The sequence below is a fragment of the Gorilla gorilla genome, chromosome 17 (assembly GCF_029281585.2).
Source record: "Gorilla gorilla gorilla isolate KB3781 chromosome 17, NHGRI_mGorGor1-v2.1_pri, whole genome shotgun sequence".
NCBI classification, from domain to species: domain Eukaryota; kingdom Metazoa; phylum Chordata; class Mammalia; order Primates; family Hominidae; genus Gorilla; species Gorilla gorilla.
The window spans coordinates 75,320,590-75,388,498 of record NC_073241.2 but is presented as its reverse complement, the minus strand read 5'-3'; the positions used below and the strand labels follow the sequence as shown (position 1 = coordinate 75,388,498).

General features: G+C 43.6%; 2 protein-coding genes and 1 non-coding gene across 4 annotated transcripts; 2 read left to right on the top strand and 1 right to left on the bottom strand.

The window, feature by feature from the left end:
* Positions 1-23,619: 23,619 nt before the first annotated feature.
* On the bottom strand, positions 23,620-51,483 carry HAUS1 (HAUS augmin like complex subunit 1). 2 transcript variants are annotated; one of them, XM_063699189.1, is made up of 9 exons: positions 51,465-51,483; positions 44,950-45,124; positions 33,635-33,770; positions 31,884-32,018; positions 29,366-29,489; positions 28,591-28,656; positions 27,059-27,130; positions 26,162-26,209; positions 23,620-23,878 (listed from the first exon to the last, which is right to left on the bottom strand). In XM_063699189.1, exons 3-9 carry the CDS (start codon positions 33,745-33,747, stop codon positions 23,828-23,830), a joined length of 609 nt encoding a protein of 202 aa, XP_063555259.1. In that variant the 5' UTR covers positions 33,748-33,770; positions 44,950-45,124; positions 51,465-51,483; the 3' UTR covers positions 23,620-23,827. The 2 variants fall into 2 exon arrangements, with proteins under 2 accessions (XP_063555259.1, XP_018869376.2); XM_019013831.3 differs by lacking the exon at positions 51,465-51,483 and adding an exon at positions 45,875-45,994.
* On the top strand, positions 30,223-30,326 carry LOC115931542 (U6 spliceosomal RNA). Its single transcript, XR_004068010.1, has one exon. It is a non-coding gene; the product is annotated as a U6 spliceosomal RNA (small nuclear RNA).
* Positions 51,484-51,523: 40 nt separating the features above from the next.
* ATP5F1A (ATP synthase F1 subunit alpha) lies at positions 51,524-66,149 on the top strand. Its single transcript, XM_004059364.4, has 12 exons — positions 51,524-52,139; positions 55,181-55,259; positions 58,430-58,599; positions 60,281-60,454; positions 60,546-60,712; positions 62,021-62,169; positions 62,786-62,937; positions 63,042-63,266; positions 63,782-63,889; positions 64,019-64,163; positions 65,644-65,794; positions 65,935-66,149. Exons 1-12 carry the CDS (start codon positions 52,080-52,082, stop codon positions 66,014-66,016), a joined length of 1,662 nt encoding a protein of 553 aa, XP_004059412.1. The 5' UTR covers positions 51,524-52,079; the 3' UTR covers positions 66,017-66,149.
* Positions 66,150-67,909: the final 1,760 nt, after the last annotated feature.

The window sequence follows — 67,909 nt, the reverse complement described above, 5'->3', positions numbered from 1 at the left end:
TCCATAGGTCTTCTCATAGCAGGTCAGTTTCTTCAAAGTCAATAACCCAGAGAGAGTCTCTAACCTCAGGGAGGGGCCAGTCCTTAAAAGCCTTTTAAGGCTTTTAACTGATTGAGTCAGGCCCACCCAGATGATCTCCCTCTTGATGAAATGAAATCAACAGATTTGAGACCCTAATTACATCTTCAAAATTTCTTTACCTTTGCCATATTCTGTTTGTGAGAATCAAGTCACACAAAATTTGAATGTGTCCCACCCACATTCAAAGGGAGGGGATTATATCCCAGCTACTTGGGAGACTGAGGCAGGAGGATTGCTTGAACCTGGGAGGTGGAGGTTGCAGTGAGCTGAGATTGCACCACTGCATTCTAGCCTGGGCGACAGAGCAAGACTCTGTCTTGAAAAATAAATAAATAGGCCAGGCGTGGTGGCTCACGCTTGTAATCCCAGCACTTTGGGAGGCCGAGGTGGGTGGATCACGAGGTCAGGAGTTCGAGACCAGCCTGGCCAACACAGTGAAACCCTGTCTCTACTAAAAATACAAAAATTAGCTGGGCGTGGTGGTGCACGCCTGTAATCCCAGCTACTCGGGAGGCTGAGGCAGGAGAATTGCTTGAAGTCGGGAGGTGGAGGTGGCAGTGAGCCGAAATCACACCACTGCACTCCAGCCTGGGCGACATGGCTAGGCTCCACCTCAAAAATAAATAAATAAATAAATAACATGAACAGTAGCAGATGGGAAATTTTAGGGCCATTCTAGGGTCTGTCTGTCTACCACATCTAATGTCACACAGCTAGGTAACAGCAGAAACAAGATCTAGAACCTAGGTTTCTTATAGAAACAGGTCCCTGGGGCCAGTTACATTTCAGAATTCAGAATGTTCCAGATTTCAGATGGGTAATCAGGTGCTTATACCATAAACATAATATCCCCAGCAGCGCCTGGAGGAACACCCAGGAGTCACATGCCTTAGAGTTCTGCAGTAGACCAAAATGGGGGTTCAGGTGAGGTTCTGCTGCCAAATGAATTCAGGTCAGCAGGTTGTGCCAAATGAATTATGAAAAACCTTTGGGTTTTAGAGCTTTGGGGGCTTTGGAAATTCCAGTAAGGGATTGTGAGCCCATAATTGACACTCATTGAGTTCTGACCATATGCCAGATTTGGGCTAAGGATGTGCATTCTCACAGCCCTGTGGGAGAAGCAGGTTTTCGAGATTTTTTATTTTATTTTATTTTTGAGATGGAGTCTTGCTCTGTAACCCAGGCTGGAGTGCAATGGCACAATCTTGGCTCACTGCAACCTCTGCCTCAGGGGTTCAAGCAATTCTCTTGCCTCAGCCTCCCGAGTAGCTGGGACTACAGGCTTGCACCACCACGCTTGGCTAATTTTTGTATTTTTAGTAGAGACGGGGTTTCACCATATTAGTCAGGCTGGTCTTGAACTCTTGACCTCGTGATCTGCCTGCCTTGGCCTCCCAAAGTGCTGGGATTACAGGTGTGAGCCACCGAGCCCGGCCATTTTTGTGATTTTTAAACCATTTTCCTTCCTATATATCCTTCCCTTCCCTTATTCTCATTCAAGTGAGAATAAGGCTCTGCATTCATTGATGTGGAGGTGGGAGGAGGCTGGGTAGAGCCTGAAAATCTCTCTTGCTTAATTTTGACAAAGCTGCTCAAGCCTCAGATTGGGGAGGAAATGTGGGCCTTTGATAAAACACTTCCGATAAGCAAAATAAATACATAAATAAGTAAAAAACACAAAACAAACACAAACACCAAAGACTGGAAATAGATCCCACACACCAGGCTAGGTAGAGGAAGGAGAAGGGCTGGGGGCTTCTGGCAGCATTCCCAAGCCGGCAACACTCCCTGAAGGCTGCATGCTGTGTCTAAACAACTGGCATCCTGGGTGCCTCTCAGTGTGCTTCCCTGGGAATGGAGGGAAGGGGCATCCTGGCTAGACACTGCTTGGCTCAGGATCGTCTTTCATTTGCTTTCTCATTATGTTGTGTAAGTGAGTCTTCTCTTTGCACCAGAGCAAGTCTATTTCTCTCTAGCCCAAGTACAGAACTTGTTGTTGAATAGATATTGCTCAATAAATGCTCATTTAGGGCCGGGTGCTGTGAGAGGTCAAGGAGGGTGGATTGCTTGAGCCCAGGAATTTGAGACCAGCCTGGGGAACATGACGAAACCCCATTTCTGCAAAAAATACAAAAAGTAGCCGGGCATGGTGGCAATAACCTATAATCCCAGCTACTCAGGAGGCTGAGGTGGGAGGATCTCTTGAGCCTGGGCTGCAGTGAGCCATGATCACACACTCTAGCCTGGATAAAAGAGTGAGACCTTGCCTCATAAAATAAAAAACAAAATAAAATAAAATAAGCTCACTGAGGGACTCTCTTCAGTGAGTACTGTGGGTCCCTGGCCCCTCCCTCTAGGACTTCCTGTGTAGTTTACATCCTCTGAAATATTTGCTTTGGTTAGGAGACCCTCTGTTTGTGTGTTTTTTGTTTTGTTTTGTTTTTGTTTTGTTTTTGTTTTGTTTTGTTTGTTTTGTTTTGTTTTTGTTTTTGTTTTTGTTTGTTTGTTTGCGCCTGAGGTGATGACCTCAGGCGCATCACCTGAGGTCAGGAGTTTGAGACCAGCCTGGCCAACATGGTGAAACCCTGTCTCTACTAAATATACAAAAATTAGCCAGGCGTGGTGGTGGACGCCTGTAATCCTAGCTATTCGGGAGGCTGAGGCAGGGAGAATTGCTTGAACCTGTGACGCGGAGCTTGCAGTGAGCCAAGATAGCGCCACTGCACTCCAGCCTGGGCAACAGAGCGAGACTCCATCTCAAAAAAACAAACAAACAAAAACAAAACAAAACAAATGCGCCCACCTTGGTCTCCCAAAGTGCTGGGATTCCGGGCGTGAGTGGCACCCAACCCTCTGATCTATTTCATCAAGGCTTCTGTCAGATTTCATGTATCATCCTCTCCTCAAGGGACCAGAGCCTCATGCTAAATGAGTGCAATCCCCAGGCCTAAAGTAGGAGAGTGGTTTGAGTGCTAGGCTTGTCCTTTTGGGAGCAAATCTTACCACGTGATTTGACTTTGGCCCCAGAATCCCAGGGATAGCCTTTGAAGGACTGGTTTTGTCCTTTTCCCCTTCACTTTGAAAGTATCTTAAAGATATGACTGCCCTCTGGTGGCTAAAATTATATATGTCAACGGCCCCCTGCCCTTCAAACATGATCCTAACAAGTGATTCAATGTCCTAGGAAGGAGTGAGCTGCAGGGTTAGGTTATGGGGTTTGTTTGGGATTGGGGTTAGAGAGTAGGCCATAACACTTCTCTCTGTGTTTACTGGCATAAATACCAGACTTCGGGTAGTTAACAGGATCTGGGTCATTTTGGGTGTAAAGTTCTTGAGGGCAGGGAACTACTTCAGTTTGGCTCAATGTTTTATCTAGTGCCTAGCAGAGCGCCGGGCACACAATACCTGCTCAAAAATGTTTATTGAATGAATAAACTGCTCCCTCAAAGGGAGCAACCACAACCTCATTCATTATTACCTCACTTTGCTGCCCTTTCATAGATGATACAAAGGCATTTGAAAAAATTCACTACCTATTAAAAAAAAAACCAAAAAACAAAGCCAGGTGCAGTGGTTCACACCTGTGATCCTAGAACTTTGGGAAGCCAAGGTGGGCAGATCACTTGAGCCCAGGAGTTCAAGACCCGCCTGGGCAACATAATGAGACTTCGTCTCTACAAAAGATAAAAGCAAAATTAGCTGGGCATGGTGGTGCATGCCTGTGGTCCCAGCTACTCAGGAGTCTGAGCCAAGAAGATCACTTGAGCTCTGGGGGTCAAGGCTGAAGTGAGCAGTGATGGTGCCACTGCACTCCAGCCTGGGTAACAGAGTGAGACCCTGTCTCAAAAAAAAAAAAGCCAGCCTCCCTGGGTCCTGGGACCAAGGGTGGTGCAGTTTAAAATAAAAAAAATAAATAAATTTTTAAAAAAAGAATAAAATTGGACTAAAAGGATTTCCTTGACATGATCAATAAATAAATCTGAACCCAAGCTTAAAGGCAAAACCCCTTTAGTAGAAGAATTTCCATTCAACTTAGGAGCACAATAAGGCTGTTCTTTCTGGCCGACTGTTTTCCAAAGGTGGTTATGTGCTTTTCTTATGATGTAATCCTAACACTCCACCCATTGTGGGGAGTCTATGTCCCCTTCCCTTGACTCTGGGTAGACTACTATGACTGCCTTGATTGATATGTATGGTGGAAGTAATTCTTTGACTCTGGGTGGACTACTATGACTGCCTTGATTGATATTGCATGGTGGAAGAAATCCTTTGTGACTTCCAAGGTTAGGTCATAAAAATGCCATATACTTTGTTGAGACATTTACCCTTAAAAACCAGCTGTAACGTCAAAATAAACTCAAACTAGCCATCACAGAGGAGCTACTCAGAGAGGTCATGTATAAGCGTTTTAGCCAGAGGCTGAGATCTTGACCAGCATTCAGACATGAGTGAAGACATCTCCAGGTGATTCTACTCCTCAGCTGTGGACTGGATGATTCTTTAAATATTGCTAACTTGAGGCCCCAGATAGTAAGGAGCAAAGATAAGCCATGTCCACTGTACTCTGCCAAAATTTCTCACCCCAGCAGATGTGATTGTTTTATTCCAGTTTTCAAGTAGCTTGTTATACAGCAGTAATGACTAAAACACTTATTAGCAGTAATGACTAATAACCACCACACTGGTATTACCTGTTAAACATAAACACAGCTGCACAGTAGTTAAAGTGGTGAAAACAGATTTTACTGGCCAAGGGCCTTGGCTCATGCCTGTAATCCTGGCACTTTGGGAGGCTGAGACAGGAGGATTGCTTGAGGCCAGGAGTTTGAGACCAACCTGGGCAACACAGTGAGACCCTTGTCTCTACAAGAAAAACAAAAACACAAAACTCAGGTTTTATTCAGCAACTACTAACAGAAGAAAGAGCCAGACTCCATTCTGCACTTGATCCCAAAGGCCAAGAAGCCCAAGCTCCATTCTGATTTGTGCTGAGATGACTGGGCCTTTTAAAGGCAGAATGACGGAGGAGACAAGTGAGGTCCCACTAAAGTCAGCGAAGGGAAAAATTGCAAAGGGTTGGTCAGTATCAATGCAATTACGCCAGCTGTGCCTGCTAGCTGGCAATTATGCAAGTTAGGGATTCTGCCCTTCCACAGCAACTGGGAGACAGAGGGCCTATCCTTTTTGATGATTACATTTCAAAGGAATGGCTCTCTGGTCCTTGAGAAAGACACTTCTGAATTGGAGGAATTACATATAAACCTCAAAGGGAGAAATGAAGTATTCTTAATTTTAAGCCCTTCTTACTAATGCTCTGAGAAACAGGGGGTCTATCATTAGAAGTTTGCTAGAACAAACAGTAGATTCTCCTGGCAGCATCGAGCTTGCTTTCTTTTGTTTTTATGTTCAGTTTTTGTGAGTATATATATTTTGTAAGTATATATGTATGGGGTATATAAGATAATTTGATACAGACATACAATGTGTAATATTCACATCAGGGTAAATGGGATATACATCACCTCAAGCATTTATCCTTTGTATTATGAACAATCCAATTATACTTTTAGTTATTATTATTATTATTTGAGACGGAGTTTTGTTCTTGTTGCCCAGGCTGGAGTGAAATGGCACAATCTCAGCTCATCAAAACCTCTGCCTCCTGGGTTCAAGCGATTCTCCTGCCTCAGCCTCCCAAGTAGCTGGGATTACAGGCATGCGCCACCATGCCCGGCTAATTTTGTATTTTTTAGTAGAGGCAGGATTTCTCCATGTTGGTCAGGCTGGTCGTGAACTCCCGACCTCAGGTGATCTGCCCACCTCAGCCTCCCAAAGTGCTGGGATTACAGGCATGAGCCATCGCGCACACCTAGTTATTTTATTTATTTATTTGAGACTGAGTCTCACTCTGTCGCCCAGGCTGGAGTACAGTGGTGCGATCTCGGCTCACTCAACCTCTGCTGCCCGGGTTCAGGTGATTTTTCTGTCTCAGCCTCCTGAGTAGCTGGGACTACAGGCACGCGCCACCATGCCTGGCTAATTTTTGTATTTTTAGTAGAGACGGGGTTTCACCATATTGGCCAGGCTGGTCTTGAACTCCTGACCTTGTGATCCACCCACCTCAGCCTCCAAAAGTGCTGGGATTATAAGCGTGAGCCACTGTGCCTGGCCACTTTTAGTTATTTTATTTTAGACAGGACTCTGGCTCTGTCGCCCACACTGGAGTGCAGTGGCACAATCTTGGCTTATTGCAACCTCCGCTTCCGAGGCTCAAGTGATCCTCCCACTTTAACCTCCTGAGTAACTGAGATCACAGGTACGCACCACTACACTGAGCTAATTTTGTTTTGTTTTGGTAGAGGTGGGCTTTTGCTATGTTGCCCCTGCTGGTCTCAAACTCTTGGGCTCAAGCAATCTGCCCGCCTCTGCCTCCCAAAGTGCTGGGATTACAGATGTGAGCCACTGCACCCAGCCCAAACTGTGTTTTAAAACTTTGTTTTCTTTCCTCCTTTCTCCCCAATCTCAAGATACAACTGTGAGACAAACTGCGTATGTCTTTCCTTTCATCTTCAAATACAGCTTCGGAATGTGCTGTGAACCTCCAATCCTTTTCTTTTCCTATTCTATGTTCCCAAGCCTTACGTATACGTATTTACTTAGATGCGTGTTAAGCACATACCATACTCACTTATCTGGTCATATATTTCCTTAGAAGCTTCAGGGGCTGGATCCTGATACGGACCAGACACCTCGAGCCACGAAGTCGCCAACCCCTTCACCGGATGGAACAATAATTCAAGACAAGCTATTGGAGAAGGTCACGCCACCTGACACCTGCTAGCTCCCCTTCCTCTTCTGCATTCCAAACCCTCTGTGTGTGTGTGTGAGAGAGAGAGAGAGAGAGACAGGGTCTCACTCTGTCACCCAGGCTGGAGTGCAGTGGCACCATCACCACTCACTGCAGCCTCTACGTCCTGGGCTCAAGTGATCCTCCCACCTCAGCCTCCCAAGTAGCTGAGAATACACGTATGTGCCACCATACCTAGCTAATTTTTGTATTTTTTGTAGAGATGGAGTTTTGCCATGTTGCCCAGGCTGGTCTTGAACTTCTGAGCTCTAGTGATCTGCCTGCCTATGCCTCCCATATTGTTGGGATTATAGGCGTGAGCAACCACACCTGGCCCAAATCCTCTCTTTAAAACCCCCTGCATTCCCTCTACAAATTCAAAAGTAGAATTTTTTTCATTCTTTCCCTTACTGGCATGGATAATAAAGTCTCGCTCTCTTTTTTTTTTTATCACATCTTGTTATTATTTTGGCTTCTTTTTACAAACGGTGAGCAGCCAGACCCTTTTGCCAGTTACAATATCAGAGTTGTGAGATAGATAGATGATTGATAGATAAACAGATAGATAGATAGATAGATAGATAGATAGATAGATAGATAGATAGATAGATAGACAGACAGACAGACAGACAGACAGACAGATAGATAGATAGTTTTTTTTTCTTGGACCATTCTTCATAACAAAGGGGTGTGATATAATATTAGCTTCCTATAAAAGGAATGTGGCCAGGCACAATGGCTCATGCCTGTAATCCCAACACTTTGGGAGGCCGGGGTGGGAAGATTGCTGGAAGCCAGGAGTTTGAGACAATCCCAGGCAACATAGAGAGACCCCATCTCTACAAAAAAAATTAGCCAGGCATGGTGGTGCACGTCTGTCATCCCAGCTACTCTAGAGACTGAGAGAGGAGGATTGCTTGAGCTATGATGGTGACACTGCACTCCAGCCTCTGTAACAGAGAAAAATCCTGTCTCTAAAAACAAAACAAAATAAACAAACAAACAGAAAATGTGAACTGTAGTGGTTAACTTCAGACCTGGTGGGAAAGTATGGTGAAATCTATATTAAGTAAAAATGTAGGCCTATGTGAGTAGATGAATCCTTTTGCAGAGAACAACTAGGAAAGCTGAAAAAATGCAAAGTAAAAAAAAATTGTTTGGGCCCAGTGTGGTGGCTCATGCCTGTAATCCTAGCACTTTGGGAGGCCAAGGCAGGCAGATCACAAGGTCAGGAGATCAAGACCATCCTGGCCAACATGGTGAAACTCTGTCTCTACTAAACACACAAAAATTAGCTGGGCATGGTGGCACACACCTGTAGTTACAGCTACTTGGGAGGTTGAGGCAGGAGGATCACCTGAACCTGGGAGGCGGAGCTTGCAGTGAGCCGAGATCGCGCCACTGCACTCCAGCCTGGCAACAGAGCAAGACTCCGTCTCAAAAAAAAAAAAATTGTTTAAAGGTATGAGAGAGCTGCCCAAGCAGCCAGTACTTGAGGGGCTAATGTTCAGAGGGAAGAGAAACTTCTTGAATGAAGCCTCTCTTTGCCCTTGAGGAATGTGCTGATTCATAAATGGTGTAGGATAGGCATGCTGAAAAGCTGAACAAAAACTGGTTGACAAGCTGGGCACAGTGGCTCACGCCTGTAATCCCAGCACTTTGGGAGGCTGAGGCAGCAGGATCACTTGAGCCCAGGAATTCAAGACCAGTCTGTCCAACATAGTGGGACCCCATCTCTATAAAAAGTTAAAAAAAATAATAAAAAGAAACACCCAGCCGGGCGTGGTGGCTCACGCCTGTAATCCCAGCCCTTTGGGAGGCTGAGGCGGGCGGATAACGAGGTCAGGAGATCAAGACCATCCTGGCTAACACGGTGAAACCCCGTCTCTACTAAAAATACAAAAAAAAAAAAAAAAAAATTAGCCAGGCGCCATGGTGGGTGCCTGTAGTCCCAGCTACTCGGGAGACTGAAGCAGGAGAATGGCGTGAACCCGGGAGGCAGAGCTTGCAGTGAGCCGAGATTGTGTCACTGCACTCCAGCCTGGGCGACAGAGCAAGATGCCATCTCAAAAAAAAAAAAAGAAAAGAAAAGAAAAAAAAAAGAAACATCCAGACTAAAGGAGGAAAAGACAATGGGGAAAAAGAGGAGAGAAAAAGAGGGTGGAAAATAGAGAAAAGAGTGCAAAATATCTACTGAAGACAGTGAGAAAGTCTAACATCTAGGTCATTGGAGGTATGAGAAACAAGGAGGAAAAGAATGGAGCAGAGGCAATACTTAAAGAGATAATGCTGATTTTTTTCCAAAGAGATGAAATAAGTCAAGCTATTAATACAAGGAGTTCTATGAACCCTAATTAGGAGAGGTTAAAAAAGAAAAATTCACCTAGCATGTCATAGGATTGCTAAAAACCAAAGATAGAGAGACAATCTTAAAAATGACCACAGAATGGCCAGGCACGGTGGCTCACACCTGTAATCCCAGCACTTTGGGAGGCCAAGGCGGGTGGATCACCTGAGGTCAGGAGTTCCAGACCAGCCTGGCCAAGATGGTGAAATCCCGTCTCTACTAAAAATACAAAAATTAGCCAGCACGGTGGCAGGCACCTATAATCCCAGCTACTCAGGAGGCTGAGGCAGGAGAATTGCTTGAACCGGGTGGCAGAAGTTGCAGTGAGCCAAGATCATGCCACTGTACTCCAGCCTGGGCAATAAAGTGAGACTCTGTCTCAAAACAACATGAACAACAACAACAACAAAAACGCAGAAAAAAATACACTTACTTAAAAATAAACAATGTTAGTTTGGTGGACAGGTGATTTCTTGGCAGAAATTTTGTGTAGTGGACAGACTCAGAGTGGTCCCCATGAGCCTTGCCTCCTGGTGTTCATGACTTTGTGTGATTTTTCCCTCTTGTGTGGAGACAGGGCCTGTGGCCTGCTTCTAACCAATAGAATAAGGCAGGCCACTTGTGGTGGCTCAATATCTGTGATCCTAGCACTTTGGTGGGTGGATTACTTGAGGCCAGGAGTTTGAGACCAACCTGGGCAACATAGTGAGACTGCGTGTCTACAAAAAAAAAAAAAATTAGGCTGGTTGCGGTGGCTCACCCTTGTAATCCTAGCACTTTGGGAGGCCAAGGCAGGAGAATCACTTGAGCTTAGTAGTTATGTTTTTAGTTTTTATTTTTTGAGACGGAGTCTCACTCTGTTGCCCAGGCTGGAGTGTAGTGGTACAATCTCAGCTCACTGCCACCTCCGCCTCCTAGGTTCAAGTGATTCTCCTGCCTCAGCCTCTTGAGTAGCTGGTATTACAGGTACGCGCCACCATGCTTGGCGAGTCTTCGTATTTTTAGTAGAGGCAGGGTTTCACCATGTTGGCCAGGCTGGTCACTGGTCTTAAACTCCTGACCTCAAGTGATCCACCCATCTCGGCCTCCCAAAGTGCTGGAATTACAGGCGTGAGCCACCAAGCCTGTTCTGAGCTCAATAGCTCAAGACCAGCCTGGGCAACACAGTGATACCTTGTCTCTATTAAAAAAAATTATTTTTTAATTAGCTGGGCATGGTGGTGCTTGCCTGTAATCCCAGCTACTTCGGAGAGTGAGGTGCTATGATTGTGCTACTGCACTCAGGCCTGGAAGACAGAATGCGACCCTGTCTCTCAAATCTCTTTAAAAAAAAAAAAAAAGGTAAAGGTGACAAGATGTATGTGATTATGTGCATGTGACTACGTGAACTACAAGATTACATGATTGTGTTACAGAGGATCATAACACTTGTCTTACTGGAGTCTCTCCTCCTTTGCTGACTTTGAGGAACAAGGAGCCATGTTGGAGACTCTCACTTGGCAAGGACCTGTGGGTACGATGAGGAACTGAGGTTGGCCTCAGCTGATAGCTAGCAAAAAACAGAAGCTCTCAGTCCTACAGACTCAAGGACCTGCATCCTACCAACAAACTGAATAAGTTTGGAAGCACATTCATTTTTAGTCAAGCCCTAAGTGAGAATGAAGTCCTGGCCAACTCTTTTTTTTTTTTTTTTTTTGAGATGGAGTCTCGCTCTGTCACCCAGGCTGGAGTGCAGTGGCGCCATCTCGGCTCACTGCAAGCTTCGCCTCCCAGGTTCATGCCATTCTCCTGCCTCAGCCTTCCGAGTAGCTTGGACTAGAGGCGCCCGCTACCATGCCCGGCTAATTTTTTTGTGTTTTTAGTAGAGATGGGATTTCACCGTGTTAGGCAGGATAGTCTCGAACTCCTGACCTTGTGATCCACCTGCCTCAGCCTCCCAAAGTGCTGGGATTACAGGCATGAGCCACCACGCCTGGAGTCCTGGCCAACTCTTTATTTGCAGCCTTGTAGAGGACCCAGTTAAGCCATGTCCAGACGGCTGACCCAGAGAAGCTGAGATAATAAATGTGTTTTGTTTTAAAATGCTAAGTTTGTAATAATATTTTCACATAGCAATAGAAAACTAACACATGACCGGGCATGGTGGCTCACACCTGTAATCCCAACACTTTTGGAAAGCTGAGGCTGAAGGATTGCTTGAGCTCAGGAGTTCAAGAGCAGCCTGGGCAACATGGTGAAACCCTGTCTCTACAAAAAAATGTAAAAATTAGCTGGGCGTGGTGGTGCACGCCTGTAGTCCCAGCTACTCAGTAGGCTAAAGCAGGAGGATTGATTGAACCTCAAGAGTTTGAGGCTACAGTGAGCTATAATCGTGCCACTGCATTCCAGCAGCCTGCGTGACAGTGCAAGACCCCGTCAAAGGAAAGGAAAGGAGAGGAGAAGGAGAAGGAGAAGCAGAAGGAGAAGGAGAGAGAGAAAGAAAGAGAAGGAAAGGAAAGGAAAGGAAAGGAGAAGGAGAGAGAGAAAGAAAGAGAAAGAGAGAAGGAAAGGAAAGGAAAGGAAGAAAGAAAACCTAACACATAATGGAAGTATGAAAACACTTGAATCATGTATTGAAGCTTCTAAAAGAAAATAACCACCAACCTATAATTATAAACCCAGTGAAAATAGCTTTAAAAATAAAGGTGAAAGCACTAATCATAAAGGAAATGATTGATAAATCAGATACTAACATTAAAATCTGTTCATCGAGGCCAGGCATGGTGGCTCATGCCTGTAATCCCAGCACTTTGTGAGGCCTAGGCAGGCAGATCACTGGAGATCAGGAATTTGAGACCAGCCTGGACAATTTAGTAGAGACGGAGAAACCCCTTCTGTACTAAGAATACAAAAATTAGCTGGGCATGGTGGCACACGCCTGTAAATCCCAGCTACTCAGGAGGCTGAGGCAGGAGAATCGATTGAACCCGGGAGGCGGAGTGTGCAGTGAGCCGAGATTGTGCCATTGCACTCCAGCCTGGGTGACAGAAAGAGACTCCATCTCAAAAAAAAAAAAAAAGAAAAAAAATCTGTTCGTCGAAAGATGCTATTAAAAGGGCAAAAAGGCAAGCCACAGAATAAGAGAAGACATTTGCAATATTTTAGCAGGTAAAGAGTTAATATCCAGAATATATAAAGAACTGCCACAAATCAATAAGGAAAAGGCACAGTCTAATAGAAAAATGGGCAAAAGACTAAACAGGCAATTTACAAAACAGAGTATCTAATTAGCCAACAAGTATGTGAAAATGTTCTTAACCTCGTTAATCATATAGAAATGTCAAACTAAAACTAGAATTGTTTACTACTAACACTCAAAAAATAGTTTAACTTTTTTTTTTTTTTGAGACAGAGTCTTGTTCTTTCGCCCAGGCTGGAGTGCAGTGGCATGATCTCGGCTCACTGCAACCTCCACCTCCCGGGTTCAAGCGATTCTCTTGCCTCAGCTGGGATTACAGGCACGTGCTACCACGCCTGGCTAATTTTTGTATTTTTAGTAGAGACAGGGTTTTACCATGTTGGCGAGGCTGGTCTTAAACTCTTGACTTCAAGTGATCCACTCACCTCAGCCTCCCAAAGTGTTAGGATTACAGGCATGAGCCCCTGTGCCCAGCCTAAAAAAATTTTTAATAGCAATACCAAGGATTTATGAGAAGGTGGAGCAACTGGAACTCTCACACACATAGCTGATGAGAGTGTAAATTAAAACACTCATTTTGGAAAACTTTTTGTAGATTTTTCTAAAGTTGAACATACTAGCAATTTTAGTCCTACATATCCACTTTACATAAATGCACACATATGCATACTAAATAACATGTATGAGAATGTACATAGCAGTTTTATTCATAAGAACACCAAGTAGAAGCAACACAAATGTCCATCAACAGTAGAATGGGTAAATAAAACAATGAAGTATTCTAAAGTAGGTCACTATTGCCATTTTGGGTGAGATAACTTTTTGCTGTGAGGGGCTAACCTGTGTATACCAAATACTATTTAGCAGCGCCACTGTCGTCTACCCACTAGACTGCAGTACAACTAGCACTACCCTAGTTGTGACAACCAAAAATGTCTCCAGAGATTGTCGAATGTCCCCAAGGGAGATTAAATCATCACCAATTCCCACCCCCAAGAATCACTGCTCTAAAGTCAACAGAAATAAACGAACTTCTGCTACGGGCAACGTTATAGACAAATGTCAAATATGTAATGTGTGAAAGTGGCTAGGCACAAAAGTACATGCTGTCTGATTTCATTTAAATAAAGTTCTACAACAGGAAATACTAATCAACGTAATACAACTTGGGATCTTCATGACTTTGGGAGAAGGTACTGACTGGGAGGGGACATAAGAAAGGTGGTCTCCGGCCGGGTGCCGTGGCTCACGCCTGTAATCCCAGCACTTTGGGAGGCCAAGGTGGGCGGATTACCTGAGGTCAGGAGTTCGAGACCAGCCTGGCCAACATGGTGAAACCCCGTCTCTACTAAAAATACAAAAATTAGCAGGGCGTGGTGGCACACGCCTGTAATCCCAGCTACTCGGGCTGAGACAGGAGAATTGCTTGAGCCTGGGAGACGGAGGTTGCGGTGAGCCGAGATCTTGGCACTGCACTCCAGCCTGGCCAACAGAGTAAGACTTTGTCTCAAAAAAAAAAAAAAAAAAAAATAGGTGGTTTCTGATGATACTCTATATGAACCCTAATCTGGGTAATATTTCCAGGGGTGTGTTACTTTGTGAAAGTTTATCAGGCCATACCCTTCTGGTTTTGCTATATATACTCCGCTTTAAAGAAAGGTTACTCAAGAATATATGTTTGTGAATCTGGAGATGAGGAGAGACATAATTCTAGAATATGAAGCAAATGTTAAAATGTTACTCTAAAAAATACAAACAGTAGGGAATCTGACATCTCAATTTGGAAGAGAAAGAAAAACTGAGCTTTGTTAGAACAACAGGTGGCAGGAAAAGAAGTGGCAAAGCTGAGTAAAAAGAAAGAAAAGAAATCTTCTTTCCCCAAAGAATAGAAAGTGAGCTAAAGCAGAAAATTCAACCCAGGACTCGAAGGTAAAAAGGATTTCTACTCTGGCAGAAACTGCTAATTACTCATGTTAATCCCTCCTGTCATTCTTCCTTAACTAACAGAATTGCAAATTTATTCTGTGCAACAATTTGACCACTAAAACACTACATTTTCTAGCCCTTCTCGCAAGTAACCTTTTTCAAAGTGATGTGGACACAAATGCTGATGCTGCAGCAGCCATCATATAACCATAAGGTGACCTTGAGGAGGGAAATGTAGTGGAGCACAAAGAAAACTTTGAATCCTTGATGACTATAGAGGCTGCCACCTCCAACCTGGACTGCCTGCCTCTGGTATTTTACATAAAAGAGAAATAAACCTCTCTTTTGCTTAAACCATGTTTTTGTGTTTTCTGTCACATGCAGCTAAATGCAATTCAAAACTGACACAGTGACCCAGAGCTGCATGTGACAGAAAACACAAAAACATGGTTTAAACAAAAGAGAGGTGTATTTCTCTTTTATGTGATTGCATTTAGCTGCAGATGACAGGAAATATATCAAAAACAGAAAAACATTTGTTTATAATGTTGCATGTCGAAGTCAGGCCAAGAGAGAGCATTGGGAATTATAAACCTGAGCTGATGATCCTTGGCAGCAATAGAACCATAGTTGCCAACACAGCACAGCACAGGGGATGGGGCAGAGACAACAAAGTATCAAGAAGAATCCCGAATCTTTATACACATAGGAGGAAAACATGGACACTGAATGTGTACCATGTATTAAAAATGCATTAGGCAGTCACAGTGGCTCACGCCTGTAATCCCAGAACTTTGGGAGGTGATTACACTTTGTAATCACCTGAGGTCAGGAGTTCCAGACCAGCCTGACCAAACATGGCGAAATCCCGTCTCTACTAAAAATACAAAAATTAGCTGGGTGTGGTGGTGGGCGCCTGTAATCCCAGCTTCTGGGAGGCTGAGACAGGAGAATTGCTTGAACCAGGAAGGCGGAGGTTGCAATGAGCTGAGACCGTGCCATTGCACTCCAGCCTAAGCAACAAGAGCAAAACACCATCTCGAAAAAAAAAAAAGTGTATATTTTTGGATTTGAATAGATAAAAGTCTAGAGGGATACACTCCAATGAGAGTAGTTACCCTTAGGGAGTAGAATTGGAGATAGGAGTGGAAATAATCTTAGACATTTTTTTTTTTTTTTTTGAGATGGAGTCTTACCCTATTGCCCAGGCTGGAGTGCAGTGGTGCAATCTTGGCTCACTGCAACCTCCGCCTCCTGGGTTCAAGGGATTCTCCTGCCTCAGCCTCCCAAGTAGCTGGGATTACAGGCACCTGCCACCATGCCCAGCTAATTTTTTGTATTTTTAGTAGAGACGGGGTTTCACCATCTTGGACAGGCTAGTCTTGAACTCCTGACCTCGTGATCCACTCGCCTCGGCCTCCCAAAGTGCTGGGATTACAGGTGTGAGCCACTGCGCCTGGCCTGATCTTAGACTTTTAAGTTTTATATATTTTAGAATTGTTGGAAATGTTTACAATAAGCAGGTATTTTTGTGGTTAAAAGTTGTTTGGAGTTTTTGTTGTTGTTGTTGTTTTATGAAACTTGTTGTTTTACATTTGAGGAGCTTGGGTATCTCCCGTCTAGATTTCTAAAGTAGATAAAAGCTAGCTATAGGGATTGAGGTTTTAATTAGAGTTTAGCCAAAGGTAAGTGATGCGGAGGAAAAATCTTTGGGATGGGAAGTAAGCAATTTGGGTTCTGATCTTGACTGGCTGTGACATCTGGGCCGTCATTTTACTTCTTTGGGCCTTAGTTTCCTTGTCTGTAAGACTAAAATTTGCACTGGACAGTCCCTTCCAGCCTGACATTCTGTAAATTTATAAATTGCCTCTCTGAGATTGAGGGGAAATTCTTATTTATCTTTGTAACTCCTCTTCTAACACATAGTGCTTATTAATACTTGTTAAGAAATGAGTGAGTGATGTGTGAGGACGGTAAGGCAGCTGTGATATCCATTTTGACATCGCAGAATTTACATGATGTCTTTAAAGATCATATTACTAAGTAGCATAAGAGCTAGGTTTCCTGTTCGGTGTCTGAATATGCTGCAGAAAATCTGGATCCTGAAAAAGTAGAGACAGCAATTCTCTCTCTCAACACTGTGGAGGCAGCCTGTCAGCCCACAACTGCTGCTGCAGAATTTAAAGGAAACCGAAAATGTGAGAGCAGGGTACTGCAAGATAAGCCTAAAAATATACACCTGCACAACGTGAGAGGAAGCTGCGCTAGGATCAGAAGGACGTCCATGCATCATGGTACTAAATAAAGCTGACAGACTGCCCTCTTTGGGTGGCATCTCATCTAACCCACAACATCAGCAATCCAGGCACAGGGTCACAGCCAGCCTGCAGTGAGCCATCTGTCACGTGCTCCTATGACAATCCACAAGAAAAAGTTCTCCTGGCAATCAAACAAGTTCCAAGGACATTTACACACAATCCTCAGTCCACTCTTAAAATAGCTGCACATTTTCACAAGGGATATCTTTTCATTCATGATGCACTTCTTATCCAATATTGAGCTTCGCATGCTTCCCATGGAACAGAGGCTGTCTCAATTTATTCTATTCTAATGGTAACTTGACCCCTTGCCTAGGCTGCGAGTTCTTAATTAAGTAGCAGCCAACACAAATCTCTTGACTGTATTGCCCCTCCCGCAGGCAGAACTTCGGGGCAAAGAAAGTCTTGGGCTTCAATATACAATGGTTCCTAGATTTGTGCCATCCTGTCTGATCTGCTCAGACAACTGAATTTGGGAAAGAAAGTTTCACAGACTTAGACATAGGGGCCTAATGAAGCAGAATGGTCAAAACGAGGTCTCTAAAGCTGGCTTAAGACAGACACAACTACACACAATATACGATCCTGGATTGGGAAAACAACTGTTATAAAGTGCATTACAGGCCGGGCATGGTGGCTCACGTCTGTAATCCCAGCACTTTGGGAGGCCGAGGCAGGGAGATCATCTGAGGTCAGGAGTTCGAGACCAGCCTGGTCAACATGGTGAATCCCCATCTCTATTAAAAATACAAAAAAATTTAGCCAGGCATGGTGGCGGACACCTGTAATCCCAGCTACTCGGTAGGCTGAGGCAGGAGAATTGCTTGAACCTGGGAGGCAGAGGTTGCAGTGAGCCAAGATTGTGCCACTGCACTCCAGCCTGGGCAACAAGAGCAAAACTCTGTCTCAAAATAATAATAATAATAATAATAATAATAATAATAATAACAGTAAGAGCATTACAGAAACAATGGAGAAATTTGAGTATGGATTATATATATTATCAATGTTGACTTGATACTTTTCTTTTTTTTTTTTGAGACAAAGTCTCCCTCTTGTTTCCCAGGCTGGAGTGCAATGCCGTGACCTCAGCTCACTGCAACCTCTGATTCCTGGGTTCAAGCAATTCTCCTGCCTCAGCTTTCTGAGTAGCTAGGACTACAGGCACTTGCCACCACGCCCGGCTAATTTTTGTATTTTTAGTAGAGACGGGGTTTCACCATGTTGGCCAGGCTGGTCTCGAACTCCTGACCTCAGGTGATCCACCCTCCTTGGCCTCCTAAAGTGCTGGGAATACAGGCGTGAGCCACCACGCCCAGCCCCCAAATTGATAACATTTAGTAATACTGTATCAATGTTAAATTCCCTGTTTTTGATCATTTCACAGTGGTTATCTCAGAATGTCTCTGTTCTTAGGAGACGAGTGGAGAAGTATTTAGGAGTAACGCGGTGGTTCTCTACAGTCAGACATGCAGTGTAGGGATCAGAAGTGGAGACAAAAATATGGAGGCTCCTCCCTCTCACGCCACCATCTCCCCATAAATGTGTGTGTATTTGATGTTTCCAAGATATATGCAGGTTAGAGACCTAGAAATGGAATTATAGCAAAAATTTTAATTTTGGACTGCCTTAAATGTTTGCTTGTCCACACCCCACATCCCTCCCGGCACATCAAGGCAAAGAGACAGAAGGTCCTTGGAGCAGCTGCCCCTGACTCCTCCAGGATCTACTCCACTCCTCTGTGCTCTCTGGACCCAGCTTTCCTGGCTTCCTGACGAGCCGCACTCCCTATCCCACCACCTTTTTTATAACTCCAAATGTTATTGGAACAAGTAAGCAAAGGAGATTCACTTTAGATTCTGGAGGCAAGAAAATATTATGAATAATGCTATCTCTATTTATTTAAAAATTTACATAACATGGCAAATTTCCTAGTCTTTTCAAAGAACCAACTTTTGGTTTGTTTATCCTCTCCTTTGTGTTTATTTTCCATGTCATTATTATTATTTTTTGAGTCAGGGTCTCACTCTATCACCCAGGCTGGAGTACAATGGCACAGTCTTGGCTTACTGCAACCTCCTCCTCCTGGGCTCAAGTGATCCTCCCACCTCAGCCTCCCAAGTAGCTGAGACTAAAGTCACCAGCTGCCACACACAGCTAATTTTTGGTATTTTGGTAGAGGCAGGGTTTCCTAATGTAGTTCAGGCTGGTCTCAAATTCCTGAGCTCAAGCGATCCTCCTGCCTCAGCCTCCCAAAGTGCTGGGGTTACAGGTGTGAGCCACTGCACCCAGCCCCCATTAATCATTTTGTTACTGTTTCTTGGTCAATTTTTTTTTGTTTGTTTGTTTTTTGTATTTTGGTTTTTTTTGAGACAGAGTTTCGCTCTTGTTGCCAAGGCTGGAGCACAATGGCACAATCTCGGCTCACTGCAACCTCCACCTCCTGGGTTTAAGCGATTCTCCTGTCTCAGCCTCCTGAGTAGCTGGGATTACAGACGCATGCCACCACACCCGGCTAATTTTTGTATTTTTAGTAGAGATGGGGTTTCATCATATTGGTCAGGCTGGTCTCAAACTCCTGACCTCAGGTGATCCGCCAGTCTTGGTCTCCCAAAGTGCTGGGATTACAGGTGTGAGCCACTGGGCCCGGCCTGGTCAATGTTTTTTATATTTACCCACATACACATATTTGCCACATTCTTTGCAGTTAATTCTCCATTGTGTTCCAGGCCTTCAATCTGGAATCATTTTCCTTCTGATAATTTTTTTTTTTTTTTAGAATTTCCATTAATGTAGGTCTGCTGGGTGTTTTTTAATTTTTTAAATTATTTATTTATTTATTTATTTATTTATTTATTGAGACAGTCTCACTCTGTCACCCAGGCTAGAGTGCAGTGGTGGCACAATCCCAGCTCACTGCAACCTTGTCCTCCCAAGTTCAAGCGATTCTCTTGCCTCAGCATCCCAAGTAGCTGGGACTACAGGTGCGTGCCACAATCCCCAACTAATTTTTCTATTTTTAGTAGAGACAGGGTATCACCATGTCGGCCAGATTGGTCTTGAACTCCTGACCTCAGGTGATCCACCCGCCTTGGCCTCCCAAAGTGTTGGGATTACAGGAGTGATCCACCGAGCCCGGACTTTTTGTTTGTTTCAGAGACAAGGTCTTGTTCTGTTGCCCAGGCTGGAGCTGCAGCCTCAACCTCCTGGGCTCAAGCAATCGAGTAGCTAGGACTATAGGAAGGTACCAGCATGCCCAGCTAATTTAGATCTGCTCTTAATAAACTGTCTCTGTTTGTTTGTTTGATGTCATTTTACTTGCATTCTTTTTTTCTTCTTTTTTTTTGGAAACAGAATCTTGGTCTGTTGCCCAGGTCGGAGTGCAGTGGCAGGATCTTGGCTCACTACAACCTCTGCCTCCCGGGTTCAAGCAATTCTCCAGGCTCAGCCTCCAGAGTAGCTGGGATTACAGGCATGCATTACCACGCTTGGCTAATTTTTGTATTTTTAGTAGAGACGGGGTTTCGCATGTTGGCCAGGATGGTCTCAAACTCATGACCTTGTGATCTGCCCACCTCAGCCTCCCAAAGTGCCTGGTTTTTTGTTTTGTTTTGTTTTTTAATGAGACAGGGTCTTGCTGTTGCCCAGGCTGGAGTGCAATGGCACGATGTTGACTCACTGCAATCTCTGTCTCCTGGGTTCAAGCGATTCTCCTGCTTCAGCCTCCTGAGTAGCTGGGATTACAGGCACCAACCACCATGCCTGGCTAATTCTTATTTTATTATTATTATTATTTTTTGAGGCGGAGTTTCACTCTTTCACCCAGGCTGGAGTGAAGTGACTTGATCTCGGCTCACTGCAACCTCTGCCCCCGGGGGTTCAAGCGATTCTCCTCCCTCAGCCTCCCGAATAGCTGGGATTACAGGCGCTTTCCACCATACCTGGCTAATTTTTTTGTATTTTTAGTAGAGACGGGGTTTTGCCATGCTGGCCAGGCTGGTCTCTAATTCCTGACCTCAGGTGATCCACCCTCCTCAGTCTCCTAAAGTCCTAGGATTATGGGCATGAGCCACTGTGCCTGGCCTTAATTATTGTATTTTTAGTAGAGACAGGTTTCACCATATTGGCCAGGCTGGTCTGGAACTCCTGACCTCAGGTTATCTGCCCACCTCAGCCTTCCAAAGTGCTGGGATTACAGGCGTGAGCCACTGCGCCCAGCCTTGTTTCGTACTCTTTTCTTTGCACACTTATCCTACTTAGAATTTGATAGACTCTTTGAACCTGTGTGAAATGGCTTTGTGATGTGTCAACTTGGGTAAACTACAGTTTATAGATTTCTCTTCCTAGCATGTTTCCAGTTAGAATGGGTTACAAGGGAGAATCATGAGGCTTGGAGAGTGGAAGGACAGCAGAAGACACTTTGTAGCATACATACACCTTCTCCCAGTTACTCCATCATACATTAGTCAGGTGTTGCTGTACAAGGAATTTATTTATTTATTTATTTATTTATTTATTTATTTATTTATTTTTGAGACAGAGTCTCGCACTATTGCCCGGGCTGCAGTGCAATGGTGCAATCTCGGCTCACTGCAACCTCCGCCTCCCAGGTTCATGCGATTCTCCTGCCTCAGGCTCCCGAGTAGCTGGGATTACAGGCACCTGCCACCACGCCCGGCTATTTTTTTTGTATTTTTAGTAGAGATGGGGGTTTCACTGTTAGCCAGGCTGGTCTCGAACTCCTGACCTCATGATCCACCTGCCTCGGCCTCCCAAAGTGCTGGGGTTACAGGCGTGAGCCATCGTGCCTGGCATAGAAATTTTTAAATATAATTAATGTTTCAAATCAGTTGAGCTTCTGGCTTGGGCTTGCTTGGTTGATCTCTGCAGTTTGCTGGTGGCTCAATTGGAACTAGATGGTCTAAGACCTCATTCACATATCTAGCAATTGGCAGCCAGTTTTGTCTTAAGGGTTGGGGGCAAGGTTCAGTTGGAATTACTGTCTCTGCTTCATATAGTTTCTTTTTTTTTGAGACAGAGTCTTGCTCTATTGCTCAAGTGGTGCAATCTCAGCTCACTGCAACCTCCACCTCCAGAGTTCAGGTGATTCTCCTGCCTCAGCCTTTCAAGTAGCTTGGACTACAGGTGTGCACCACCACGCCCAGCTAATTTTTGCATTTTTAGTAGAGACAGGGTTTCACCATGTTGTCTAGGCTGGTCTTGAACCCCTGACCTCAAATAATAGGCCCGCCTTGGCCTCCCAAAGGGCTGGGATTACAGGCATGAGCCACCATGCCAGGCTGTTCATATAGTTTCTTCTCCTCCAACAGGCCTGTCCAGGCTTCTTTAAATGGTGGTTTTGGAATTCCAAAGAGAAATAAGGAAGTAAGAGAGAGCAAGCCCCAATGCATAGTTTATATTCCTTTGCTTTTGTCACGTCTGCTGTTGTCTCATTGGCCGAAACAAGTCATAGGGCCAAGCCAGATACAGCAGGTGGAGTATAGATTCTCCTTTGATGGGAGAAAGAGCCAAGTCATGTTACAAAGGGGTGAGTGCATAGAGATGAGAAGAAATATTGTGGTCATTTCCACAATCAATCTATCAAATTGCCTTATGAAGAGCACTGCAATTAAGTCAAATGACAAACTTGGAAAAATATTTGCAAGTCCAATCACAAAAGATTAATTTAGCTAATACATAAGGAGCTTCTATAAATTGTTAACGAAAAGACCAAAAGCTAATACACAAATGGTGAAAGGATATGGACAGTTTCCAAAAGAAAATACAAATGTCTTTTTCTGGCTGACAGCAAGGGAAAGGAAAAAAGAAAAAAGCTTTAAAGACATTGAAATAATTTTTTTAAAGCTGATTGTTTTTTAATTGCATGGTACAAAACTTTAAAAGGCACAAAAAGGTACAGTGAAAAATCTCCTCCTGTACTACATTTATCATGTCCTTTGATTTTACTTACAATATATTTTACCATGCAGGTATTTTTATTATTTCAAAATATTTAAATAGGCCAGGCGTGGTGGCTCATACCTGTAATCCCAGCACTCTGGGAGGCCAAGGCGAGCAGATCACTTACGGTCGGGAGTTCGAGACCAGCCTGGTCAACATGGTAAAACCCCATCTCTACTAAACATACAAAAATTAGCTGGTGTGGTGGTGCACGCCTGTAGTCCCAGCTACTTGAGAGGCCAAGGCACGAAAATCACTTGAACCTGGGAGATGGAGGCTGCAGTGAGCCAAGATCATGCCATTGCACTCCAGCCTGGGAGACAGAGCAAGACTCTGTCTTAAAACAAAACATTTAAATATTTTAAGGACTTATTTATGGCACCTGAGTTCTGGTCATACATTTCTGACTCACAATTATTTAAAAACCAAACATTAGGCTGGGTGCAGTGGCACATACCTGTGGTGTCAGGTACTCAACAGGCTGAGGTGGGAAGATTGCTTGAGTCCAGGATTTTGAGGCCAGCCTGGGCAATATAGCAAGACCCTGTCTCTTAAAAAGAAGCCAAAACGTTAAAACTTCCCTTCAATTTCTTCTAGTACCTTTATTTTCAAATTTTTTATATTTAAATCTTTGATTCTTTGGATTATCCTGACATAAGGTGTGAAGTATGGACCTAATACCAAGTGTTGAATTATCCATCTTTCTACTACTGATTTAAAAGGGCATCTTTTTCATAAACTAAATTCCTGCATATATTAACATTTGGAGGCAGGCAGTGAGCTGATCAAAAAGAATGACAGCAAACCCCTGGAGAAAGAAGAGAGTGGGAGAAACATACTGGAGCTGTGGAACCTTTCCTTTTCACTTTAGCTGACCTAATGAATACATGCACAACTGTCGTAATGTTTGCCTTGTAGAGCTACTGAAGGATTCTTAACCACCAACCACACAGAAACAAAGTAAGAGAAAAGGCTTTTTAATATGAAAACTATGTATTTGGGCACAAAAATGCAACACACAGTAAGAAACCATATTCTATCAATTATGATATTCTGTAATCTAAGAACACAGAAAATTTTGTTATTAGGAAATGCCAAGAGGAAAAATAACTCTGTAAAGTCCTATTCGATTTACTTTGTTAGGGAAAAGGATGTTTATTTGGCTTTTGTCACAGTTCCATCATGTCTACTCTTCTTGTAAGTTCAGCTTCAATGCTATCCTACAGGAAGAAAGACATACCATAAATAAGGACATAAAACAGACGCTCTAACTTTTATTTAATGTTATTTAAAATAAGGGAAGCAAAAAAGGAAATATTAAAACAAAAAATTTTAAAAATACCATTATGAATATCAAATATGCTTTTAGATATTTCCTTGCTTTTACATCTCCCCTCTTCCCCTGCAAAAGCACTCAGACTCCTAAGTGATTCTAAGAAACACGTGAAGGGAAGGGAAAAAAGCCTTTAGAGAGAGAGAAATCTGTAACGACATATGAATAAATCTTTCCGGCCTTTGCTACTAAAACAATGTGCTTCCACAATGTCACTCACATCACCTCTTTTCTGTGTTTTTTTTTTTTTTTTGAGATGCAGTCTCACTCTGTCGCCCAGGCTGGAGTACAGTGGGATGATCTCGGCTCACTCTGCAACCTCTGCCTCCCGGGTTCAAGCAATTCTCTACCTCAGTCTCCCGACTAGCTGAGATTACAGGCGCCCACCACCATGCCCGGCTAATTTTTTTTTTGTATTTTTAGTAGAGATGGGGTTTCACCATCTTGGCCAGGTTAGTCTTGAACTCTTGACCTTTTGATCCACCCACCTTGGCCTCCCAAAGTGCTGGGATTACAGGTGTGAGCCACTGCACCTGGCCTTTTTTCCATTTTCATTGCCACTGTCCTCATTACTTCTTATCTGGCCTAAATAAGCTAATTGGTTTCTGCAATTTTCTTTCTCTCAATCTACCCTAAACAGTGGCTACAGAATAATCTTCTAAAGCACTAACCTGATCAAAATGTATAGCTTTGGCCAGGCACGGTGGCTCATACCTGTAATGCCAGCACTTTGGAAGGCCAAAGCAGGTGGATTACTTGAGGTCAGGAGTTGGAGACCAGCCTGGCCAACATGGTGAAACCCCGTCTCTACTAAAAAATACAAAAATTTGGCTGGGCACGGTGGCTCACGCCTGTAACTCCAGCACTTTGGGAGGCTGAGGCAGGTGGATCACCTGAGGTCAAGAGTTCAAGACCAGCCTGGACAACATAGCAAACCCCGTCCTACTAAAAATATAAAAATTAGCCAGGCGTGGTGGCAGGTGCCTGTAGTTCCAGCTACTCAGGAGGCTGAGACAGGAGAATCACTTGCACCTGGGAGGTGGAGGTTGCAGTGATCTGAGATCATGCCATTGCAATCCAGCCTGGGCAACAGAGCAAGACTCCATCTCAAAATAATAATAAATAAATAAATAAATAAATAAATAAATAAATAAATAAAAATGCAAAAATTAGCCAGGCATGGTGGTACACACCTGTAATCCCAGGTGCCCGGGAGGCTGAGGCATGAGAATCGCTTGAACCTGGGAGGCGGAGGTTGCAGTGAGCTAAGATAACGCCACCGCACTCTAGTCTGGAGGACAGAGCAAGATTCTGTCTCAAAAAAAAAAAAAAAAAAAGCATAGCTTTGATCATATTTCTCTTGAGCTTAAAAAACAAGGAAACACACAGCAGCTTTCTGTGGTCCCTACATCCTCTAAGTTCAACACTCTTTATATGTTAAGGCCTTCTACATCATAAACCAATTGACCTTTTCCAACTTTATCTTACATTTCATGTTTCTAAGCAGCCGGACTTTATCACTTGCTACAGCTTGAGTAAGTCCTCCATGTTTCAGCTTATATGCCTTTGCAAATTCTTTTTGCCTAGAATATTCTATATCTCTCAATATATCCCCCTTTTTCCACTAGGGAAATCTACACAAAATTTTAAAAGGCATAAAATACTACTATGTGTTTTTTTGTTTTTTGAGAGGGAGTCTTGCTCTGTCCCCCAGGCTGGAGTGCAGTGGCGTGATCTCAGTTCACTGCAACCTCCACCTCCCAGGTTCAAGTGATTCTCCTGCCTCAGCCTCCCAAGTAGCTGGGATTACAGGCACGCATCACCACGCCCAGCTTATTTTTGTATTTTTAATAGAGACAGGGTTTCCCCATGTTGGCCAGGCTGGTCTTGAACTCCTGACCTCAGGTGCCGCCCGCCTCGGCCTCCCAAAGTGCTGGGATTACAGGTGTGAGCGACTGTGCCCGGCTACTATATGTTTCTTAATGGAAAAAATATATACACACGTACACAGCCAAAAAAGTATTAAAAGATGCAGGAGAATGATACACAGTAACTTTAGGAGTGCAGTTTACCACTGAGGAGAAAGGAAAGAAGGATGAAGAAGACTTTAGCTATATTAGCATTTATTTTCTTTTTAAAAAAATCTGAAAAAATTACAGGAACTACTTACTAGCTCTCGCTTTGCTTCTTCAATTTTCACTTGAGCAAGAGATGGATTCTTTAAAAAAAAATAAAACAAGGAAAGGTTATATTGCCTCAATTCAGACCCAAGGAGAAAAATAATGCCATAATCCTTTTCAAAAGGCAAAAATCCTCCCAGAGGGATACCCAATGTATATATAACACTGAAATTTACCACTGACTTTAAACCTTTAAAAACCAACACATTATTATTATTATTATTTTTTTTTTTGAGATGGAGTCTCACTCTGTTGCCCAGGCTGGAGTGCAGTGGCTCAATCTCAGCTCACTGCAGCCTCTGCCTCCTGAGTTCAAGCGATTCTCCTGCCTGTCTCCTGAGTAGCTGGGATTATAAGCACCCACCACCACGCCCAGATAATTTTTCTATTTTTAGTAGAGACGGGGTTTCACCATGTTGGTCAGGCTGGTCTCGAACTCCTGACCTCATGATCCGCCCGTCTCGGCCTCCCAAAGTGCTGGGATTACAGGCATAAGCCATTATGCCCGGCCTTTTTTTTTGAGATGGAGTCTTGCTCTGTTGAGCAGGCTGGAGTGTGGTGGCACGATCTTAGCTCACTGAAACCTCTGCCTCCCAGGTTCAAGTGATTCTTCAGCCTCGGCCTCCTGAGTAGCTGGGACTACAGGTGCGCACCACTGGGTCCAGCTAATTTTTGTATTTTTAGTAGAGACGGGGTTTCACCATATTAGCCAAGCTGGTCTCTAACTCCTGACCTCAGGTGATCAGCCTGCCTTGTCCTCCCAAAGTGCTGGGATTACAGGCGTGAGCCACCGTGCCTGGCCTAAACACACTATTTTAATGGTCATATAGTACCCTCAGGGAAGGTTGGAGGAAATAATTGTTTTTTTAATTCGCGAAAATTATTACCGGCATTAAGTCTAAATAGGACTCCAATTTTTTCTTCAAAGGTATAGTCTGTTGCTTTAATCTTGCCAGTTTCTGGGGGTAAAAGAACACAGTCACAGAGTAATAGAAACATTCACAATGGAACTAATACTGTCCATTTCTGAAATAAAACACAACAAAGCATTAACATTAGTATATTTTAAATAACGTTATTGAATAAAAAGCTTCAAAGATAGACAAACTCACTCCAAATGGAAACAACACCTGTTAGATGCTTAAAATAGGAAAGTTATATTCTTATTTAATTATTATTATTATAATTTTTTTTTGAGATGGAGTCTCTCTGTGTTGCCCAGGCTGGAGTGCAGTGGTACAATCATGGCTTACGGTGGCCTCAAACTCCTCAGCTCAACCAGTCTTCCCGCCTCAGCCTTCCAGGTAGCTGGAACCACAGGCGTGCACCACCATGCCTGGCTAATTTTTTTTTTTTTTTTTTTTTGAGATAGAGTCTTGCTCTGTCACCCAGGCTGGAGTGCAGTGGCATGATCTCGGCTCACTGCAACCTCCGCCCCCTGAGTTCAAGTGATTCTTCTTTCTCCTGCCTCAGCCTCCTGAGTAGCTGGGATTACAGGCATGTGCCACAATGCCCGGCTAATTTTTGTATTTTTAGTAGAGATGAGGTTTCGCCATTTTGGCCAGACTGGTCTCAAACTCTTGGGCTTAAGTAATCTTCCTGCCTCTGCCTCCCAAAGTACTGGGATTACAGGTGTGAGCCACCATGCCTGGCCTTTGCTCCCATTTATTTACAATAGGATTGAAGTATGCTGTCTTAGAATAGAAAAGAATGTGATTAAGAGGAATCAAAACATAAAGGAGGCTGGGTGTGGTGGCTTACACTTCTAACCCCAGCACTTTGGGAGGCCAAGGTGGGACGATCACTTGAGCCCAGGAGTTTGAGACCAGCTTGGGCAACATAGCAAGACCCCCATCTCTATTTATTAAAACAAGGGGAAAAAAATGTAAAGGAAGAACTAGAATCCCAAATACATATTTATGAATTGTCAACATTAGATTCCAAGAACGAAGTATGAAAAACGTTAAGAATAATAAAACAAAACAAAACCCTCTATTTCTCTCTCTTCCCACCAAAACAGGTAAAACCTTTATATAACCTAAAATCCCAGAATTGCATTTGGTAACTACAGGAGTTTGGAGACCTGCAATTTACTGTCTACTGAAAGAGAAGAAAGGGGAGCACCTAGATGATTAGCTCATGGTCCTTCAATAAATTTGTTTAATAAATACTTCAATAATACATAAGTGACTCCAGCGGAGTTTCTAACTTATAATAAAAAGGAAACCATGCAAATGTGAGGGCATATACAGCTAAACAAGGAATAAAAGATATAAATACCAGTGAATATAAAGTACAAAGGTAAAGGAAAAGAAATCAGGTCCACAGTGAATAAAAGCCGAATAAAAAGAAACAAATGAAAAAGCAGACTGTGGAGTAAAATTTTAAAGAAAGTTAAATTAGGTTAAAATAAGCTCACCTCTGATAGTGCTACTAAGGACTGATGAGACAGAGAAGCATCCATGCCTCTGGCTGAAAGTTGCTCCTACAATTACCAAAAAAAGGAGTTCAGTTAAAAAATTATTTCAAAAGTGACCACCATCAAATATTTTTCTTTTTCTTCTTTTTTTTTTTGAGACCGAGTCTTGCTCTGTCACCCAGGCTGGAGTGCAGTGGCGCGATCTCGGCTCTCTGCAAACTCCGCCTCCTGGGTTCACGCCATTCTCCTGCCTCAGCCTCCTGAGTAGCTGGGACTACAGGCGCCCACCACCACGCCCGGCTAATTTTTTGTATTTTTAGTAGAGACGGGGTTTCACTGTGTTAGTCAGGATGGTCTCGATCTCCTGACCTCGTGATCCGCCCACCTTGGCCTCCCAAAGTGCTGGATTACAGGCGTGAGCCACCGTGCCCAGCCCATCAAATATTTTTAACATATAACACAGTAAAGAGGAGCTACAAGTATAAATGAAAAACTGTACATGTATCTAAGCATTTGTACGTTACATGTGAATCCTTTCCACACTCACGCATTTGTGACAAGATGGGTGCAGTGTGTAAGGCCTGAGTTTCAGAGCCTGAATGCCTGAGTTTGAATCTAGATCTGCTTACTGTAATAGCTATGTAATCTTGGGCAAGTTACCAACTTCTCTGTAGTCTTCTCATCTGTAAAAAGGGAATAATAATGCCTAGCTGTGAGGATGATGGTAAAAAATAAGGCTGAAGAGAGCTAACTATATTCGGTCCTTCATACAAACCTCTGCAGCCTTGATTCCAAATCTGAATTCCTCTGACTTTGCTTTTAGAAAGTCCATGTTCTGACGACGATTATCAACTTTGGCCCTTTCTGTAGACAGATGCAACTCTGCTTTCTTGACATCCCTTTAAAAAGCAAAATTAAAAACACTTTCTTCTTCTTCTTCTCAGTAAAAGTATTGTACAATAGAAACTCTACTACTTTTGGATTCAATGCTGGCTTGGCCAAGAGTTGGTAACCAGGTCATCTTCCCCTCCATGTTGCACTCTGGGTTTCTTTTTTTTTTAAGAGATGAGGTCTTGGTCTGTCACCCAGGCTTGAATGCAGTGGTGTGATCACTGCAGCCTCAAGCTCCTCGGCTCAAGTGATCCTCCCACTTCAGCCTCCCAAATAGCTAGGGCTACAGACACATGCCACTATGCCTGGTTAATTTTTAAATCTTTTGTAGATGGCCAGGCACAGTGGCTTACACCTATAATCCCAGCATTTTGGGAGGCCAAGGTGGGCAGATCACCTGAGGTCAGGAGTTCGAGACCAGCCTGGCCAACATGGTAAAACCCTGTCTTTACTAAAAATACAAAAATTAGCCAGGCATAGTGGCATGCGCCTATAATCCTGGCTACTCAGGAGGCTGAGGCAGGAGAATCACTTGAACCTGGGAGGCAGAGGTTGCAATGAGCTGAGATTGTACCACTGCACTCCAGCGTGGGTGGTAGAGTAAGACTCCATCTCAAATAAAAAATAATAATAAAATAAATAATTTTTTTGTAGAGACAGTTTCACTATGCTGCCCAGGTTTACAACAATTTTACAATTAATGTAAGCCAATTATTCTTGAAGAAAGTAAATCAGCCATTCATATACTTGGCAGCTCATATACTAAAATCAGAACGACACAGAGAAAATTAGAGTGGCCTCTACGCAAGGAAGATGGGTAAATTTGTGAAGTGTTCCATATTTTGTTTTGTGGCTTATCTAGAAATAATATGGAAAATATTGCTGTTATTTTTGGCAAAGAAAGTCAATTTTGTATAGTTTATTTCAACCTAAACTGTGAATTTTGTTTAAAAAAATAATAATAATAATTTAACATATCTGAAGCCAATTTGAAATAGGAGGTCCTAAATACCTCTGTACTAAATGTGACATGAAGTTCGAGACCAGCCTGGCCAACATGGTGAAACCCCGTCTCTGCTAAAAATACAAAGAAATTAGCTAGGTGTGGTGGCAGGTGCCTGTAATCCCAGCTACTTGGAAGGCTGAGGCAGGAGAATCACTTGAACCCGGGAAGCGGAGGGTGCAGTGAGCTGAGATCGTGCCATTGCACTCTAGCCTGGGTGACAAGAGAGAAACTCTGTCTCAACAAAATAAATAAATAAGTAAATAAATAAATAAAAATAAACATGACATGACAGTGCCTTGCACATATGTAGTCATTTGTTGAATAAATTTACATACCGTCAAATTACTTGTGCATATATACACATACTCCTGATCTATAGGCCCTAATCTCTGGGGCAAAAAGGAACTGAAAAAGGCCTAAAGTATCATAAGAGGGATACCATAGCTATAGCAAGAATGCACAACAAAACATAATGTGACTTTAAGTTGTATGGTAGTTTACAAGTATAAGAAAAATCACATACATTTTGAAAATTCTAAAACCCATATTATTTGTTTTTAAGAAAAGGCAAGAGGCTGGGTACGGTGGCTCATGCCTGTAATCCCAGCATTTTGGGAAGCCAAGGCAGGTGGACCACTTGAGGTCAGGAGTTCGAGACCAGCTGGCCAATATGGTAAAACCCTGTCTCTACTGAAAACACAAAAATCAGCTGGGCATGGTGGTGTGCACCTGTAGTCCCAGCTACTGGGGAGGCTGAGGCAGGAAACTTGCTTGAACCCAGGAAGTGGAGGTTGCAGTGAGCCAAGACTGCACCATTGCACTCCAGCCTGGGTGTCTCAGTGAGACTCCATCTCAAAAAGAAAAAAAAATAAGGTAAGAAATTGTATGAAGTAAAATTGTATGAAGTAAAAGCTGAAAAAGTCAGGCTGGGTGCAGTGGCTCATGCCTATAATCCCACCACTTTGGGAGGCCGAGGCGGGCGGATCACCTGAGGTCGGGAGTTCGAGACCAGCCTGACCAACGTGGAGAAACCCCGTCTCTACTAAAAATACAAAATTAGCTGGGCATGGTGGCTCATGCCTGTAATCCCAGCTACTCGGGAGGCTGAGGCGGGAGAATTGCTTGAATCCAGGAGGTGGAGGTTGCAGTGAGCTGAGATCGTGCCACTGTACTCCAGCCTGGGTGACAGAGTGAGACTCCGTCTCAAAAAAAAAAAAGCTGGAAAAGTCTATATCCAACCATCTCCAGCTCCACTAATCATTCAACTTAAAAAAATGTTTTATGGACCCCATTTCCTAATGTTTTTAAAATCACACCTACTGCCAAAACTAAATTTGACAATGTCCTATTACTCCCTTATTTATAAATTGTCACCACTCTGAACTCAATTACTTACTCTTGTAGACATTTTTCTAATACTAAAGTTGCAGTTAAATTTTTTTCAAGTTTTTCCAGTTCAATCTTGATTTCTTCACTTTTGGATTTGGTACGAAAGAGATCAGAGGTCAAATCATTCACTGCAGGGATAAAACTAAAAGAAGAATCTGGTCATATACATGGGCTTAATGGGCAATAATTATAATTACTCCTCATTGCTAAAAATGACTTTATCGCCCTGTAGATTTTTATATAACCATGCTGTTCATACCTTTATGCCTTTTTTTACACACTGTTCCCATTGCCTGGAATGCCCTTCTTCATTCGGCAAAGTTCCATTTGTTCCTTCAAAACTCAGATGAGCGTCCCTGTCATCCTGGCATTAACTACCTCCTTCTCTGTACTACCCAGCTATACCTTGTACATACTTTTACTGTTACAGCTGTCACACTATGATATAGTTACATTTCTATCTCCCTTATTTGACTGTAAGCAGAGACTGTTCTTTAAGGAAGTTACTATCGTATTCATCTCGCTTCCCCAGTTATAACAGAGCTATAGTAAGAAGGCACAAAACATAATGTGACTTTAAGTTGTATGATAGTATGTAAGTATAAAAAAAAAGTTTAAAAAATTCTAAAATACACATTATTTGTAAAAAAAAAAAAAAAAAAGGCAAGAAATTATATGATTCATCCCTGCTTCCCCAGTGCTTATACAACTAACATACAACTAGTATTTGTTATCTGCTGAACTTATTTAATTCAAGTCTAGATTTCTGCTGCCATACAGTAGGGATGCTCTTATACCTAAAACACTACTCTTTGAGCTTATATATAAATTGCCTTTAAATTGACAGGTAAGCTGTTCTGCTGTGTTGTTCTTTGACTATGATAAGTTGTATTAATATTCGTAGTTCTACCGGGCGCAGTGGCTCACGCCTGTAATCCCAGCACTTTGGGAGGCAGAGGTGGGTAGATCACAAGGTCCGGAGTTTGAGACCAGCCTGGCCAGCATGGTGAAACCCCGTCTCTACTAAAAATACAAAAAAATTAGCCAGGCATGGTGGCAGGCGCCTGTAATCCCAGCTATTTGGGAGGCTGAGGTAGGAGAATCGCTTTACCCCGGGAGGTGGAGGTTGTAGGGAGCCGAGATCACGCCACTGCACTCCAGCCTGGGTGACAGAATGAGACTCTGTCTCAAAAACAAAAACAAAAACAAAATATTAGTAGTCCTAGCTAAGATATGGCCAAAAGTGGTAGTCATATGAACTTTATAAGACTGGTTTTGAATCTCAGCTCTGCCATTTAGTAGCTCGGAGAAATTATTTAACCCACACCTCCTGATTCCTCTAAAGGTTGTTGGAAGAATCATGTTATTATACAAGTAAAATGCCTGTTAAAAAGAATGAAAATTCCTGACCTACTTAACAAAAAGGTAGACATAACCAAAATTTACTATGCTCAACCAAATCATTTAGCCTACTATCTTTCTTATTATACACAGGGAACAATGTGATACTAACCCCTTTCCAAATATACATGAGAACCACCCTTCATAAACCTAATCCTAGAAGAAGAAAATACTAAAAATTAACCAATACCATATTTATCCAAATTAATTATACTCACTGGCAAAGACATGAAGTAACTAAATTCAGTGCTTTGTATTTATTGCCAATTTTTCATATAGAATTATGCTGAGAACAAAAAGTCTTTAAGACCTTATAGCAGATATGATTGCAGAAATTAAAATTGTCATAAGAATTACCTAGCTAGCGAGGTATCCTTTGTTTCAAGGGCCACCGCACTGTCAACCAAAGCATTCAGATACCTGGAACCAGTGCTAGAGAGATTGGCGGGGGAAAAATTCACACTCTCCATGAGAAGGTCTTGAAGATACTTGGCTAAAAACATGAAAGAGTTCCATAGTGACTGTTTGCTTTTTTAAAAATTTTTAACAGCTTTATCAAGACATAATTCACATAGCATATAATCCACCCACCTAAGGTATGTATGTAATTCAGTGGCTTTTAGTTGTATCCCCATCAGTACAACCTATTCTTAAAAACATTTTCATCACTCCAAAAAGAAACTCTACATCCCTTAGTCATCACTTTATTTTTCTTTTTGAAATGGAGTCTCACTCTGTTGCCCAGGCTGGAGTGCAGTGGCACGATCTCAGCTCACTGCAACCTCCACCTCCCGGGTTCAAGTGATTCTCCTGCCTCAGCCTCCTGAGTAACTGGGATTACAGGCACCCACCACCATGCCCAGCTAATTTTTTTTGTATTTTTAGTAGAGATGGGGTTTCACCATGTTGGCCAGGCTGGTCTCAAACTCCTGACCTCGTGATCCGCCCACTTTGGTCTCCCAAAGTGCTGGAATTACAAGCGTAAGCCACTGCCCCCGGTTTATGTTTTCTTATAGAGACTAGATCTCGCTAGGTTGCCCAGGCTGACCTCAGGTGATCTGCCAGCCTTGGCCTCCCAAAGTGCTAGGATTACAGGTGTGAGCCACCATGCCCGGCCCCGCTTAGTCATCACTTCCTAATCTACCAACCCATGAAACCCTAGCAACCACTTCCTGTCTTTATTCATTTGCCTATTTGGGACATTTCATATGAATGGTATCATAAGATGCGTGGTCCTTTGTGACTAGCTTCTCTCACAATAGTATCAAGGTTCATCCATGCCACAGCATGTACCAGTACTTAATTCCTTCTTATGGCTGAGTAATATTCCATTATACAGACATATCACATTTTATTTATCCACTTAACCACTGATGGACATTTGGGTTGTTTCCACATTTTGGCTATTATAAATGCTGCTAAAAACATTCATTCAGTAAATGTTAGGTTTTGATATGAACATATGTTTTCATTTCTCTTGGGTATAAGTGGAATTGCTGGTCATATGTTAACTCTATGTTTAAACATTTTAGGAACTGTCAGATTGTTTTCCAAACTGATTGTATGATTTTACATTCCCACTAGAAGTGATGAAGGCTCCAATTTTCCACATCTTCTCCAACAGTTGCAATATGTCTTTTTGATTATAGCCATCCTAGTGACTGTGAAGTGGCACTGTGGTATTTGTTTTCTTGAGACAGGGTCTCACTCTGTCATCCAGGATGGAGAACAGTGGCACGATCTCAGATGATCCTCCCACCTTGGCCTCACAGGTACTTGTGGACCACTATACCTGGCTAATTTTTGTATTTTTTTGTGGAGATGGTGTTTTGCCATGTTGCCCAGGCTGGTCTTGAACTCCTGGACTCAAGCGATCTGCCTGCCTTGGCCTCCCAAAGTGTTGAGATTACAGGTGTGAGCCACTGTGCCCAGCCTAGCACTGTGGTTTTGATTTGAATTTCTCTGATGACTAATGATGCCGTGCTTTGTGACCATTTGTGTATCTTCGTAGGAGAAATGTCTGTGTATACCCCTTGCCCATTTTAAAATTGGGTTGTCTTTTTATTATTGAGGTTTTGTTTTTTGTTGTTATTTTTTTGGGGGGTCAGGGTCTTGCTCTGTCACCCAGGCTGGAGTACAGTGGTACAATCTCAGCTCACTGCAACCTCCACCTCCTGGGCTCAAGTGATCCTCCCACCTCAGCCTCCCAGGTAGCTGAGACTACAGGTGTGCACCACCATGCCTGGCTAATTTTGGTAATTTTTTAGAGATGTAGTTTCGCCATGTTGCCTAGGCTGACCTCAAACTCCTGGGCTCAAGCAGTCTGTCTGCCTCAGCCTCCCAAAGTGGTGGGATTACAGGTGTGAGCCACTGTGCCCAGGCTTTATTATTGAGTTGTAAGAGTTCTTTACATGTTGTAGATACAAGTCCCATATCAGATATATTTACAAATATTTTCTCCCATTCTGAGGACTGTCTCTTTTCATATTCTTTCTTTCCTTTCTTCCCTTTCTTTCTTTCCTTTTTCCCCCTCCCCTCCCCTCCCCTTCCCTTCCCTTTTTCTGAGACAGTCTCGCTCTGTTGCTCAGGCTGGAGTGCAGTGGCACGATCTCGGTTCACTGCAACCTCTGCCTCCCAGGTTCAAGTGATTCTCATGCCTCAGCCTCCCAAGTAGATGGGATTACAGGCATGTGCCACCACACCCAGCTAATTTTTGTATTTTTAGTAGAGACAGGGTTGGCCAGGCTGGTCTTGAACTTGAGACTCAGGTGATACACCTGCCTCAGCCTCCCGAAGTGCTGAGATTATAGGTGTGAACCACAACGCCCAGCCTGTCTTTTTATATTCTTGATGGTATCCTTTGAGAACAAAAGTTTTAAATTTTGATGATGTCTAATTTATATACTTTTTATTTTGTTGCTTGTGCTTTTGGCATCACATCCAAGAAACCAATGCCAAATCCAAGGTTACAAGGGTATATACCTTTGTTGCCTTCTATGCATTTTAGGTTTAGCTCATATTTTTTAGGCTTTTTTTTTGAGGCAGGGTCTCACTCTGTCGCCCAAGCTGGAGTGCAGTGGAATGATATTGGCTCACTGCAACCTCTGCTTCCCGGGCTCAAGCAATCCTCCCACCTCAGCCTCCCAAGTAGCTGGGACTACAGGCGTGCACCACCACCCCTGGCTAATTTTTTTTTTTTTTTTTTTGAGATGCAGTCTCACTCTGTTTTCCAGGCTGGAGTGCAGTGGCACAATCTCGGCTCACTGCAACCTCTGCCTCCCAGGTTCAAGTGATCCTCCTGCATCAGCCCCTCTAGTAGCTGGGATTACAGGGACATGCCACCATGCCTGGCTAGTTTTTGCATTTTTAGTAGAGATGGAGTTTCGCCATTTGGCAAAGCTGGTCTCAAACTCCTGACCTCAGGTGATCCACCCACCTCGGCCTCCCAAAGTGCTGGGATTACACCGCGCCTGGCCTTTTTAGGCGCTTTATTCATTTTGAGAGAATTCTTCTATTTTGTGTGAATTTGAGTCCAACTTCATTCTTGAGCATATGGATATCCAGTTGTCCCTTTTGTTGAAAAGGCTATTGTTTTCTCCGTTGAATTGTCTTGTTACACCCTTGTCAAAATTCAATTGACCAGGAGATCAACTTCCAGCATAATAGTGTGGGAGTTGGGCTGACCTGCTCTTCTGTGAAACTGGTGAAAATCAGAAGAAAGAAAGAAAACAAACCCAACCATTTAAAGCCTCTAAAAATGGTCCTAAGGGTACACAGCAAATGAAGAAACAACTATTCAATACAATCTATAAAAACTCAGTAAGGACACTGAGAATTTGTGGTATTTGAACCAAGACTCCTCCCTCCCTCCTCCCTTCCAGCTCACTGAGGTGGAGACTCCACTCCAGACAGCTGCAGTCAACATGGGGCTTTCTTTGCTCCCAGCTCCCAGCTCGAAGGCTTTCTTCCTGGCAGAAGCAAGACTTTAGTGTTTTTCATCCTGCCACTAGCTATCTGCTACTGCATCCAAGTCCCAGCGGGATGTGGTTGAGAGGTGTGTCTGCCCAGCCACTGCTCTTGGAATGGAAGCTCCTTGAGTAAGGCAAGCTGAGAATACTGGAGTCCCAATGGCCCTTGCTCCGGCTAGTGAGGTGGTGGTTCCACACCAGGAGAGGCAAGCCAAGAGGACCTAAGGCTGCCGCACTCCCTCTCTACCAAGCAGTTCCTATAGCTGGCATATCGCTCAGTGACAAACTTGACATTTTCCCTGCCTACCTCCAACCCCAACTCCAGAGTCTGGGTTCAGAGATTTTGCCTCATGGGAAAATCAAGTCATAAAACAGATGGCTCTCCATCTCTTCCCAAAGGAACTGACTACATTTGCAATAGAGCTTAGAAAGGTTCAAGCCTAAGGGCAATCTCAAAAAGAGTAGAAGTTGTGGTCAAAGAAATTGGGAGCAGATTCAAGATACAGGCTAAACTGTAGGGCAATTAGTTTGTAGTTAAGACATCTAGGAGAGCCATCCAGAAGATAAAACAAATATCTAACTGACCTCAGAAACTATTCCTCTAAGGGAGCTAGAATTTGATTGGAATTGCTCGTAGAGCAGTTTATGCCCAGGGCATTGTTGAAAACAACAGCTGTAAATTAGTGGAATTTTACAGTCAGGTGTGCTCAGTGAAAGAGAGGAAGTCAGCTTGACCCAAACACTGTCAACTCAGAGTGACCTTGGAGATACTCAAGTGTGTGTCTCCCTGAGGAGCAACATCAGGAGTTTAACACTGTTGGGGATAAACAGACTTCATTAAAATAATCCAGCTAGCGATCAGACAGGTAAGCCAATAACAATAACAGGAGGAAGTAAGATTAGTACCTAGCAAGGACACAATTTGTTGTCTGAAATGTCCAGTTTCCAGCAACAACAACAACAACAAAAAAGAGGAATGCAAAGAACAAAAAAGGAACTGTAATAGAAAAAAGCAAGCAACAGAAGCTGCCTGTGAGAATGACCAGATGTTGGCTTTATCAGGAAAAACTTCAAATATCCATAATAAGCATGTTCACAGAATTAAAGGAAACCAAATTAAAGAAGGAACATGAGGTAAGATGACAATGTTGCATCAAATAAAGAATATCAATGAAGAGAAAGAAATTGTAAGAAAAGAAGTAAATGGGAATTCTAGAGTGCAATAACTGAACTGAAAAATTCACTAGAGAGAATTAACACTAGATTTGCAGCGGCAGAAGAAAGAATAAGTGAACTTGAAGATAGATCAAAAGATATTATGGGCTGGGCATGGTGGCTCACGTCTGTAATCCCAGCACTTTGGGAGGCCAAGGCAGGCAGATCACTTGAGGTCAGGGGTTCAAGACCAGCCTGGCCAACATGGTGAAACCCTATCTCTATTAAAAATACAAAAATTAGGCTGGGCGCTGTGGCTCACACCTGTAATCCTAGCACTTTGGGAGGCTGAGGTGGGAGGATCCCTTGAGGCCAGGAGTTCAAAACCAGCCTGGCCAACATGGCGATACCCCGTCTCTACTAAAAATACAAAAATTAGCCAGGTGTGGTGACATATGCCTGTAAGTACAGCTACTCAGGAGGCTAAGACAGAATTGCTTGAGCTGGGGAGGCAGAGGTGGCAGTGAGCCGAGATCACGCTCCTGTACTCCAGCCTGGGTGACAGAGTGAGACTCTGTCTCAAAAATAATAACATTAATAATATAACAAGAAACAATGCTGAAAATTTACCATGCTCATTCAAAAGCAATAATATACACATTCAGGAAGCTCAACAAATCCAAGTAAAATAAATGTAAAGAGAACTACAAACAGACATATTAGGGTAAAAAATGCTGAAGTAAAAGAAAATCTTGAGGCCGGGTGCATTGGCTTATGCCTGTAATCCCAGCATTTTGAGAGGCCGAGGTGGACGGATCAGGAGATCAAGACCATTCTGGCTAACACGGAGAAACCCTGTTTCTACTAAAAATACAAAACATTAGCCAGGCATGGTGGCCCATGCCTGTAGTCCCAGCTACCCAGGAGGCTGAGGCAGGAGAATCGCTTGAACCCGGAAGGCAGAGGTTGCAGTGAGCCGAGAATGCGCCACTGCACTCCAGCCTGGGCAACTCCGTCTCAAAAAAAAAAAAAAGAAAATCTTGAAAGCAGCAAGACAAAAACTACCTGTTACTTACAAAGAAACCCCAGTAAGATTAATGCTGACTTCTTGGTGAAATAATGTAGGCCAGAAGACAGTGAAATAACACATTCAAAGTGCTCAAACACAAAAAAATCTTCAACCAAGAACCCTACACCTAGCAAAACTACCTTTAAAAAATGAAGGCACAGCCTAGGCAAAATAGCAAGATCCCACCTCTACAAAAAAATTTGAAAGGCCAGGTCGGTGACTCACGCCTGTAATCCCAGCACTTTGAGAGGTCAGATGGGTGGATCACCTGAGGTTAGGAGCTCAAGACCAGCCTGGCCAACATGATGAAACCCTGCCTCTACTAAAAATACAAAATTAGCCAGGTGTGGTGGCTCATGCCTGTAATCCCAGCTACTGGGAATCTGAGGCAGAAGAATCACTTGAACCCAGGAGGTGGAGGTTGCAGTGAGCCAAGATTGCGCCACTGCACTCCAGCCTGGGCAACAAGAGCGAAACTCCATCTAAAAAAAAAAAAAAAAAAACTTAAAATAAGCTGGGCATGGTGATTTACACCTGTAGTCCTATCTACTTGGGAGGCTGAGGCAGGGGGATCACTTGAGCCCAGAAGTTCGAGGCTGCAGTGAGCTATGATCACGCCACTACACGTCAGCCTGGGTGACAGAGCAAGACTCTGTGTCAAAAAAAAAAAAAAAAAAAAGACAAAATAAAGTCTGCTAGATAGAAAAAACAGAGAGAATCTGTTGCTAGCAGACTCAATTTACAAGAACTAAGGGAAGTTTTGTAGGCTGAAATCAAATAGCCCCAAATGGTAATCTGAATGCACATGAAAAAACAAAGACTGTAAGTAATGGTAACTATGGAATTATAAAGAGAGCATACATGCATATTTTTTCTACTTTCTTCCCTTAACTGATTAAAAAAGCAACTGAGGCAGGGCGTGGTGGCTCACACCTATAATCCCAGCACTTTGGGAGGCCGAGGTGGGCGGATCATGAGGTCAGGAGTTAGAGACAAGTGTGGCCAACATGGTGAAACCCTGTCTCTACTAGGAATACAAAAATTACCTAAGCGTGGTGGCATGTGCCTGTAATCCTAGTTATTCAGGAGGTTGAGTCAGGAGAATTGCTTGAACCCGAGAGGCGGAGGTTGCAGTGAGCTGAGATCGCACCAAAGCACTCCAGCCTGGGCGACAGAGCATGACTCTGTCTCAGGAGGAAAAAAAAAAGAAAAGAAAAAGAATACTCCACCCAACAAGAGAATATACATACTTCTCAAGGGCACATAGAACACTCTTCAGGAAAGAACAACTTTATGCTAGACCATAAAACAAATGTCAATACATTTAAAAGGATCAAAATAATGCAAGGTATTCTCTGGTCATAATGAAATGAAATGAAATGAGAAATCAATAACAGAAAGAAATTTAGGAGATTCACAAATATGTGTGATATAGTTTGGCTCCGTGTCCCCTCCTAAATCTCATGTTGAATTGTAATCCCCACATGTCAGGGGAGGGGACTGGTGGAAGGTGATTGGATCATGGGGGCGGACTTCCCCCTTACTGTTCTCGTGATAGTGAGTTCTCACCAGATCTGATGGTTCAAAAGTGTGGCACTTCCAGCTTCATGCTCTCTGTCTCTCTCTCCTCCTCTGGCATAGTGAGTAAGACGTGCCTTGCTTCCCCTTCACCTTCAACCATGATTGTAAGTTTCCTGAGGCCTCCTCAGCCACGTGGAACTGTGAGTCAATTAAATTTCTTTTCTCTTTTTTTTTTTTTTTTTGAGACGGAGTCTTGCTCTGTCGCCAAGGTTAGAGTGCAGTGGCGTGATCTCAGCTCACTGCAAGCTCCGCCTCCCAGGTTCATGCCATTCTCCTCCCTCAGCCTCCCGAGCATCTGGGACTACAGGCGCCCGCAACCACGCCCGGCTAATTGTTTGTATTTTTAGTAGAGACGGGATTTCACCGTGTTAGCCAGGATGGTCTTGATCTCCTGACCTTGTGATCCGCCCGCCTCGGCCTCCCAAAGTGCTGGGATTACAGGCTTGAGCCACCACGCCCGGCCTAAACCTCTTTTCTTTATACCCAGTCTCAGGTAGTTCGTTATAGCAGTTTGAGAACGGACTAATACAAAGTGGAATTAAACAACACACTCCTAATAACCAACAGGTAAAGATGAAATCAAACACATTAGAAAATACTTTGAGATGAATGAAAGTAGGTACAATGCAACAAAACTTATGAAATACATTGCAAATGGTATGTGGAGGGAAATTTATACTTGTAAATTCCTATTTTAAGAAAGAAGAACAATCTCAAATCAATAGCCTAACTTTCCATTTTAAGACACTGAAAAAAGAAGAGCAGACTAAACCTAAAGCAAGCCGAAGGAAGGAAATAATAAAAATTAGAGTGGGCCAGGAGTGGCTGCTCACGCCTATAAATCACAGCACTTTGGGAGGGTGAGGCAGGGTCAGAAGTTTAAGGCCAGCCTGAGCAACACGGAACACGGTGAAACACTGTCTCTAGTAAAAATACAAAATTAGCGACAGAGCGAGACTCCGTTACCAAAAAAAAAAAAAAAAAAAAAAGAAGTAAATTCCCTCAAATTGACAAACGGTGTCTACAAAAATCCCACAGCTAACATTACACTTGATGGTGAAGACTGGATTCTCTCTTGTCTAGGATTAGGGACAAGACAAGGAGTCTGTACTTGCCAATTCTATCCAACATCATATTGGAGGTTCTAGCCAGGGCAATTTCTTCTCATTTGCCTCCTCAAGTGACAAACAGGTGGCATGAAGAATGAATAGTTTCAATAGTTTCATTTGTATTCCTCATGATTAAAAATCTCCACACAGCCAGGCACGTGGTGTGCACCTATAATCCCAGCTACTTGGTAGGCTGAGGTGGGAGGATCACTTGAACCCAGGAGTTCAAGACCAGCCTGAGCAAAATAGGAAGACTGTCTCTCCACTATAAACAACAACAACAAAACTTCATCTAAAAGTTTTATGTCCTTTCCCAATTCCTGCAAATATTTCCAAAAGTTCCAATCTCATGTGCTGTAAAGAACTGTGCTTTGCAGAAATAAAAACTGCACCTAAAAAATGATTTGGATTATTTTTAACTCAAAGGTCATTCAAGTCCAGTGAGCTATAGATGGCATTACTACCCAGTTTTTAGAATCGCAAATGGAGGAAGCTGAAACTCTTTACCAATACACATCAATGTACACTTGTTATAAAGTTCCACATATTTTTCATTTTCTGCTCAACACTTTCACTGTATAAAAGAAGGAAAAACTTAGAAAAGAGAAGTAATGATGCACAGAGTTATCAGATCTCAATGGTGGCAATGCTCTTCTAGATACCTAGACATAAAAATTGTGTTAAACTTTTGCATACATTAGTTATAACATTTGTTATTTAATATGTATCACCCTGAAAGGTATTTAAGGACAGACATAAATAATTTTACTTTGAAATCCTTAGATTTTTGGTTACAGTATATGATAGACAAAAAAGAAAGCTCTTATAAAATGAGATTTTTCTGGGCTCCAAGTCCCTTTCTCTGTACTGTATTTTAATAATTACAAAAATAAAATCATTTAAAAATAAGACAATTTTAAAAGCACATATATGGGAGAATATGGCTATAAAGGAGTGGCACAGGGGAGGTTTTTGGGGTGATGGAACTGTTCTGCATCTTGATTGTGTGATTTCAGATTGTGGGAGTGGTTCTACACTCTAAGTGTATTAAAATGGTACAAAAAAATAAAAAGTCAATTTTACCGTATGTTAATTTTTAATTAATTAATTAATTAATTAATTAATTTTTTTTTTTGAGAGAGTCTCTGTTGCCCAGGCTGGAGTGCAGTGGTGTGATATCTGCTCACTTCAGCCTCCACCTCCCAGGTTCAAGCATTTCTCCCGCCTCAGCCTCCCAAGTAGCTGGGATTACAGGCACATACCACCACACCTGGCTAATTTTTGTATTTTTAGTAGAGACGGGGTTTTACCATCTTGGCCAGGCTGGTCTCAAACTCCTGGTCTCAAGTGATCCGCCCACCTTGGCCTCCCAAAGTGCTGGGATTACAGGCGTGAGCCACTGCACCTGGCCCTGCTGTATATTAATTTTTAAAAGAACACTGGAAAAATGCACATATGCAATAGAATCAAATATAAACTGCAGTATATTCAAAATATCATATGTAACAAATACCATACATCTGATTAAATATAGGGCAAATGCAGGCCTCACTTCCTCTCTTTGGTGTATTCTCGTATCTAAAAAGATTTTTGTCAATCTTTACTTTTGTGGTTTGTATTATGAAAACAATAGGCATCTTGAATGCACTTTTTCTTTTTTTCTTTCTTTTTTTTTTTTTTTGAGACGGAGTCTTGCTCTGTCGCCCAGGCTGGAGTTCAGTGGTGCGATCTCCGCTCACTGCAAGCTCCGCCTCCTGGGATCACGCCATTCTCCGGCCTCAGCCTTCCGAGCAGCTGGAACTACAGGCGCCCGCCACCACGCCCGGCTAATTTTTTGTATTTTTAGCAGAGACGGGGTTTCACCGTGTTAGCCAGGATGGTCTTGATCTCCTGACCTCGTGATCCGCCCGCCTCGGCCTCCCAAAGTGCTGAGATTACAGGCGTGAGCCACCGCGCCCGGCTTTGAATGCACTTTTTCAAACTATATATGCCCAGCAGAAAATTCTAATGCAATCTCCTGATACGTAGTCATAGAGTAATTTCGTCCAAGTCTCACATTTCATGGCCACCACCTCAGGTGTCCTGATAGGTCCGTATGACTAAATCATGGAGACTGGAAACAGAAAAAACAGATAGGTAAGTAAAAAACCACAAGGCATCTTGTGTGTCAGACTAACAAGTTTAGACTCTTTTAAGGCTTACTGTTTTGCTATCAGAGTACCAATAAGATATTTAGTATAATAACATTTATTATTTAGAGAATTACTACTGGCCAGGCAGGGTGGCTCATGTCTCTAATCCTACCACTTTGGGAGGCTGAGGCAGGAGGATCACCTGAAGTCAAGAGTTCGAGACCAGCCTGGCCAATATGGTGAAACCCTGTCTTTACTAAAACACAAAAATTAGCCGGGTGTGGTGGTGTAGGCCTGTAGTCCCAGCTACTTGGGAGGCTGAGGCATGAGAATCACTTGAACCCAGGAGATGGAGGTTGCAGTGAGCTGAGATCACACCACTGCACTCCAGCCTGGGCGACAGAGCAAGATTGTCTAATATATATATATATATATATATATATATATATATATATATATACACACACACACACATACATATACATATATATATAAACATAAAACAAAAAAGTTACTACTATAACAGAGTGGAAGAAAATCTGGGAAAAATAAAGGAGCAAAACAAGTAGTCTACAGTAAATTAATCCTGTATACTTTAGTGTTACAAAATTTGGTTACCTCTATTTATTCTCGTTCAAAACTCTGGACTTAATCTCACCTTCTGACTTGTATTCACTTGCTTTCTGCTTCAAGTCTTCTATTACCAGGTAGACATCCCTGTCCCGGACCCTGTTGCGTTCTGAAAGGTGATGTAAAATCTCTGTGGTCCGTGGGTTCACCTCATACTGTGGAATAGGATGATCTCCAAATATTTTTTTTAACCACGCAGCAACCTAACCATTAAAAGAAAGACAAATATTATAAGCCTTGTTTACTGTAATGGCTCGATGAGAATATGACAAAGAAGTGATCAAAAGCAAACTAAATGCTTTCTGTGACTATTTTGGAGTCCTACTTCACAACCTCACTTGTCTTTAGGGAGATACTAGATATCAGGAAATAAAAAGTGAGCAAGTACACAAAGAAACGTACAATACTGAAAATTACCAGAGAACAATCCCTTCTTTTCCAAATCTGCAAAAGCGGTACAGGCTAACAATTTGCCTCGCTTGAAAAACCTTAAAGCTTAATAGACCATAATAATGCGAACGCATTATTAGACCATGCATGGCCTGAAAAAAGCAATTGTCCCTCGATCACCAGAAGCCCCGCCGCGCCGGGAGGCTCCCAGTGTTGGGATGCAGGGCGCGGAAGCAGTTCAGATGTGGAAGCAGCCGGGCTGAGCAGCGAACCGGAAGGCGGGTTTGGCTTCATAAGTCCCACTCCAGAGTCTGTTGACACGGGCTGCTCAACGCCTCTCCCGGGCCAGATCCAAACAAGGGGAGGCCCGGGCAGGAAGGGAAAGGCCTTCAACAGCCTAAGCACGGGGGGCTTGCAGATAGTGACGGCGGCACTAAAAGACGGATGTATGGAATAGGGGAGAGAAAAGTAGACGTGGCGCGCACAGGAGACCCGCTGGCGGCGCGGAGGTGTCAAAAACGCGTTTTCCAGGAGGCCAACGATCCCCATTCCCGCCCCAGCACCTGCGTTTCTCTCTCCTCCTGCGGCTCCATAGCTGCGGCTCCCGCCACTTTACTAGGAACTCCTAGCGGGAGATGCGCCCCGCTCACTCCCTAGGCCCCGCCCACACGCCGTTGGCACCCGCCCCTCTCCGGGCCCGGGATTTCTGGGAGTTGTGGTTTTTCCTGAGACTCCTGGCCGTTGAGCCCCTGTGCAAGGCTGGTCGAAGGCTCTGGCATTGCAAGCCTCGCTTCGTTGCCACTTCCCAGCTCTTCCCGCCTTCCGCGGTATAATCTCCACTACGAGAGATAGAGCCGCCTAGAACCAGGTTGTTTTTTCTTTCTTTTATTTTTATTTCTTGTTTGAATCACTTGTTAAAAAAACGTACTTGAAACGTTTGGTTCTTGCTTAGCAAGATGTTTGTGTTTCTTCCACATTGATTGCATCCACTCAGAATTTATATTCTACCCTGGCAATATGAGCTGAGGCAATCTTAACTTGATCCGTTAGTTCCCCCAACCTAAAAACTAGGGACATTTTTTCTTTTTGAGACGGAGCCTCGCTTTGTCGCCCAGGCTGGAGTGCAGTGGCATGATCTCGGCTCACTGCAACCTCTGCCTCCCGGGTTCAAGCGATTCTTCTGTCTCAGCCTCCCAAGTAGCTGGGACTACGGGCAAGCGCCACCACGCCTGGCTAATTTTTGTGTTTTTAGTAGAGACGGGGTTTCACCATATTGGCCAGGCTGGTCTCCAACTCCTAACCTCATGATCCGCCCACCTCGGCCTCCCAAAGTGCTGGGATTACAGGCGTGAGCCAGCGCGCCCAGCTTTTTTTTTTTTTTTTTTTTTTTTTTTTGAGATGGAGTCTCTGTTGTTCAGGCTGGAGGGCAGTGGCACGATCTCGGCTCTCGGCTCACTGCCACCTCTGCTTCCCGGGTTCAAGCGATTCTCCTGCCTCAGCCTCCCGAGTAGCTGGGATTACAGGTGTGCATCACCACGCCCAGCTAATTTTTTGTATCTTAGTAAAGATGGGATCTCATCAGGTTGGCCAGGTTGGTCTCGAACTCCTGACTTCAGGTGATCCACCCGCCTCGGCCTCCCAAAGTGCTGGGATTACAGGCATGAGCCACTGCGCCCTGCCTTTTCTTTTCTTTTTGAGATGGAGTGTTTCTCTGTCACTCATGCTGGAGTGCAGTGACATGATCTTGGCTCACTGCGACCTCCAACCCCCGCCCCCAGGCTCAAGCAATTCTCCTGTCTCATCCTCTCTAGTAGCTGGGATTACAGGCTTGTGCTAGCATGCAGGGATAATTTTTTTATTTTTAGTAGAACGGGGGGTTTCACCACGTTGATCAGGCTGGTCTCAAACTCCTGACCTCAAGTGATCTGCCTGCCTCGGCCTCTCGGCCTCTCAGAGAGCTAGGATTACAGGTGTGAGCCAACACGCCCAGCCTAAAATGATTTTCTTTTCAAAGGAAACTTACTAGCAAGCCAAGCTTATTTATTATTTATTTTATTTTATTTTTAGAGACAGGGTCTTGCTCTTTCATCCAGGCTGGAGTATAGTGGTGATCACAGTTCACTGCAACCTTGAACTCCTGGGCTCAAGCAATCCTCCCGCTTTAGCCTCCTGAGTAGCTGGGACTATAGGCGTGCACCACCACACCCAGCTAACTTTTTGTATTTTTTGTAGAAAGAGGGTCTCACTATGTTGCCCAGGCTGTTTTTGAACTCCTGGCCTCAAGCGATGCTCCCACTTGGGCCTCTCAAAGTGCTGGGATTACAAGCATGAGGCACCACACCCAGCCTGTCTTGCTTATTCTTTTTGCTTCAAACATATCTCTGCTCTGGCTGGATGCGGTGCCTCACGCCTATATTCTCAGCACTTTGGGGGGCCAAGGCAGGTGGATCACCTGAGGTTAGGAGTTCAAGACCAGCCTGGCCAACATGGCAAAACCCCATCTCTACTAAAAATACAAAAATTAGCCAGCATGTTGGCACGTGCCTGTAATTCCAGCTACTTGGGAGGCTGAGGCAAGAGAATCACTTGAACCCTGGAGGCAGAGTTTGCAGTGAGCTGAGATTGAGACACTGCACTCCAGCCTGGGCGACAGAGTGAAAATCCACTACAAAAAAACAAAACAAAACAAAAACTAAATATATCTCTGCTCTGTAACCAAATTTCAGATAAACTGGTGCAGTCCTTCAGTATGGGGCAAAAAAAGTTATCTTTATGTCTTTTGTCCACTTTTATCACTACAAATTTTACAAAATATCCCTGCAATTTTTTTTTTTTTTTTTTTGAGATGGAGTCTTGTGCTGTTGCCTAGGCTGGAGTGCAGTTGAGCAATCTCGGCTCACTGCAAGCTCTGCCTCCCGGGTTCACGCCATCCTCCTGCCTCAGCCTCCTGAGTAGCTGGGACTACAGGTGCCCGCCACCACACCCAGCTAATTTTTTGTACTTTTAGTAGAGACGGGGTTTCACCATGTTAGCCAGGATGGTCTTGATCTCCTGACCTTGTGATCCGCCCACCTCAGCCTCCCAACATGCTGGGATTACAGGCATGAGCCACCATGCCCGGCCTTTTTTTTTTTTTTTTGAGACAGAATCTCACTGTGTTGCCCAGGCTGGAGTGCAGTGGTCACTGCAACCTCCATCTCCCAGGTTTAAGTGATTTTCGTGCCTCAGCCTCCTAAATAGCTGGGATTACAGGCATGTGCCACCATGCCCAGCTAAAGACGGGGCAGGGGGTGCGGGGATCTCGATATGTTGGCCAGACTCATCTTGAACTCCTGACTTCAAGTGATCAACCTGCTTCAGCCTCCCAAAGTGCTGGGATTACAGGTGTGAGCCACCACACCGGCTAATTTTGTTGTTGTTGTTGTTGTTTTGAGATAGTCTCACTCCTGTCGCGCATGCTGAAGTGCAGAGGCGCAATCTTGGCTCACTGCAACCTCCACCTGGCTCACTGCAACCTCCACCTCCTGGGTTCAAGCGATTCTCCTTCCTCAGCCTCCTGAGTAGCTGGGGTTACAGGTGTGCACCACCAACCCCAGCTAATTTTTGAATTTTTAGTAGAGACGGGGTTTTGCCATGTTGGCCAGGCTGGTCTTGAACTCCTGACCTCAGGCGATCTGCCCGCCTTGGCCTCCTAGTGTGCTAGGATTACATGCGTGAGCCACCATGCCCGGCCTTGTTGTTTTTAGAAACCATATTTTTTCCTGTTAGCTTGTGAAAGTTGATTGGGTCATTCTTGTCATCCCCAACTAAAACAGTGTCGAGAGGTAAAGGGAAAAAAAAGCACTCAGGGCACATAGCATTGCTCCAAAAATGTAATTATCTGTAAGCCTGGCTGCTGAAACTGCCCACTATAACCTAAACCAGTTTTTTGTTTGTTTGTTTGTTTTGAGATGGAGTCTCTGTCGCCCAGGCTGGAATGCAATGGCATGATTTTGGCTCACTGCAACCTCTGCCTCCAGGTTCATGTGATTCTCCTGCCTCAGCCTCCCAAGTAGCTGGAATTACAGGCACCCGCCAACATACCCAGCTAATTTTTGTATTTTTAGCAGAGACAGGGTTTCATCATGTTGGTCAGGCTGGTCTCGAACTCCTGAGCTCAGGTGATCCACCCGCCTCGGCCTCCCAAAGCGCTGGGATTACAGGCGTAAGCCACCGTGCCCGGCCGATCTAAACCAGTTTTATCTAATTAGCTGCTAAAAACAACCTGCAGTGACTCTAAGAATCATTTTACCTAGTTGCCATTACTTGCCAATCAAAACTTGCCAGCTCCCCAAAACTGTACTAGTGACAATGAACTTTCTTAAAGAACAATATGCAACAGTTCTCTTTTTTTGTTGTTTGTTTTGATATAGGGTCTTGCTTTGTTGCCCAGGCTGGAGTGTTCCGGTGTGATCACAGCTCACTGCACCCCCAAACTCCTGGGCTCAAGTGAACCTCTCATCTTGGCTTCCCAACATGTTGGGATTACAGGCATGAGCCACTGTTCCTGGCTATATTTCTCTTTTACAAAAATAAAACCTCTAACCATCTGTTTGTTCTTCTGACATACCAAAGACCACCCTGTTTGTGTGTATGCCCTGAATGGCAATTGTTGCTTCCCAAATGTTTTAAATTTAGAGATTTGTCTCTGTATTTTATTTTACTTGGACAGCCTTTTTCTTTTTCTTTTCTTTTTTTCTTTCTTTTTTTTTTTCTTAGATGGAGTTTCACTTTTATTGCCCAGGCTGGAGGACAGTGGTGCAATCAGGGCTCACTGCAATCTCCGCCTCCCGGGTTAAAGCAATTCTCCTGCCTCAGTCTCCCCAGTAGCTGGGATTACAGGTGCCCGCCCCCATGCCTGGCTAATTTTTGTATTTTTAGTAGAGATGGGGTTTTGCCATGTTGGCCAAGCTGGTCTCGAACTCCTGACCTCAGGTGATCCACCTGCCTCAGCCTCCCAAAGTGCTGGGATTACAGGCGTGAGCCACTGCGCCTGGCTTGGACAGCCTTTTTGTACCCGATTCCCAGGAGAACTGCTGCTCTATTTTCCCATGGCTTACCTTGAAAAGAGTAGAATACTAGAGAAAAGGATGGCTAATCACGTGTTTACAAGCCATGTTTCAGGAGATGACCCTTGTAGCCCGGATATTTATTTGTCTCACCAAAATTCAGGTTCTAGGTGTAAGCCAGGATTTGGGGGATGGAACTGAAAATGCTTCTCCAAACAGTGAAAAGTGGGCCCAGCACAGAGGCTGAGGAGGAAGGATCACTTGAAGCCAGGAGTTCGAGACCAGCCTGGGCAACATAGTGAGACCTCCCCCGACGCCCTGCCCACCGCCGCCGTCTTTACAAAAAAATTAGCCAGGCATGGTGGTGGGACCACAGGGGCGCAGGCTGAGGTCGGAGGATTGCTCCAGCCCAGGAGTTCCAGGCTGCAATGAATGGTGATAAACCCACTGCACTCTTTCCTGGGCAACAGAGTGAGACCCTGTCTTAAATAAAATAAAATAAATAAAAAAAAAGAAAAGTGAAGGCAACGTTAATAAGTGTCCACTATGACATAATAACCAGCATCACACACACACACAAATCCTGCATATATCACAAAAATCTCAGTATGGTAATTCTGTGGAGAAAAAAAAAAGCCCATCCAGGTAAGCATAGAAAGTGTTTTTTCATCATCTCCCTTTGACTCCAAATGAAGAAGCAGAGTTCCCAATGGCATGAAACTAGATGTTGGCAGAGGAAAAAGCGAGTCCTCGTCCTATCCTGGTGTAAGACTTCTGATTCTGGACAATTCTCAGTAGGATTGGCAATGACTCTTCTAGGCCTCCTTGTGATTGTTGATATATTTTTTTTAATTTAAAGTTCCGGAATACATGTCCAGGACGTGCAGGTTTGCTACACAGGTAAATGTGTGCCATGGTGGTTTGCTGTAACTATCATCCCATCACCTAGGTATTAAGCTCCGCATGTATTAGCTATTTATCTTGATGCTCTCCCTCCCCAGGTTATCAGGATTTTTAAACAGTTTGCTCTAATTCACTGACAGGATTCTTTTAGAATGAATCTAAAAAAGCTGGGAATCTTTAACCTGAGCGCAGATCGGATCACCTGGAACGGTGCTGGTGTTTGTTAAAAATTCAGATTGCCCCGAATTTTCGACTCAGAGGGTCTGAGGTGGGGCTAGGATCTGCAGATTAACGGGCTCCGTGGGAGGCTCCCTGCTGGTGGCCAGTCTCGGGGTTTAGCTGTTCACTGTTGCTACTCGTGCTAAACCACGGTCTAACACTACCGACACTTAATCGCCCTGGTCCTCAAGACAGCCGCGCCCCCAGCCGGGTGAGGCCCTCATCCTCTAGCACCGGATGGGGCCTGGGAACTGCTGCTTAGCAGATTCAGCTACCCACGTGGTCATCCGGGGCAACCACAAGGTCGACTCAAAAGACCAAAATAAATGTATAACGAATGCCAGGACCAAAGCCGGAATATATCTAATCATTCATTTTGAGGTTTAAACTTAAAAATGTTACATAAAAAAATAAGTAACCTGCCAAAAAATGCAGAGTGGCGGCGGCGGGGGTGGGGGAGGGGGCGGTGAACGCGAGGGGCAGTACTTCCGGGTCAGGTGGGCCGGCTGTCTTGACCTTCTTTGCGGCTCGGCCATTTTGTCCCAGTCAGTCCGGAGGCTGCGGCTGCAGAAGTACCGCCTGCGGAGTAACTGCAAAGATGCTGTCCGTGCGCGTTGCTGCGGCCGTGGTCCGCGCCCTTCCTCGGCGGGCCGGACTGGTGAGCACCGAGGGCCGGCATGATGGAAGCGGCCGGGTGGGGCTGCAGGGGGGTGGTGCGCCGGCTCGGTCGCTCTCTGCAGGAGGGCGAGGGGCTGTGGCGGATGCCGCCATCTTGCACCCGTGGCTGCTCCGGCTGGACAGAGCAGGCGACACAGGTGCCCTTTTGCTCGTCACCTGCGCAGAGTGAGGCAGAATGGTACAGGGCAGACAGTTAACTCGATGGTGTCCAGAGACAGGGCCTCAAGATTCCTGTCTTCGGCTGACAGCGGCCCGAAAGGGGGGTCTTGGGTAAAGGTCAGGTCTTGGGCGCTAGCTCTCCGAGGCCTGTTATGAATCGGTGAGGTTCCTCTCTTTCGATTCTTAGGGTCGCGTCCCGCTGAAGGTCAGAAAACTGCTGTCAGCTCTTGTTGAAGCTAGTCAGTGGAGTCTGACATTGTGTGAAGGTCAGCAGGCCCAGCATTTCACCTCTGCCTGGAGCTCAGTTTAGAGGAAAGGAATAAATGAAGGTGGTTTTTGGAATACTTACGTAGGCTTTCTCTTAGTGGTGAATACGAAACGACCGTGAAAACATCCTGCAGGTGCAAAGAACCATTTCATGTGGCCAGCACTGTGACAGCAGTGAAGCTGGTTTCTAAATTGTCTCTCCGGCAGAGTGTGTGCTTTGTGGCACTTGGACGTGTTTAAAGAATTTGTCCTTGAATTTTCCACCTGGTTTTGAGTAATTTTTAGTGATGGAGAATTCAAGTAAAAGAGAACAAGGTTGGAAAATGGCTGTAAGGGTTAATACCCTTCGTTATTTGTTTCCCTTGAAATTAACATGATTTCAGTGTAAACGCATTGACACTGACACTTTTTTTTGTTTGTTTTAAAAGTAATCTCAATTTGAAAGGTGAAATAAACATGTTGGCTGTTTTGCTGCCTTAACAGCCGCTGGTAGCATCTTGCTTTTCTGTTAACAAAAAAGCATTTTTAACGGTTTTCATCTAGCTCCTATGGAAGGTAGAGGCTTCAGAATTGACAGTGACCAGTCGCAGTATTACAACTTGAAGGAAGGAGAAACTGAAGGAAGTTCCAGGTGGCTGCAGGATTTGTTGAGAGAGTAAAATAAGTCCACATGCCACAGCTCTTGGTTTCTAATCTAACTCTAGCATTTATTCAGTTTTTGTTTGCTTGTTGTTTTTTTTTTTTTTTGAGATGGTGTCTCGCTCAGTCGCCCAGGCTGGATTGCAATGGCGTGATCTCCGCTCACTGCAACCACCGCCTCACAAGATCAAGTGATTCTCCCACCTCAGCCTCCCAAGTAGCTGGGATTACAGGCACCCGCCGTCATGCCCTGCTACTTTTTGTAGTTTTTCGTAGAGACGGGGTTTCACCATGTTGGCTAGGCTGGTCTTGAACTCCTGACCTCAGGTGATCCGCCCGCCTCGGCCTTCTAAAGTGCTGGGATTACAGGCATGAGCCGTCGTGCCCGGCCGCTTGTTGTTGTTGTTGTTGTTGTTGTTGTTTAAGTAAAATTGGAAATACTTTGAGTTTTGCCCGTTGTAGGAAGCCGTCTATCTTAGAATTCCTGCAACTCCATTAAAATACATTTAAAGTCAAAATAATAAAAATTGGGTACCTTTAAAGGGAAAGACGCTTACATTTTGTTAACAGTTGCTTTTTTTTTTTTTTTTTTTTTGAGACGGAGTTTTGCCTTTGTCGCCCAGGCTGGAGTGCAATGGCGCGATCTCGGCTCACCACAACCTCTGCCTCCCAGGTTCAAGCGATTCTCCTGCCTCAGCTTCCCGAGTAGCTGGGATTACAGGCATGTGCCACCACGCCCAGCTAATTTTGTATTTCTAGTAGAGACGGGGTTTCTCCATGTTGGTCAGGCTGGTCTCCAACTCCTGACCTTAGGTAATCCGCCCGCCTTGGCCTCCCAAAGTGCTGGGATTACAGGCATGAGCCACCGTGCCCTGCCAATAGTTGCTTTTTAAAATACTGACTGCCAGGCCGGGCGCAGTGGCTGACGTCTGTAATTCCGGCACTTTGGGAGGCCAAGGTGGGTGCATCACCTGAAGTCAGGAGTTCGAGATCAGCCTGGCCAACATGGCGAAACCCTGTCTCTACTAAAAATAAAAAAATTAGCCGGGCATGGTGGTGGTCGCCTGTAGTCCCAGCTACTCAGGAGGCTGAGGCACGAGAATCGCTTGAACCTGGGAGGTGGAGGTTGCAATGAGCCGAGATCGTGCCCCTGCACTCCAGCTTGGGTGACAGAATGAGACTCCGTCTCAGAAGGAAAAAAAAATGTGTGTGTGTATATATATATATATATATATTTATTTATTTACTGCCCAGTCTGAGCAATATGATGAAATCCTGTCTCTATAAAAAAAATAAGTACAAAAATTAGCCTGGCCAGGTGGCGCACTCCTGTGGTCCCACCTACTGGGGAGGCTGAGGTGGGAGGATCACCTGAGCCCAGGAAGTCGAGGCTGTAGTGAGCCTTGATTGAGCCACTGCACTCCGACCTGGGTGACAGAGTGAGACCCTGTCCCAAAAAAGAAAAAAAAATAAGCCGGGTGCGGTGCTCACGCCTATAATTCTAGCACTTTGGGAGGCCAAGGCAGGTGGATCACTTGAGGTCAGGAGTTCGAGACCAGCCTGGCCAGCATGGTGAAACCCCGTCTCTACTAAAAATATAAAAAATTAACCTGGTGGAGGTGGTGCACCCCTGTAGTCCCAGCTACTTGGGAGGCTGAGAATCGCTTGAGACTAGGAGGTGGAGGATTCAGTGAGCCGTCTCAAAAAAACAATAATAATAAAGTACAGACTGCATTTTAAAAATATACGAGTGTTTACTGTGTACTAGGAGCTGTATAAAAGGTTTTCACATATATCAAAAGCTACTTTACCATTTGACATTTTAAACAAAATGCTTTATATGTAATTAGTATTTTCACCAGTACTTTGATCACACTAAGCTGGCATTTGTTTAAGCTTGTAAGTTTTATAAAGGCTTTGTTAAAAATCAAATTTTTAAGAATACTTTTGCACTAGGTCTCCAGAAATGCTTTGGGTTCATCTTTCATTGCTGCAAGGAACCTCCATGCCTCTAACACTCATCTTCAGAAGACTGGTAAGTTATTATTTCTCAGTCTACACCGCACTTACTAGATGAAGATATAAATTACATACATCGTATAACTGTGGTGAGTTGTTTTTCATTTGTTAGTTTTTTCTCTAGTTTGTATAGACTCTCAGGTTCTTAAACCATAATGTTACCATTTAGCCCTGCCATGGTTCTCTTGTTATAGTCAAATGAACTACTGTTACATATTTTTCTTTTGATATTAGTACGGCTTCTTTGTTCTGGTAATGGCCCTTGGGTAGAAACAGAAAGAACATATACTAGGTAATGGAATCTTTGTGACCTCTGGAAGACTTCCTTTTTCCTTTTCTAAAAGGCATTAGAAAAAATGTAAGTTCTTATTGATAGGTTTTCTTATTCTTTTTCTTTTTTTTTGAGACAGAATCTTGCTCTGTCGCCAGGCTGGAGTGCAGTGGCAAGATCTTGGCTCACTGCAACCTCTGCCTCCTGAGTTCAAGCAATTCTACTGCCTCAGTCTCCCGACTAGCTGGGATTACAGGCATGCACCACCATGCCCGGCTAATTTTTTGTATTTTAGTAGAGACAAGGTTTCACCATGTTGGCCAGGATGGTCTCGATCTCCTGACCTCGTGATATGCCTGCCTCGGCCTCCCAAAGTGCTGGGATTAAAGGTGTGAGCCACCGCACCGGTCCACTGATAGGTTTTATTTTTTCAAAGGCAGTAGCTACTAGATATTTGGCAATCCGTGAACTTGCACATTACAGATGCAGTAGAGAAGTAGGGAGGCGAGCATAGGAAGACACTATAAGTTGGGGAATTTCTTTGGAGATGAGTATTTGGACTTTTAAAATAAAGGTTAAATATATATGTGTGTGAGAGTATGTGTGTATATATGTGTGTGTGTGTATGTGTACACACACCCACACGTTCAGCATATGTTTTTCTTTTTTCTTTTTTTTTGAGATGGAGTTTTGCTCTTGTTGCCCAGGCTGGAGTGCAGTGGCATGATCTGGGCTCACTGCAGCCTCTGCCTCACGGGTTCAAGTGATTCTCCTACCTCAGCCTCCTGAGTAGCTGGGATTACAGGTGCCCACCACCACGCCCAGCTAATTTTTGTATTTTTAGTAGAGACGAGGTTTCACCATGTTAACCAGGCTGGTCTCGAACTCCTGACCTCAGGTGATCTGCCTGCCTTGGCCCCCCAAAGTGGTGGGATTACAGGCATGAGGCACCGTGCATGGCCTCCTTTTTTTTGAGACTGTTGCCCAGGCTGGAGTGCAGTTGCGCCATCTCAGCTCACTGCAACCTCCACCTCCCAGGTTCAAGTGATTCTCCTGAGTCAGCTTCCCTAGTGGCTAGGATTACAGGCACGCACCACCACACCCGGCTAATTTTTGTATTTTTAGTAGAGATAGAGTTTTGCCATGTTGGCCTGGCTGGTCTCAAAGCCCTGACCTCAGGGGATCCATCTATCTTGGCCTCCCAAAGTGCTGGGATGTTTTTTTATTTTGTTTTGTTTTGTTTTTTGAGACAGAGTTTCGCTCTGTTGCCCAAGCTGGGGTGCAGTAGCATAGTCTTGGCTCACTGGACCCTCCACCTCCTGGGTTTGAGTGATTCTCTCCTGCCTCAGCCTCCTGAGTAGCTGGTATTACAAGCATGCACCACCACAGCTGGCTAATTTTTTTTTTTTTTTCTTAGTAGAGATGGGATTTTGCTGTGTTGGCCAGGCTGGTCCAAACTCTTGGCCTCAGGTGGTCTGCCCGCCTCCCAAAGTGCTGGTATTACTGGCGTGAGCCATTGCACCCAACTCCTGTATGCTAAGATGAAGAATACCACCTATACTACCCTGTGTGCCTTGAAAGAGAAAGACACTTACACTTTGTTAACAGTTGATTTTTATTTTTTATTTTTTATTTTTTTGAGATAGAGTCTTGCTCTGTCTCCAGGCTGGAGTGCAGTGGGGCTATCTCAGCTCACTGCAACCTCCTTCTCCCAGGTTCAAGTGATTCTCGTGCCTCAGCCACCCAAGTAGCTGGGATTACAGGCATGCACCACCATGCCTGGCAAACTTTTGTGTTTTTAGTAGAGATGGGGGTTTCACCATGTTGCCCAGGCTGGTCTTGAACTCCTGGCCTCAAGTGATCCACCCCCTTTGGCATCCCAAAGTGCTGGTTTTACAGGCATGATCTACCGTGCCTGGCCAACAGTTGGTTTTTAAAATATGTTTTTATTGAATTTAGCCAAAAATTCAGGTTTTAACATAGTTACAGATTTCTTAGAAATTAAAGGAGAACATTTATTTTAAGGGTTTTACTTAATTTGATTAGCTTCTTGTCTGGTTTACATTTGTTTTGTGAGGACTTTTTTTCCCTTAATCACTTGGTTTTATTTTCATAGCTTTTAGAAATAGAATCTCATGTTACATTGTAGAATATATATATATATATAATTTTTTTGTGTGTGATAGTCTCACTCTGTCACCTATGCTGGAGTGCAGTGACACAATCTTGGCTTACTGTGACTTCCACCTCCCAGGTTCAAGCAGTTCTCCTGTCTCAGCCTCCTGAGTAGCTGGGACTACAGGCATGCCCATGCCCAGCTAATTTTTTTTTTATTTTTAGTGGAGACGGGGTTTCACCATGTTGGCCAGGCTGGTCTCGAACTCCTTACCTCAAGTGATCTGCCTGCCTCAGCCTCCTAAAGTGCTAGCATTACCACTGTGGCTAGCGTGAGCCACCGTGCTGGGTCTGTAGAATATATTTGGATTATTATGATCACAAAACTAGTTTTTTGTTGTTGAGAAATGGGCTTTGAAAAGATTCGAGGACCAGATTATTATTATTATTATTATTATTATTATTATTATTTTGAGATGGAGTTTTTGCCCTTGTTACCCAGGCTTGAGTGCAATGGTGTGATTTCAGCTCACCGCAACCTCCGCCTCCTGGGTTCAAGCGATTCTTCTGCCTCAGCCTCCACCTCCCGAGTAGCTGGGATTACAGGCATGCGCCACCATGCCCAGCTAATTTTGTATTTTTAGTAGAGACGGTGTTCTCCATGTTGGTCAGGCTGGTCTCAAACTCCTGCCCTTAGGTGATCTGCCTGCCTCAGCCTCCCAAAGTGCTGGGATTACAGCTGTGAGCCACCATGCCTGGCCCAGATTATTTTTTTAATTGAATTGAATTGTCTTCCATAGGGACTGCTGAGATGTCCTCTATTCTTGAAGAGCGTATTCTTGGAGCTGATACCTCTGTTGACCTTGAAGAAACTGGGCGTGTCTTAAGTATTGGTGATGGTATTGCCCGCGTACATGGGCTGAGGAATGTTCAAGCAGAAGAAATGGTAGAGTTTTCTTCAGGCTTAAAGGTAAATTATAAAATAAGATCTTGGTGTTTTAGGATCTAAGTCTTCTCAGTTATTCATTTAGCAATTCAAAGATTGTATCAGATTTTTAAAAAACTTTGTCTTAATTTGCCTCAGATTTTTTTCTTGTTATTATCATAGATTGTAAAGAGAATAAACTTAAGGGTTTGAATTAGCCAGGTTTTTTTACTCTAGGGACTGATTTATACATAACTTGTAGCCACTGGCTCCAAAATATAAAATTGAATAAACTTTCACCTCAAATCCAAGAAGTTGAAGTCTGTTCTATCTTGCTGTTAAGATTATTTTATACAAAAGCAAAGCATTTGATAACTTCAACAAAATTTTTCTGGTGGAAATTGGAAGTCCGTGACTTTGTATTTCTAGTGAGTAGACATATTGTTCAAAGGCGAGTTTTGGTGTAGCTATCAGACGCTCTCTAATGTAAGTCTACTTTGTATTGGGTTGAGCCTCATCTGTCAGGGTATGAGAAATAAGTTGTAGGAGTTAGGGAAAGCAGAGGATGACATCTGGATAAACTAGAGAGAGTGGAACTGTCTAGTAGGCATGCAGATATGGGAAAAGATAGTCTTGATACTCTTGGTAATGTCTACTACGGAAAAAGAGCCACTTGATGTGGAAGAATAATTACAGAGCCCAAAGTTATCATTAGCTGTAAGACATTGGCCAATTTAGCATCTTCAGTGTACAGTATTTATCTTTGAAAGGTGAGGTCGAAACAGATTAATTCTGAGTTCCCCTTTTAGCTTTTGAAATCCAAGTGTCTAGAACAGTACTGTCCAATAGTATTGGAAATACGTAGTATTCTGCAGTGATGAGAATACATCTGTGCTGTTTAATATGGTACCTACTATACTATCACTATTAATCATGTAAAATGTGGCTAGTGTGACAGGAACTGAATTTTTAATCTTTTAAATTTGACAAATTTAAATAGCTACATGTGGTTAATGGATGCTGTATTGAACATCAGAGATGTAGGTTCAGGTTTTTGGATCTGTAATGATATTCCATGATACTCCAAGTACTTCTCCAGAGTTTTCATTATTGACCAGACTATTCCTGGAATAGCCTTTTTGCTTGAGACATGATTTAAAGATCTAAAATATAGTTTTGATGAGAGATGATTTGGTGCTGTTACGTTATGAAAATTTGTATTTGATTGGTTACAGTTAGGTAGCTTTTAATTTCACTTTCTACTAACTCGAAGAGTACAGGTTTTGATTAATTTTTGAAACTGTTTATGGAGCTTCTCACACAAATAAGATGATAATCAAATTTGTCTTAAGATTTCCATTTGGCCTTCATCGCTTTATTTCATACTGATCACCCAGCCCAAGAATCATTGCCAAAGAAAATGCAGTGGAAAAAAGCTTATTAACCTGTCCAATTTCTTTGCTTCTGTAATAGTTATTTGAGGATATGATAGTGAGCATATTAGGCTTATCAGTGTGCTGTCCTAAGATTATTCAAGGGAACATGTTGCTATTTTAAAAGTCTTAATCAGAGAGGGTTGTTTGTTAGTTGGAAAAGTACTCAAGAATAAACCAGGTGAAAAGGACAATACTGCTTTTCCCCCCTGACTATTTTCTTATGTAGTATTCGTGTATGGGGAGGAGTGCCCATTCAGCTTCATTGATGTTCAATTGTGTCTTTTGTGCAGGGTATGTCCTTGAACTTGGAACCTGACAATGTTGGTGTTGTCGTGTTTGGAAATGATAAACTAATTAAGGAAGGAGATATAGTGAAGAGGACAGGAGCCATTGTGGACGTTCCAGTTGGTGAGGAGCTGTTGGGTCGTGTAGTTGATGCCCTTGGTAATACTATTGATGGAAAGGTAGGTTTAATGTTCGTTAGATATAGTTGCAGCTTCTAACAAACATCAAAACTGATTATGCTTAGGGTTTTTCTTTTTATTTTTTTAACAGGGTCCAATTGGTTCCAAGATGCGTAGGCGAGTTGGTCTGAAAGCCCCTGGTATCATTCCTCGAATTTCAGTGCGGGAACCAATGCAGACTGGCATTAAGGCTGTGGATAGCTTGGTGCCAATTGGTCGTGGTCAGCGTGAGCTGATTATTGGTGACCGACAGACTGGGTAAAGACTCAAAAGCATATTAAAAGTTCTAACTAAAATTTGCTCAATGGAAGGATTATATTTTAGTCTTGGAATGGTAAATGGTAATGGGGACATTAGAATCTAATACGAGGATTAATAGTAAAATTTCAGCTGGGAAGTGAAGGGGGCCAGCCCCTCCACACCTGTGGGTATTTCTCATCAGGTGGGATGAGCTAGCTCAGTCGGTAGAGCATGGGACTCTTAATCCCAGGGTCGTGGGTTTGAGCCCCATGTTGGGCACCAGATGAAGGGGGCCAGCCCCTCCACACCTGTGAGTATTTCTCGTCAGGTGGGTTGAGAGATTGAGAAAATAAATAAGACACAGAGACAAAGTATAGAGAAAGAACAGTGGGCCCAGGGGAACGGCGCTCAGCATACGGAGGACCCATGCCGCCACTGGTCTCTGAGTTCCCTCAGTATTTATTGATCACTATCTCTACTATCTCGGTGTGGGGGATGTGGCAGGACTATAGGGTTAATGGTGGGGAGAGGGTCAGCAGGAAAACGTGAGCAAAGGTCTCTGTGTCATAAATAAGTTTTAGGAAAGGTGCTGTGCCTTGATGTGCATGTAGGCCAGATTTATGTTTGACTTTACACAAACATCTCAGTGCAGTAAAGAGCAGTATTGCTGCCAGCATATCTCACCTCCAGCCATAGGGTGGTTTTCTCCTATCTCAGTAAATAGAATGTACGATCGGGTTTTACACCAAGACATTCCATTCCCAGGGACAAGCAGGAGACAGATGCCTTCCTCTTATCTCAACTGCAAAGAGGCTTTCCTCTTTCACTAATCCTCCTCAGCACAGACCCTTTACGAGTATCGGGCTGGGGGACGGTCAGGTCTTTCCCTTCCCTCGAGGCCATATCTCAGGCTGTCTCAGTGGGGAGAAACCTTGCACAATACCCAGGCTTTATTGGGCAGAGGGCCCTACAGCCTTCCACAGTGCATTGTGTCCATGGGTACTCGAGACTGGAGAATGGCGATGACTTTTACAAAGTATACTGCCTGCAAACACATTTTTACCAAAGCACATCCTGCACAGCCCTAAATCCATTAAACCTTAAGTCAACACAGCACATGTTTCTGCGAGCACAGGGTTGGGGCTATGGTTACAGACTAACAGCATCTCAAGGCAGAAGAATTTTTCTTAGTACAGAACAAAATGGAGTTTCTTATGTCTTCTTCTTTCTGCATAGACACAGTAACAGTCTGATCTCTCTTTCTTTCCCCCACAGGGAAGTCCTTTTAAGTTTAGGAAGATTTATATTTACTTTCTCTTTTTAAAGGAAAACCTCAATTGCTATTGACACAATCATTAACCAGAAACGTTTCAATGATGGATCTGATGAAAAGAAGAAGCTGTACTGTATTTATGTTGCTATCGGTCAAAAGAGATCCACTGTTGCCCAGTTGGTGAAGAGACTTACAGATGCAGGTATTAAAAGAAATTTAGTCCCATTGCTATTATCTTAAGTCCCGTTGCTGCTGATTGTAGAATAGCTTCTACTTAATGAAGGCATATTTTAATTACTTCCTAATGGGCTGAAATTCCTAATACAAATCCGTAAGTAAAATAATGTAAAACAGTAGTACATTTAAAGGGTTTGTTGGTTTCTTTAAAGTGGAAGCTGTTTGATTCTGATTAACTCTTTTTTTGTTGTTTGAGACGGAGTTTCACTCTTGTTGCCCAGGCTGGAGTGCGATGGCACGATCTCAGCTCACTGCAACCTCTGCCTCCTGGGTTCAAGCGATTCTCCTGTCTCAGCCTCCCGAGTAGCTGGGATTACAGGTGCATGCCACCACGTCTGGCTAATTTTTGTATTTTTAGTAGAGATGGAGTTTCCTCATATTGGTCAGGCTGGTCTCGAACTCCTGACCTCAGGTGATCACCCGCCTAGGGCCTCCCAAAGTGCTGGGATTACAGGCATGAGCCACTGCGCCTGGCCTGATTAACTCTTAATGGTAAATATTTGTAGCACTTGGGTAATTTTTTTAGTAGCCTCCAATTTAAAACCACAATATTGATAAAATTGTAAAATGTATTTTCTCAGATGCCATGAAGTACACCATTGTGGTGTCGGCTACGGCCTCGGATGCTGCCCCACTTCAGTACCTGGCTCCTTACTCTGGCTGTTCCATGGGAGAGTATTTTAGAGACAATGGCAAACATGCTTTGATCATCTATGACGACTTATCCAAACAGGTCAAAGGAAATTTTTAGAATCCATTTATTTGTACTGAAGTAAAAGTTCACATACGCAACTTCTATTTAATAGGTTAACTTCACAAACCTATTCTGTACCATAGGCTGTTGCTTACCGTCAGATGTCTCTGTTGCTCCGCCGACCCCCTGGTCGTGAGGCTTATCCTGGTGATGTGTTCTACCTACACTCCCGGTTGCTGGAGAGAGCAGCCAAAATGAACGATGCTTTTGGTGGTGGCTCCTTGACTGCTTTGCCAGTCATAGAAACACAGGCTGGTGATGTGTCTGCTTACATTCCAACAAATGTCATTTCCATCACTGACGGACAGGTATTATTTTAATGATTAAAATAAATGTTAAAAAAAAGATTTGGATAATTCTAAGGCATTGGTTGAGACTAATGGTATATTGACTGATTTGCTAAATGCATTTTACTTTTTATTATGGAAAATTTCAAATACATAGAAAAGTTAGGAGAATGGCATAGTGAAACCCCATGTATCTGTCACCCAGTTATTTCATAGAGTAGTGTGTTTCGTTCTAGTTTCATTTTTAACCACTACTGTTCTCCCTTCTAGATAATTTTGAATCAAATAGAAATTATATCACTTCATTTGTATGTATTTCAGTATAAATATGTTGCCTATTATGTTTTTTTCTCATCTCATGCACATCTCCTAATTGCAGCAATAAAATATACAGGTCAGGTCGTGAAAGATTTGGGGTACTGATGCTTTGCATTGTTAGGTTTTGAGTTTCAGCTTTTTGGCATAATGACTTAAATTTGAAGATAGTTGATTTCTTACTTTAAGCTTGCTAGCGTGTGTATTTCCTTACATTATAGATCTTCTTGGAAACAGAATTGTTCTACAAAGGTATCCGCCCTGCAATTAACGTTGGTCTGTCTGTATCTCGTGTCGGATCCGCTGCCCAAACCAGGGCTATGAAGCAGGTAATTTTGCATCACTTTGGCAGTAAGGGGGCTATCATTAGATTAGCATCTTAAGGTATTAATATATTAACTATATTTGTATAGTGCTCTGTGTCACTGAGTTACAGTACAGTAATTTCTGTATTTCAGGTGGCAGGTACCATGAAGCTGGAATTGGCTCAGTATCGTGAGGTTGCTGCTTTTGCCCAGTTCGGTTCTGACCTCGATGCTGCCACTCAACAACTTTTGAGTCGTGGCGTGCGTCTAACTGAGTTGCTGAAGCAAGGACAGTATTGTAAGTTGTTCTTTTCTTCATTTGGTCAGGTTCCTATTGTGTATCAGGGTCTTCCCAGGCCTACAGAGCTACATCACGTATCACGGCCTGTACTACGTGTTGTTATCTGTTATCTTTTGTCAAAGGCACTTTTACTTAAACTACATTTGTTTTTTGATTTTTGATTTTTTTTTTTTTTTTTTTTTGAGATGAAGTTTCATTCTTATGGCCTAGGCTGAAGTGCAATGGCGCGACCTTGGCTCATTGCAACCTCCACCTCCTGGATTCATGCGATTCTCCTGCCTCAGCCTCCTGAGTAGCTCACATTACAGGTGTGAGCCACCACGCCTGGCTAATTTTTGTATTTTTAGTAGAGACAGGGTTTCACCATGTTGGCCAGCCTGGTCTCGAACTCCTGACCTCAGGCAATCCACCCTGCCTCAGCCTCCCAAAGTGCTGGGATTACAGGTGTGAGCCCCCATGCCCGGCCCTGTATTCTCTTTTTTAAAGAGAGAGAGTGTCTTGCAGTGTCACCCAGGCTGGAGTGCAGTGGTGCCATCATAGCTCACTGCAGGCTTGAACTCCTGGGCTCAAGCAGTCCTGCAGCCTTAGCTTCCTGAGTAGCTAAGACTACGGGCATGCACTACCATGCCTGGCTAATTTTTTTGTATTTTGTAGAGACAGGGTCTCACTATGTTGCCCAGGCTGGTCTTGAACTCCTGGCCTTATGCCATCTTCCTGCCTCTCAAAGTGCTGGTATTACAGGCGTGAGCCACCATGCCCGGCCTCAAACTACCTTTCTTTTTTTTTTTTTCTTTCTTTCTTTTTTTTTTTTAATACGGAGTCTCCTTCTGTCACCCAGGCTGGAGTATATTTTTAGTAGAAATGGTAAAACCTCTACCGTTTTGGCCAGGCTGATCTCGAACCCCTGACCTTAGGTGGTCCACCCGCCTCAGAGTCCTAAAGTGCTGGGATTACAGGTGTGAGTTACCGTGCCCGGCCCAAACTACATTTCTTATTATCATTTGAGTGTAAATGATAGAGGCTTCACAACCAGGAAAACTTAAGTATATTTAATGTCTTCCTTTCAGGAATTAAGGGCTGTTAGAGTCCCCTCGTTAGAGTCCCCTCCCCCACTTGGCTATATGAATGTGTAATTTGGCAGATTTCAAAGAAAGTTAATACGTTTTTATTTTGTCAAGTCATTTCAGCAAAATATTTATACTCAAAACAGTATTAACACTGTCAGATTATAAACAGTGCTTATGGACTATACTGAAAGATTATGCCTCAAGCCTTGAAAATATAAGAAATAACTGTTTTCTGTCGGGGGAGGGAGGAAGGATTATTAAGTGGAGTTCTAGGTCATTGATATTGTGAAGAATAGATAATTTACAGGGACATGTTAGGAATTGGAGAAAAAGTAAGTTTTCCTGACCTTGGTAACATGGCATTCATTTCTTTGAGCAACTCACTTGGCATTCTTCTTGTATCTTTTCAGCTCCCATGGCTATTGAAGAACAAGTGGCTGTTATCTATGCGGGTGTAAGGGGATATCTTGATAAACTGGAGCCCAGCAAGATTACAAAGTTTGAGAATGCTTTCTTGTCTCATGTCGTCAGCCAGCACCAAGCCTTGTTGGGCACTATCAGGTATGAATGCAATTGTTGGCATCTTTTTTTAAAGTTATGTTTAAGATATGAAGTTAAAATTATTTTCAAATCTGTAGTTAGGCTAGTCATTAAAATTTTTTCCAGGTCAGAACTTACGACCTGCTTTTATTTCCAAATAGGGCTGATGGAAAGATCTCAGAACAATCAGATGCAAAGCTGAAAGAGATTGTAACAAACTTCTTGGCTGGATTTGAAGCTTAAACTCCTGTGGATTCACATCAAATACCAGTTCAGTTTTGTCATTGTTCTAGTAAATTAGTTCCATTTGTAAAAGGGTTACTCTCATACTCCTTATGTACAGAAATCACATGAAAAATAAAGGTTCCATAATGTATAGTTGTTTTCTGTCATTTGTGTTATTCTTTAAAACCAAGATCAAATTGAGAAATTGGTAAGCAAATGCTTCTTGATCTATTTTACTTGAATATTGGTACAGTCAACTGGGCTAGATAATTCAAGGCTGAGCTCTTTGTAAGTTTGTTTTTTTTTTTTTTTTTTTTTTTTTTTGAGACGGATTCTCACTCTGTCACTGAGGCTGGAGTGCAGTGGCACCCTGTCGGCCCACTGCAACCTCCGTCTCCGGGTTCAAGCAATTCTCTTGCCTCAGCCTCCCACGTAGCTGGGATTACAGGTGCCCACCACCACGCCTGGCTAGTTTTTTAGTATTTTTAGTAGAGACGGGGTTTCACCATGTTGGCCAGGCCGGTCACGAACTCCTGACCTCAGGTGATCCACCTGCCTTGGCCTACCTACCACAGTGCTGGGATTACAGGTGTGAGCCACCGCACCTGGCTGCTCTTTGTAAGTTTCTACAGTACTTTGTGTTTAAGAGAAATTCCTAAACTGGATATATGTGGCAGGCTGACAATACTGAAGAGCATAGCTGGCTTCTCTGCCCAGAGGATGTACCTGCATAAAGAGGTACTGTAGGCAGGAAAATAATAGGACAGTTAAAATTCTCAGGGAAATGAAAAAATTGCTGGAACAAAAGCTGAGAAGATAGAATGCATAGGATTATGAAAACTTGTCAATATCTCTTTTGTTTGTTTTGTGACAGGGTCTCCATCTCTCTCACCCAGGCTGGAGTACAGTGGTGTGATCTCAGCTCACTGCAGCTTCTGCCACCTGGGTTCAATTGATTCTTCCACCTCAGCCTCCTGAGTAGCTGGGGTTACAGGCACATACCACCACGCCCAGCCAATTTTTCTACTTTTTGTAGAGGGAGGATCTTGCATGTTGTCCAGGCTGATAATGAACTCTGGCTCAAGTGATCCTCCTGCCTTGGTCTCCCAAAGTGCTGGGATTACAGGTGTGAACTACCATGCCCGGCCATCTTTTAATATTTTCACAGCTACTTTATTTCCTCTGTTACTAGCTTTTCATAGCCTTTGCTCATTCTTACTGCATTAAATTTTTTTTACTGATTTATTTAGTTTTTTGAGACAGAGTCTGGCTCTGTCACCTAGGCTGGAGAGCAGTGGTGCAATCTCAGCTCACTGCAACTTTCACCTCCTGGGTTCAAGCGATTCTCCTGCCTTAGCCTCCCAATTAGCTGGGACCACAGGCCCATGCCACCACACCCGGCTAACGTTTTGTATTTTTAGTAGAGACAAGGTTTCACCATGTTGGCCATGCTGCTCTTGAGCTCCTGACCTCGTGGTCTGCCCGCCTCAGCTTCCCAAAGTGCTGGGATTACAGGTGTGAGCCACCACGCCCAGCCTACTGATTTATTTATTTATTTACTTTTAATTTTTCATAGACTTTGCTTATTCTTACTGTGTTACCTTTTTTTTTACTTAGTTATTTATTTATTTGAGATGGAGTCTCCGTTGTCCAGGCTGGAGTGCAGTGACCTGATCTTGGCTCACTGCAACCTCTGCCTCCAGGTTCAAGCAATTCTCCTGCCTCAGCCTCCCGAGAAGCTGGAACTACAGGCACCCACCACCATGCCCTGCTAATTTTTGTATTTTTAGTAGAGGTGGGGTTTCACCATATTGGCCAGGCTGGTCTCAAACTCCTGACCTTGTGATCTGCCTGCCTTGGCCTCCCACAGTGCTGGGATTACAGGTGTGAGCCACCACACCTGGCCTTTTT

What these genes read in the sequence shown, in the direction of transcription:
- HAUS1 (XM_019013831.3), bottom strand. Translation starts at nt 45,904, where the DNA reads ATGGAGCCGCAGGAGGAGAGAGAAACGCAG. An exon ending in AAGTGAATACAAGTCAGAAG is followed by an intron (nt 33,771 to 44,949) that starts GTGAGATTAAGT and finishes TCATGTTTTTAG; the next exon opens with CCAAGTATCTTCAAGACCTT. An exon ending in TTAGAAAAATGTCTACAAGA is followed by an intron (nt 29,490 to 31,883) that starts GTAAGTAATTGA and finishes TGCTTTTTAAAG; the next exon opens with GGATGTCAAGAAAGCAGAGT.
- ATP5F1A (XM_004059364.4), top strand. Translation starts at nt 52,080, where the DNA reads ATGCTGTCCGTGCGCGTTGCTGCGGCCGTGGTCCGCGCCCTTCCTCGG. An exon ending in GCTGAAGCAAGGACAGTATT is followed by an intron (nt 64,164 to 65,643) that starts GTAAGTTGTTCT and finishes GTATCTTTTCAG; the next exon opens with CTCCCATGGCTATTGAAGAA. An exon ending in GCCTTGTTGGGCACTATCAG is followed by an intron (nt 65,795 to 65,934) that starts GTATGAATGCAA and finishes ATTTCCAAATAG; the next exon opens with GGCTGATGGAAAGATCTCAG.